Below are 72,089 nucleotides of genomic sequence, written 5' to 3' on the forward strand. Positions count from 1 at the left end.
ATTCGACCTACGAACGGTACCCGAACATCAAACTAGACATAGGCACGATGGGAGGGATCCGTTAGGACACCACGGGGGTCGGGGGAACATCAAACGGGGAAGCCGGGATCCCAAAGTGTGGGAATTTCCAGCGGGTAGCCGGTGGGTGGGGGTTCACCCGCCGGAGTTACTGTTCCGGGCAGCGAGTGCCCGGTGGGCAGCTGCCCGCCCGCCGGCTGCCCGCTGCCGGAGATGCTCTCCTTTGCCGCGGGTAGGTGGCGGGTCCCCTACCCCCCACTGACTCTTTTTCACTAAAAACGCCCCGGGAACCTTTGTGGAACCCGAAACCATGCTTAGACACTTTCAAACGCAACCGAAAACAACACGTAGACAATTTACGGATCGAAATCAAGAAACATACGGCACATAACCTATCGTGATTTCCTAACATAATCAATCCCCAAAACATGCGAATTCCCACCCAACATATTAAGAACAATACCATACGAATTCCACAATACAACCTAGGGTTCTAATCACTTTTAAATTAACAAGAACGCTATTCATCTTTTAATATCAAGATTCGGTGGGAAAGGCACATAAGCATCAAGAACATCATATAATCATCAAGAACATCACATAATCATCAAGAACACCATTTAATCATCAAGAACCTATCAAGATCACCCATGGAATTATAACACCAATTATCAAGATCATTATAACGAATCATCAACACACAAGGATATGGGGGAAATCCTAAGAGGGGAATCATAGCTATGAAAATAGGTTTTGTTGAGACATGGGTTACCTCTTAGCCTTAATTAATTCCTTGGCTATGAAGGGTCTTTCTTTAAGCTTTCTTCTTTCTTGATTTCTCCTAGGGGAATTCTTGGAACTTCTTGTGTGGTGAGGGATTATTGTGGTGGGGGTTCTAGGTGCCTCCTTATGTTCCCTATTTATATATCTAAGAGTCTTACTTAGGGCCTAATTACTATAGGTTTGCTAACTCTATTCCTTTTAGGACTAAGGATTGGGTTTAGGGATAAGGGCCCATGGACTATGGTGAGCCTTTCCTAATTAATTATTGTGATTTAATTCTTTCTTTTGCATAATTGGTTAAATGATTAATTGGTTTTAGGGATCGTAACACGGGGTGTTACATTACCAGCATTTATCGCTGACTGAGCGTCATCCCAATGTTTATCTTTGTATCTTTCAGGTGATGTCTAGACGAGCGCTATGTTAGTGGCCGGTAGTCTAGTATCTTTGCCTTTGTTTTGTGGCCTGTGTGCCGTTGGAGTGTTAGACTGTTGCCTTTTGGGATAGATGCATACACTTGCAAATTGATCGCCGTAGCGTTTACCGTGTTTGGTAGACGTGGCATAACACCCCGTTTGGATTTCTTTTATCCAGTTCTCGTTTTTATCTTCCGCTGTGCTAGTTTTGTTGTATGATCTGCATGTGTTAAGGCTTTTTATATAGCATGTTTGGGGGGTGTTACATTTGATCTCAGTCTTGATGTGTTTTCCTCTTGTTTTAATTTATGTTGGGACTACTACATAGTGTGGTCAAAAAGGTGATTGTCATCCTGTTTCAATAATCAAAATCCAGAAAAAAAATTCAAACCAGTCTAAAAATGAATAGTCAAGAACTTCCTGTTAGTTGTTTAACTCCAATGTTTTGATCAGCAAAAAGAACAGTCACAAAGACTGTTCAAACCAGATAGATTACTGTCCAAAAGTTGCCAAGAATAGATCAGCTCAGCTCCAATGTTTTAATCACAAAAACAGTCACAAAGACTGTCACAAACAACTATCCACAAAAAAAAAAAAAAAAAAAAAAAAAAAAAAAAAAATTGTCCAAACCAGATAGATCACTGTCTCCCCCTTTTTTGCTAAAAGTTTGAGAATGCTAGGTAGATGTTTCACCATGTTCTGCCTGACCATCATCATCTTCTTCATTTTCACTGCTTTCTTCATTTCTTTCAGTTTTTAGGGCTTTCAACCATTGTAGAACTTCAGCTTTTTATTCTTTGATTTCCATGTGTTTTCGTAACAATTGTTTTTCTGAGTCATCCAATTCTTTTTACCTTTTCTCAAAGTACTTGATCAAGGTTTGTTGGTCAGTTCGATCATCAGTTGGAAAAGAGGCTTTGAGATCATTTTGGTGACTCCCCTTTTTCAGTTTCATGGTTGTGTTTATGGTGTTGACTTGTGTTTTTGGTCCATGTGTTTTCAGCCCTTACTTGGATAGGATAGCGTGGATCAGATTTGGAAAAATGAGCGAAGCCTTTGACTCACTACTTTCTGCCAAGTTTGTGATCTGTGAATACACAATATCTCCAAAGTTGACCTGGATTCCCTTTCCTATATTGTACAGGAGCTCTGCCAAACTCCTTTTGACTGTTGTTTCGTGTAGAGAGGGCATCCAATTCACAAGAGCAATTTTCTGTAGTATAGCATACTTGCTTGTTAACGAGGCAGCTTTGATTTTGTTTTTATCAAAACTCACGTTCCCAGCTGTAAGCTCTTGAATGACCTGTTCATCTCTAGTTGAATATTTTGTTCTTCACTGGGTGTTCCTAGTTAGGCATTGATGATTTCTGGATTGAAATCATAAAATTTCCCTCTCAGATATGCCTTTTCATACATAGGGTTGTTGGGAGATGATGTGCCTTTGGTGAGATTGCAGTAAAATTCTTTGACAACCTGTTTTTCATAGGGGTCAATATTGATGATTGATCCTAAGAGTTTGGTTTTTGTTAGAACCTCAGTGATTTGTTCACAATTTTCCAACCTGTCTAGTATTAAAAGCTTTTGACTGATGACCTTTTTATCCATAAATTTGTTCCATTCTTTGGCATTTTCTCTAGTCAAGAATTTTGGACTATAGGGTTTTGGTAGTTTTGACAGGTCAGCATCACTAACTACCTTTTGTTTCCCTTTATCCTTAGCAAGTAATTTCTTTTTCTCAGCATCTCTAACAACTTTTTTTTTTCCTTTTTCCTTTGCAGTCAATTTCTTTTTCTTCTTTTCTGAGGCTTCTTCCCCACATTCATTATCCTCTCTTATATCATCAGGAATCCAATCTTGTTCTTCTTCTATAATTTTTCCTTTTTGCTTCTTAGTATTACTCTGTCTTGGGGGAGGTATATTAGGAGTTCTTCGGGGAGGTCTAGCAGAAATTGGAAAATCATTGGGTCTTTTCGCTCTGGGATCTACCCCTTCGTAGGGGTCAGCGCTTTTTCTTTTTCTCTGTTCCCTGTCGGACAGAGGGGGTGGGGGTGAGAGTTCTACAGTGGGGTGTTCTTCTTCTTCTTGGGTGAAATTAGCATTCTGTCTCAATTCATCCACAATAGGTAGAGAAATTGTGAAATCCCCATGTAAATCAACTGCAAAATTACCTAGGTTTGGGTTTCGATATTCTTGAATTTCTCCGAATGGGACTTGCGAGATGGGGACCGGGTCCATGATGATGGTGGTGGTGTCCTCTTCTTCGATGCATACCGGGTTTGATGGAACTCCGGTGCCGTCGTATTGTGGGGTGGTTCCCTTTCGAGGTATCTTCCCTCTCCTTTGATTTCTTGTTCTCACCATTGATGTTTTAGTTGTGGAGTGTGAAGGATGAGCGTGGAGTGAGATCGTGGATGAGAAATCTCAGTCGGATGTCCACAATGACTTTTGATTTGGGGATTTCTGGAAGTGGACCGGGTTATATTTGATTACTGGGTTGGGCCTCCTGTGATTGTAGTATGGGCTGCTTATATATTAATAAGTGAATAGTGGACCGGGTTAAGGACTGTTGAGATCTCAGTTGAATGTCCACGATGACATTCTTGATTTGGGAATTTCCGGAAGTGGACCGGGTTCTAGACCTCCTTTATATATATATATATATATATATGTGTGTGTGTGTGTGTGTGTGTGTGTGTGTGTGTGTGTGTGTGTGTGTGTGTGTGTGTGTGTGTGTGTGTGTAAAAAAAATTATAAGTGACTGGCCCATGTATTTGTTCACAAGGTACACAGTCCTATTTCGGCTCTTAATTTTGCATACCTATTACCATCGAGTGCCTTGGTTAGTATATCAGCAAGCTGGTTTTCTGTATTGATATGAGTGAGGTTGATAATTTCATTCTCTACTAACTCCCTTATAAAATGATGTCTGATGTCGATGTGTTTTATTCTCGAGTGTTGTACTGGGTTTTTGGAGATGTCTATTGCACTCTTGTTATTGCAGTGTATGGTCATAGTTGTTTGATGTATTCCATAATCTTCAAGCATCTGTTTCATCCAAAGTAGTTGGGTACAACAGCTTCCGGCTGCGATGTATTCTGCCTCTGCTGTTGATAATGATATAGAACTTTGTTTTTTGCTCTTCCAAGATACAAGATTTGTTCCTAGAAAAAAAAAAAAAAACAACCTCCTGAGGTACTTTTTCTGTCATCTATGTTTCCTGCCCAATCAGCATCGCAATAGGCTGATAGGTGTTGATTGGTATCGAAAGAGTACCATCCTAATTCGGTAGTTCCTTTAACATATTTAATGACTCTTTTTACTGCTTTTAGATGTTGTTTAGTAGGGTTGGCTTGATATCTTGCACATATTCCTACACCAAAGCTTAGATCTGGTCTACTAGCAGTTAGATATAGTAGACCTCCTATCATACTTCGATATAGGGTATGTTCAACTTGTTTTCCTTCAATGTCTTTTGAGATTCTTTCTGTTGTTGGAACAGGTGTTCTGACAACTTTGCTTTCTTCTAGTCCGAATCTCTTGACCAGGTTCTTTGCATATTTGCTTTGTGATATGAAGATCCCATTGTCTTGTTGTTTGATTTGCAGTCCTAGGAAGTAGGTTAGTTCGCCAACCATGCTCATCTCAAATTCTCCTTCCATGTGAGTGATGAATTGGTTTTTGTGGTGTTCAAGTGTTGAGCCAAAAACTATGTCATCAACATAAATTTGGGCAATGACTATGTCTTGACCATAGTGTTTAACGAATAGAGTTTTGTCTACGCTACCTCTTTGGTAACCCTTTTTGATTAGGAATTCAGTGAGACGTTCGTACCAAGCCCGTGGTGCTTGTTTTAGTCCATAAAGTGCTTTGTTGAGTTTAAATACATTTTGTTGAAAATGAGGATCTTCAAACCCTTTTGGTTGGGCGACATAAACTTCTTCTTTTAGGTTACCATTTAGGAATTTCGTTTTCACGTCCATTTGGTAGAGTTTTATTTTGAGTATGCAAGCCACGGCTATGAGAAACCGGATTGATTCAATTCTGGCTACTGGAGCAAATGTTTCCTCAAAGTCTGTTCCTTCGACTTGAGTATATCCTTGTGCTACTAGTCGGGCTTTGTTTCGTATAACATTCCCTTGTTCATCTGTTTTATTCTTGTAGATCCATTTTGTCCCTATGATATTAGAATTTTCTGGCTTAGTGACTAACTGCCAGACATTGTTTCTTTCAAACTGTTGTAACTCCTCGTCCATGGCTTCCACCCAAAATTCATCTTTTAAGGCTTCCGTGATGTTTTTGGGTTCAATTTTTGAGGTGTAGCAGTAGTCATAGTCTCCTTCTTCCATTTTTTGATAGTCTCGTTTCTTTCCTCTAGTTCTGATTCCTTCGTTGAGTCCTCCTATAATTTTTTCTACTGGATGATTTTTCTGTATCCTGGTCTCATCAGTAGTGAGAGTTTCTTTGATTTCCTCAAGATTTTCTGCTTTTTCTTTCTCATTTGTTTCTGTTTCAGATTTCTGATTTTGTGGTGTTGAAACTATTGTTTCAACAACTGTTGTTTCTTCATCATTTGTGGGGAAATCTTCTGTTGTTGTGTCATTGACCACAACATTTATAGATTCCATGACAGTGTCTGTCCTATGATTAAATACTCGATATGCCCTGCTGTTTGAGGAGTATCCTAGGAAAATCCCTTCATCTCCTTTGATGTCAAATTTTTCCAATTGTTCTCTATCTTTTAGAATATAGCATTTACTTCCAAACACATGTGTGTGTTTTAAATTTGGTGTTTTTCCTTTCCAGATTTGATATGGTGTCATGTTGGTTTCTTTTCGTATGAATACTCGATTTATCAAGTAGCATGCTGTATAAACTGCTTCTGCCCAGAATTTTGATGGAAGTCTCTTGTGATTTAAGAGAACCCTTGCCATTTCTTGGATAGTTCGATTATTTTATTCGACTACTCCATTTTGTTGGGGTGTTTTTGGTGCAGAGAACTCATGATGAATCCCATTTTCTGTGCAGTATTCCTTGAATTTTGAGTTCTCGAACTCTCTTCCATGCTCACTTCTTAGACGAATGATTTTTCCTATTCTTCCATCTTTTTCATTCTGAATTTTGATAATGAGAGCTTTTAATATTGTAAATGCTTCAGATTTTTCTCTAAGAAAATTTACCCATATGAATCGTGAATAGTCATCGACTGTTACATAAACATATCTCTTCCCTCCTATGCTTTCTGTCTGGTTGGCCCAAATAGGTCTATGTGAAGTAGTTCTAGGATTCTAGAAGTGTGTATTCCTGAGGTTTTCTTGTGGGTTGTTCGTGTTATTTTGTTTTCAAGGCATGCATCACATTTTTTGTTTTCGTCTATGTCGAGTGTTGGAACTCCTCGGTAGACTCCCTTCTTCAAACCCTTTTTCATGTCATGAAAGTTTATGTGACCCATCCGTTGGTGCCATAATTGTGTTTGATTGACAGTTGTCTGTAAGCAAGTTAGATCACCGTCCCATGTGTAGCATTTATTTGTGGATTTTCTTCCGATCATAACACATTCATGATTTTGATTGAGAACATTGCAACTATCTTTTGAAAATTCCACTTTAAGTTCATCTTCACATAGTTGGCTTATACTGATCAAGTTTGCTTTTAATCCTTGTACTAAGAAGACTTTTGACAGTTTTGGCAGCCCCTATACGTTCAAGGTTCCACTTGCGATAATTCTCCCTTTTCCTCCATCTCCAAAGGTAACATGTCCTTCATTTTTATATTGTATATTCTCTAAATTTTCTGGATTTCCAGTCATATGCCTGGAGCATCTGCTGTCAAAATACCATATATCTTGCTCTTTGTTTGTTTTGGAGGTATATGCAACATTTTGGTCTTTTCTTACCCAGATTTTCTTACTATTATTTATGTTCTGTGTTGGCCACACTCTGTTGTTTTGTCTGTAGTAAAGATCGTTTTGTCTCTTGTAGTAGTGTGCTTTGATGTGTCCCAGTTTGTGGCAATAGTAGCACCTTATTCTTCTTCGGTGTCGGAAGTGCTGTTGCGACACTTCCTGTATCTCGGTTTGGTGATTCCCACTGGTGTCTGTGCTTGGAGTCCTGGGTCTTTCGGTAAGTTCCTTGATTTCTTGTAGTAGTTTAGCTTCTTTGTTTTTGAAGTCTAATAGTTCGTTTTGAGCTTCTTTGTATTGTTTTTCTACTCGTTCTTTTTCATTTTTTAAATAATGATTATCTTCCATGAGTTCTAAATTTTTCTTGATGATCTGCTCCCACTTGGCATTTAGTTGAGTGTATGCCTCTAGTAACTCTTGCATGTCATCACTATTGTTGCTTTTGTGGCTAGCGGTGAAGGCTACGAAGTTTGTGTTGCTGTTATCTTCTTCACTATCTAAGTCATCGCTCAGGGTTGTTATATAGTTTTTATTTTTCGTTTTCAAGTATGTGCCACATTCTGATTGGATGTGACCAAAACCTTTGCATTCATAGCATTGTATCCCTTCCGTAATTGTATTATCTCTTCGTTTTGGATTAGATGGTTTTTGATTGACTATGGAATTTCCTTGGTGGTTCGAGGAATTTTTATTCCTGAACTTGTTAAACTTTTTGAGAACACGATTAAAATTCTTTTTCAATAGTGCAATTGACTGTTCCATGGTTTCTGAATCAGTTTCTGAGTTCTCTTCTTGTTTGGACTGTAATGCTATTCATTTGCCATTGTTTTTTTTTATTTGTAGCATCTCAAGCTCATAGGTTTGAAGATTTCCCATTAGATCACTAAGTTTGTATGTATTCAGATCTTTATTTTCTTGAATGGCAGTGACTTTTATTAGGAATCTTCCAGGTAGCGAGCGTAGTACCTTTTTGACGATCCTGTGTTCAGGTATAGGTTCGCCTAGGTTGAATGCATCTCCAGATATACTTAAAACTCTAGCACTGAATTGGGTGATGCTTTCTTCTTCTTCCATTTTCAGATTTTCAAATTCTGTTTGTATCATCTGTAGCTTAGATTGTCTTACAGATGAGTTTCCCTCATGATGATCGCACAATATACTCAACGCAGTTTTGGCTATGCGAGTTGATGCAATTAGTTTGAATGTGTCTTCGCTTACTGCTCCATATATTGCATTCATAGCCTTTGAGTTGAAATCATATTCAGTTCTCTCCTCTTCACTCCATTCAATTCTAGGTTTTGCATTCCCTTTGTCATCAACTGGAGTTTTTCATTCGTTTTCTATTGCATTCCAGACGCCTTCTCCTTGTGCTAAAATGTATATCTGCATTCGAGCTTTCCAATAGGAGAAGTTTGTGCCAAGTAGAGCCGGTGGTCTATTGTTTGAAAGACCTTCTCTTGAGAATTCCATTTGGATCCTGCTAGTAACTTGAGCAGACCCGCTCTGATACCAATTGAAATAAATATAGACGTTTGGACTCGTTAATGTTGGAACTGACGTTGTGACACAATAAATTTATAACGCAGTTTTGGGCAAACAACCCTAATCTGCGAGGCACTTCTCAAATTGAGAATTTGCCTAAATCCACTAAAAGCTTAATATTCAAAGTACACTTAGTTTAGGGAACGGGGATTACACATTATGATTTCCTATCAAACTATTGTGACCTAAACACTTGTACTACTTTTCAAGGGGATTTGGGTATCTATTCTCAATGACTCTCGTGCTCAAAATTAGATGTTGAAAGCTTGCCTTCTTGTGATTGAGAGTGGCTTCTTTTATAGGATCAATATAACCTTAGTTTGTGTGTGAATAGGTTATTAATCCTAATCATATTTGGATTATGATATCTTCTATGATTGGGACATGGTTTTTGCCACTAATGTTTTGACAATTCATTTAGAGTGTTGCAAAGTCAAAGATCAAAGATGAATGCAGTGATGAGTTCTACGTTCCGATGATCAAATATCAGTGCATGCTTGAGTAGTTATTGAATCTCTCGTAGTATAATTTTATTTACTCTAGTTGCTATTTTAAGTTTGATTTGTAGTTACTAGTTAGGAACAATTGAAGTACGATATATGGTAACTAGTCTTGTATTGATTATCTCAACTAATAAATAAATTTAGAGCTTGTTGTGGGAAATTACGCCTGTTGGTCATTTAGCTCCTAATCGGTGAATACACAGTTGCAAGCAGCACAAAATAAGAAAAGTAGAGACAAGATAAGAGACAAGGTAAATGGGAGAGTTTTATTAATCTTGCATTCAAAACCTCAACTTTACAAGAAGGTATAAGAACATATATATAATGTACAATTGTAACGGAAACCATAAGTGTAGTCATAAACCTCCGACCGTTACAAGTGTTATAAACACTATAATAATGTCCACTTAATATTATTTACAACACTCCCCCTTGGACATTATTTGGCCACGACCTTGCCTCGTTAAAAACTTGGTAGGAAAACCCTGTGCAAAAAAACCTAAACAAGAAAAGAGTACAAGGTATACCAATAGTATATTCAAATACATTCATGCCTCGTTAAAAACTTCACTAGGAAAACCACGTCGGAAAAACCTAGTTGAAGAAAAGAGTACATGATATTTACAGAATCATATATGGTATGAGTTGCCTCATTAAAAACCTTAACTTAATAAAATCTCGTGGGAAAACTTAGTTAAGGGAAAAAGAGTACAACTATAAGCCTTCAGGGCATAATCTTCAGGATTTCGGGATTCGTCTATTTAAGTATTTATATATTTGCAACACCCCAATTGACATTACTATATCATACTCGTGCCTCGTTAAAAACCACACTAGAAAACCCATTGGGAAAAACCTAGTGAGGAAAAGAGTACATGGTATGTATATGCTACAAAAATTATAATTATTAGTCATTTTAAGACCCAATCTACAGGATTGATTTGAGTGAATATACACGTTGCAAAAGGTGCAACTATTAGTCCTTTTAAGACCCAATCTACAGGATTGATTAATCTACAAGATTGACTCGAGTGAATGTACTTCTTGTCTCCTCCTGAAGATAACAATCTTCAAATTCTACATTGCTTAAAGTAAAATCATTGTTTCAAAAGGGTGTGGAGAAGGGATATGGTACAATCTTCAGGATTGTCATTTAGAATTTCTCATATTTTCTCATGATCATCTGGACCAATAAAATTATTTATAGTTTATATTTTGTTGCTCCCCCTAAATATAATAATTTTCTTTACCCACGCATATCAATCTCATAGATATTTTGTAGGTATACATTTGCTAACTTGTCACTGGAGCAAATCTTCTGGACAAATATTTTATCACTCTTCTGGAGTTTATATCATGAAAACTATATACGTTTATTTGTCCAAGTATGATGACTTCATGTCAAAAAATATCTGTAACACCCTGAAATTTTTAAACTTTTGAAGCTTATATAATGGAGGTAAGTTCTCATTAAATCCCAAAACATAATATAAATAGTACAGGGTGCTATGCCACACCTGAGCTAGAGAACTCAGGTGCACAGGCTAACTAACAAATATCCTCAACAATGTAAATGCATAAACATGGCACGTAGGCCGAAAGGTAAACTATCTACTTCTACGCTCCAAGATTCTTGTGCGCTCCAGTGCCTACTCCTCTGTGCCTGAAAGCCAAATATATCTGTTAAGCGAGAGATGCTGGTAACCCAATCCAACGCGTTGAAATACATTACATATAGATATATACATAGATATATGAAAAACCATTTCGAAGCATGAAGATATATCCTAAGAGACTCTAGTTTTCAAAACAGGGAATAGACTCGACAGATAGGGATAAGCACAATCAACAGTCATAATCAAGCATCTACAATTCACAAGCGTAGGGAACAGATTCGACAAATAGAGATAAGCACAACCAATAGTCATAACCAAGCATATACAGTTTACTAGCATGTATCCTATGGTCACGCTTTCATAACAATCGTAACACCAAATCATCCATATCTCATCACATAGCACACTTTGTTGGCGCCACAGGACCAATCGCATGCCCATACATGAGGGTCAGCGCATATAGCTCTGACACGGCCCCGCAGCACCCTGCCCCGTATCGCAACACGGAGGGGTCGATCGCAACCGACCGATGAACCGCAGCTCATCATAATGTTTGATCGCAACCAAACAGTGGACCGCAACCCAAGAGTAGTCATCTGACCGCAGCCAGGAATATGAACCGCAGCTCATGTAAAACGTTTGATCGCAACCAAACGGTGGACCGCAGCCCGAGAGTGTAAATCTGACCGCAGCCAGCTTCTGAACCGCAGCTCAGGAATAACCAATTCGATCGTAAACGAATTGGGGTATCATGCACACATAACACATAACAAGTACATGCAACCCACATTGACACACTGGGAAGGGGGAGAAATCGTATAACGAAACCTATGCGTGATCATTCACATACTAAGAATATTCCTAAGGGGTTCATACTTCTTACACCTAGGCCAACGGGATACCAATTCAACTAACATGCAATATATAAGACTTATTCAACCTACGAATGGTACCCGAACATCAAACTAGACACATGCACGATAGACGGAGTCCGTTGGGACACCACGGGGGTCGGGGGAACATCAAACGGGGAATCCGGGATCCCGAGTTGGGACTATTTCCAGCGGGTAGCCGGTGGGTGAAGGGTCACCCGCCGGCTGCCCGCCGGCGACGTCCATCCTGGCCGCGGGTAGGTGGCGGGTCCCCTACCCCCCACTGACTCTTTTTCGCCAATAACGCCCCAGGAACCTTTGTGGAACCCGAAACCATGCATAGACACTTTAAAACGCAATTGATGGCAACACGTAGACAATTAGCGGATCAAAAGCGAGAATCATACGTCACATATCCTATCATGCTTTCTAAGCATAATTAACACCCCAAACATGCGAATTCCCACCCAATACATTAAGAATAACACCACACGAGTTTCACGTTACATCCTAGGGCTCTAATCACAATTAAATCATCAAGAACGTAACCCATCTTTTAATATCAAGAAATATCAAGAACATCACACAATCATCAAGAAACCCTTATCATCGTCAAGAATATCAAGATAAAACCATATCACCAATTATCAAGATCGCATCATCAATATCATAACAATTCATCAAGACACAAGAATATAGGAGGATGCCTAAGAGGGAGATCATAGCTAGAAAAATAGGTTTTGTTGAGACATGGGTTACCTCTTAGCCTTAATTAATTCCTTGGCTATGAAGGGTCTTTCTTTAAGCTTTCTTCTTTCTTGATTTCTCCTAAGGGGATTCTTGGAACTTCTTGTGTGGTGAGAGATTATTGTGGTGGGGGTTCTAGGTGCCTCTTATATCCCCTATTTATATACCTAGGAGTCCTAATTAGGATCTAAATACTATAGGCTTGCTAATTCTATTCCTTTTAGGGCTAGGGGTTGGGTTTTAGAGGTGAGGCCCACGGACTATGGTGGGCCATTTCCAAATTAATTATTGTAATTTAATTCTTTCTTTGGATAATTGGTTAAATGATTAATTGGTTTTAGGGGTCGTAACACGGGGTGTTACACTCTCCCCCCCTTACAAGGTGATTCGTCCGCGAAGCCTGGTGTGTTAATCCATTCTTTCACCCCCGGACATCCCGTATTTTGGCCTCCTGGTTAGGAACGTGGCCCCACGTTTTGTCTTTGCTGGGGTAGACTGGACTTCTAGTGTCGTGGTGACAAGGAAGTTTTGGTCTACCTTGGTTTCCTGCTCCGGAGCTGGATGCCCTGCGAGTGCCCAAGGTGGCCTCGATTGCTGCCACCCTCTGATCTAATGCGCGTGTCGTACGGATTAAGGACGAGAACCCTTCCTCCATGATTTGGTTTTGCCGGTTGAGTTGTGCTAGGATGCGCTCATTGACCGAACCCTCGTCTTGTTCCCTTGGGTTCCCTCCCGATCATGGGTGCGCCGATGGATTAGGCTCGTCATCCTCCTCCTGATCCTCATTTCCCTCCAGACCCCCATAATCTTGCATTGCCCGTTTGAGCTTTTTGTTGGAGATGTCCAATTGGTCGACCAATTCTCTTTGCTCCTCCTCGGGTTTTAGGCAGATTTCTTTGAGGGTGAGGTATTGTCCCCCTCCAATGTAGTAGATATCATTGCGGCGGAGGTTCTGGGCGTTAAAGATCATGCCGTTTGCAGTCTTGACCTCAGTGTGGCTTAGGTCTACCCCCTTTTTCTCCATGATCCAACTTAGGATCATCCCGTAGGGCAGGCTAAGTCGGTTGCTTGTCTTGCAAAATTCCATGTGTTTTAGCATGAGGGCCGGTAGGTTGAACTTGATTTTGTGTTTCAAGAGGTAGGCAAAAGTGCACTCTAAACTCCCCACGTCTTTGCTCATATTGTTTGTGGGCAAGAGGTTGTCAGTTACAATCATAACCAATATCTTTTGCTCCACCGTTAGCCACTTCTTATTCGGTCGCGTGGCCGAGGTGAACCCCTCCTCTTTTCCGAGTAGGTACCTACAACACCCCGTGTTACGATCCCTAAAATCAATTAGATCATTTAATCAATAACCCAAATGAAAAAATTAAATTACAGAAATTAATTAGGATAAAGGCCCACCATAGTCCGTGGGCTCTCATCTCTAAACCCAATCCTTAGTCCTAAAAGGAATAGAGTTAGCAAACCTATAGTAATTAGGCCCTAAGTAAGACTCTTACATATATAAATAGGGAACATAAGGAGGCACCTAGAACTCCCACCACAATAATCTCTCACCACACCAAGAATTCCAAGAATTCCCCTAGGAGAAATCAAGAAAGAAGAAAGCTTAAAGAAAGACCCTTCATAGCCAAGGAATTAATTAAGGCTAAGAGGTAACCCATGTCTCAACAAAACCTATTTTTATAGCTATGTTTCCCCTCTTAGGATTTCCCCCATATTCTTGTGCAATTGGTGATTCGTTATAATGATCTTGATAATTGGTGTTATAATTCCATGGGTGATCTTGATAGGTTCTTGATGATTAAATGGTGTTCTTGATGTTCTTGATGATTATGTGATGTTCTTGACGATTATATGATGTTCTTGATGCTTATGTGCCTTTCCCACCGAATCTCGATATTAAAAGATGAATCGCGTTCTTGTTGATTTAAAAGTGATTAGAACCCTAGGTTGTATTGTGGAATTCGTATGATATTGTTCTTGATATGTTGGGTGGGAATTTGCATGTTTTGGGGATTGATTATGTTAGGAAAGCATGATAGGTTATGTGCCGTATGTTTCTTGATTTCGATCCGTTAATTGTCTACGTGTTGTTGTCGATTGCGTTTGAAAGTGTCTAAGCATGGTTTCGGGTTCCACAAAGGTTCCTGGGGCGTTTTTAGTGAAAAAGAGTCAGTGGGGGGTAGGTGGGGGTAGGGGACCCGCCACCTACCCGCGGCCAAGGAGGGCAGCTCCGGCAGCAGGCAGCCGGCGGGCGGGCAGCTGCCCACCGGGCACCCGCTGCCCGGAACAGTAACACCAGCGGGCAGCCGGCGAGTGAACCCCTACCCACCGGCTACCCGCTGGAAATTCCCACACTTTGGGATCTCGGCTTCCCCGTTTGATGTTCCCCCGACCCCCGTGGTGTCCTAACGGATCCCTCCCATCATGCCTATGTCTAGTTTGATGTTCGGGTACCGTTCGTAGGTCGAATGAGTCTTATATACTGCATGCTAGTTGGATTGGTACCCCATTGGCCTAGGTATAAGAAGTATGAACCCCTTAGGGCTATTCTTAGTTGTGGGTAACCACGTATAGGTTCGTTATACGATTGTATGTGCTTGTTATGTGTTATGTGTGCATGTTACCCCGATGTGGTTGAGATCAATCGGGCTATACTGGCAGTCGGATAGGCTGAGAACCATACCGGCTGTTAACCAGGCTGGTAGAGACCGGTCAGGTATATAAATATTACATAGGACTGAGGTCCACTATACGGGCAGTTGAATGGGTTGAGAACCATCCCAACTGTTAACCAGGCTGGTAGAGACCGGTCAGGTATATAAATATTATATAGGACAGAGGTCCACTATACGGGCAGTTGAATGGGTTGAGAACCATCCCAACTGTTAACCAGGCTGGTAAAGACCGGTCAGGTATATAAATATTATATAGAGCTGCGGTTCATCGGTCGGTTGCGATCGACCCCTCCGTATTGTGAGACGGGGCAGGGTGCTGCGGGGCCGTGTCAGAGCTATATGCGCTGACCCTCATATATGGGCATGCGATTGGTCTTGTGGCGCCAACAAAGTGTGCTATATGATGAGATAAGAAGGATTGATGTTGTGACTGTTATGGAAACGTGACCATAGGATCCTTGCTAGTAAACTATACATGTTTAATTGTGATTATTGGTTGTGTTTATCTATAACTGTGCCCCATGTCGAGAATCGTATATACTTGGTTATGACTGTAGATTGTGTGTACCCCTATTTGTCGAGTCGGTTCCCCGATTTGAAAGCTAGAGTCTCTTAGGATATATCTTCATGCTTCGAATTGACTTTTCGTATATCTATGTATATATATATATATATATATATATATATATATATATATATATATATATATATATATATATATATATATATATATATATATATATATATATATATATATGTATTGTATTTCAACGCGTTGGAGTGGGTTACCAGCATCTCTCGCTGAACAGATATATTTGGCTTTCAGGCACAGAAGAATGAGTCACTGGAGCGCGCTAGATCTTGGAGCGTAGAAGTAGATAGTTTCCCTTTCGGCCTGCGTGCCATGTTATGCATTTACTTTATTAAGGATATTAGTTAGTTGGCCTGTGCACCTGAGTTCTCTAGCTCAGGTGTGGCATAGCACCCCGTACTCTTTATGTTACGTTTTTGGGAATTAATGAGATTTCACCTTTATTTTATAAGTTTTAAATGTCCTGAAAATCTGGGGTGTTACAGTACCCGAGGTAGTCTTTGTACCCCGTATTTTGGGTATCAATCCACCCTTTTCGGTCGTAATTTGACACACCCGTGGTGGTCAATTTCAAGAGCTTGGCCAAGCGGCCTTCGGAGAGTATGATTTCCTTGCCTCGGACCTTGGTGGTGATTTCTAGCTTATCACCCCGTTTGGTGGCTACTAGATGTTGATAGAATTCTTTCACCAATTCGGGGTACGTATCCCCCTTGATGGTGAGGTACGTATCCAAAAGCCCTTGGTGATTAAGCATATCGACCAATTCCGGAGAAAATTGGTCGGGTTCAAGGGCTTTACCTCCAATTACAGTGTAGCTGGCGTTGCTCCATTCCGGGGTACGGGTTCCGAGGGGCTTTTTCATCATTTTTGGGTAGATGGCACTTTTCCGGCGACTTTTCCGGTGGGACTCCAGCGTGTTTTCTGGTGGATTTTCCGGCGGTGCGATTTCTTCCGTTGGCGAGGGAGACGGCGGCGAGCTCGGTTCCGGCGACGGATCGTCGCGGGGAGGCGTCGATTTTGGGGTGGCGTCGGGCAGCGTGTGGCAGCGGGCGGCGTTCAGGCAGGTGGCAGGCGGTGTTGGTGTTGCGGGTTCTCTCCGGCGGCAATGGCGGCGTACGGTGGGGTGCGGTCTGGGCGGTCGGCGGTGGTCCGGCTGCTGGCGGCGGTGGGTTCGTGGGTTCCGGTGTTGGGGCGGCGGCGAGGTGAGCGGGAGAGGGGAGGAGAGAGGGAGAGGAAGTGGGGAAGATGAAGAAGAAGAAGAAGGGTTTTTGATTTGGGGTTTTTGTGGGTTTTAGGGATTTGTGGGCGTTTTAAGAAGGGAGTGTTCCCTTAAGGTTTCAAGAAACACCTTTAGCCTAGTGGTTGAGACCTTGGTTTTGTATGTGGGAGGTCAAGAGTTCAATTCCCATTGGTAACACTAGGCTTTTTGATGGTGTGGTCCTTGTCTTTTTCCTTCCTTTGTCTTCTAGTGGTGGGAGGCTTGGCTTGTTTGTGTAATTTTAGTTTCACCCCCGTAAGTAGGATCGAATTTCTATCTAATCTTTTATTTATAATAATTCCGAAGTAATTAAGCTAAGTAAGTAATCCCACTATGAAGGTGTTTACAAGGAAATTGCCGGTTTATCCTAGACAGAACTCGTCTTCTTGGTTTTCCTCCGCGGGGATTGTATGGTCCTCGTCTTCTGGGTTAGGTTCCCTTCCTCGCGGTTGCTCTCGTTCCCGAGTTCGGCCTGGGTGCGGCTCATGACGAATATCCATCCGGGAGCGCCGTAGTTTCCTTGGTGAGTGGTGCCCCCGTGTTGACCCGTGGTGGTGGGGCGTGGCCTTTGGGGTTGAGTGCACTGGAAGGCCTTGTGTCCTTCCTCTCCGCAGTTGAAGCATCGCCAGGGATTGCCCATGCAATCCTTGCCTCTATGGCTTTTGTTGCATTTCGGGCAATGGAAGCTCCTTGTGCTAGCTTCATTGTTCCCTAGGGTGGTCTTTGGCTGGCCAGGTTACTCGGTCTTGTGTTGGTGTCGTTTCTTGTTCTTTTTACGGGTGGTGTTCCACCCCCGGTGTTTCTCTTTCGTATCTGTTCTTGAACCCCACGTTGGAGTAGTTGGATTCGATAGAGATTTGCGGCACTGGAGTAAGCCTCGTTGAGGGTCCGAGGTCTGCTTACCACTAGTGCCTTTCGGGCTTCGAAGTTGAGGCCCGATACGAACCTCTCTATCTTAGTTACCTCAGTGGGGACTAGTTCTGGCGCGAAGCGTGCTAGTTCGAGGAATCGCTTATGGTACTCCATGACGGTAGTCGTTCCTTGTTTCAAATGGAGGAACTCTTCGTACATAGATGCTTTTACGTGTGTTGGATAGAATCGCTCTCGTAGTCGTGTTTTGAGGTTTTCCCAGTCGAACCCTGGTTCTTATTGGTAAGCGGGCCCTTCGTGGATCCACCAAAGGTCTGCCTCGTGTCCGAAGTAGAACGAGGCTATCTCTACGCGACGTTCTTCTGGGCATTCTACTAACCCCAGAATTTTTTCGAAGGTCCGGACCCATTCCTCCAGGATTACGGGATCTTCTTCTCTTGAGAACGTGGGTGGTCGATGATTTGAAACTTGTCGGGCGACGTCTGAGTTTGTGTTTGATGGAGGTGGTAGGGGCCTGTTGTTGCGAAGAGCCACGTCGCTTAGTGCCTGGGCGGCTTGCGTTAGTTGTTGCAGAGTTTGGGTCAGGGGGTCGTGTGTGGCGGGTTCTGGAGTCCTTGATTGTCTTCTGTTTGGTGCCATGCTGTCGTCCTTCTGGGTCGACGTTTATAGGAATGTTAAGTTAGAGTCTGGTGCCCTTACTTCGATGTGCTAAGCGGGGAAAGTTTTCTTTAAATAAGGGAGGGATGAAGTGAGGGGAGGTTATGTGTAGGTTTCACAGTCTCACCGCGCGTCCTAAGATTCCTGAGTCCTATGTCCCTAAGTACCTAGAGTTCAAGCCTAATGTCTTAAAGTTTAGTCTTAAAACTCTTATCCTAGGGTCAAACTTAGGCTCTGATACCAACAGTAACACCCTGAAATTTTTAAACTTTTGAAGCTTATATAATGGAGGTAAGTTCTCATTAAATCCCAAAACATAATATAAATAGTACAGGGTGCTATGCCACACCTGAGCTAGAGAACTCAGGTGCACGGGCTAACTAACTAATATCCTCAACAATGTAAATGCATAAACATGGCACGCAGGCCGAAAGGGAAACTATTTACTTCTACGCTCCAAGACTCTAGCGCGCTCCAGTGCCTACTCCTCTGTGCCTGAAAGCCAAATATATCTGTTCAACGAGAGATGCTGGTAACCCACTACAACGCGTTGAAATACATTACATATAGATATATACATAGATATATGAAAAACTATTTCGAAGCATGAAGATATGTCCTAAGAGACTCTAGTTTTCAAAACAGGGAATAGACTCGACAGATAGGGATAAGCACAATCAACAGTCATAATCAAGCATCTACAATTCACAAGCGTAGGGAACAGATTCGACAGATAGAGATAAGCACAGCCAATAGTCATAACCAAGCATATACAGTTTACTAGCATGTATCCTATGGTCACGCTTTCATAACAATCATAACACCAAATCATCCATATCTCATCACATAGCACACTTTGTTGGCGCCACAGGATCAATCGCATGCCCATCCATGAGGGTCAGCACATATAGCTCTGACACGGCCCCGCAGCACCCTGCCCCGTATCGCAACACGGAGGGGTCGATCGCAACAGACCGATGAACCGCAGCTCATCATAATGTTAGATCGCAACCAAACAGTGGACCGCAGCCCAAGAGTAGTCATCTGACCGCAGCCAGGAATATGAACCGCAGCTCATGTAAAACGTTTGATCGCAACCAAACGGTGGACCGCAGCCCGAGAGTGTAAATCTGACCGCAGCCAGCTTCTGAACCGCAGCTCAGGAATAACCAATTCGATCGCAACCGAATTGGGGTATCATGCACACATAACACATAACAAGTACATGCAACCCACATTGACACACTGGGAAGGGGGAGAAATCGTAAAACGAAACCTATGCGTGATCATTCACATACTAAGAATATTCCTAAGGGGTTCATACTTCTTACACCTAGGCCAACGGGATACCAATTCAACTAACATGCAATATATAAGACTTATTCAACCTACGAATGGTACCCGAACATCAAACTAGACATAGGCACAATAGACGGAGTCCGTTGGGACACCACGGGGGTCGGGGGAACATCAAACGGGGAAGCCGGGATCCCGAGTTGGGACTATTTCCAGCGGGTAGCCTTCACCCGCCGGCTGCCCGCTGCCGGCGACGTCCAGCCTGGCCGCGGGTAGGTGGCGGGTCCCCTACCCCCCACTGACTCTTTTTCGCCAATAACGCCCCGGGAACCTTTGTGGAACCCGAAACCATGCATAGACACTTTAAAACGCAATTGATGGCAACACGTAGACAATTAGCGGATCAAAAGCGAGAATCATACGGCACATATCCTGTCATGCTTTCTAAACATAATTAACACCCCAAACATGCGAATTCCCACCCAATACATTAAGAATAACATCACACGAGTTTCACGTTACATCCTAGGGCTCTAATCACAATTAAATCATCAAGAACGTAACCCATCTTTTAATATCAAGAAATATCAAGATTCATCAAGAACATCACACAATCATCAAGAAACCCTTTTCATCATCAAGAATATCAAGATAAAACCATATCACCAATTATCAAGATCGCATCATCAATATCATAACAATTTAGCAAGACACAAGAATATAGGAGGATGCCTAAGAGGGAGATCATAGCTAGAAAAATAGGTTTTGTTGAGACATGGGTTACCTCTTAGCCTTAATTAATTCCTTGGCTATGAAGGGTCTTTCTTTAAGCTTTCTTCTTTCTTGATTTCTCCTAAGGGGATTCTTGGAACTTCTTGTGTGGTGAGAGATTATTGTGGTGGGGGTTCTAGGTGCCTCTTATATCCCCTATTTATATACCTAGGAGTCCTAATTAGGATCTAAATACTATAGGCTTGCTAATTCTATTCATTTTAGGGCTAGGGGTTGGGTTTTAGAGGTGAGGCCCACGGACTATGGTGGGCCATTTCCAAATTAATTATTGTAATTTAATTCTTTCTTTGGATAATTGGTTAAATGATTAATTGGTTTTAGGGGTCGTAACACGGGGTGTTACAATATCAATATGAATATTTGTACCTTGATTTGCTATTCTTGATCTCATTTCATAACTTAACAGTCGCTATAACAAAGCGAGAGCATAGTAGAGTAATGATGAGATGAAAATGTACAAAGTACATCTATAAGAACAAGTAATGATTGATTTATAATATCAGTCCAAGTCATGACATTTAACACAATGCCAATATTCAAATGACTTCTCGAAAGACGTATTTTATACCCAAAGGATATTAATGGATATTATTTGACATCATTTCCTTTTCTTTCTAGGAGAATCACCAAATCACTCTTTATAAATTACAAAAATAATATGCAAATTTGGGAACTATCTATCTCAAAGAAAAGGTATTAAAACAATGATGTTTTGAAGCAGCGGATTTCTGGTCCTGAATTATCCTTTTAGGTTAAAATGGTCATTTATCTACTTCGGGAGATTATTTGGACATAGACTAATTAGTATGTGAAATTCCTTTTAAGGAAATGCTCGATCTACCGTTCGAGATAATACTTGATTTTCCATCTCCTTTATTTTACAAATAAGTCACTTAATAAGTACCTAATGTTACATATTCATTTCTATAATTTCCTTATTTTAAGAAGAAATTACTCAATCAATTGCTTCACTATTTTAAGTTAAGTAAAGCATTTGTACTTCAACAACAAACATGTTGTGATATTTACTCTCTTTCATTTTTGAGAATTATAAATCCATCAAGAATTTTCATATAAACATTAGTGTCTAATGACCCATAATTTCTAGGCCATGACTTTAATAAGCTGCATATCTAAATTTATTATTCTGTCAATTATGTAGTGGAACTTTTAATGATATTCATCATGGGAGAGTATACTTGATTATGGGTTTCTGCGTGAACCCTTAGGCTACAGACTCGCTTTATATCTCACCACCTTGTCATTCTTGTTTTTCCTTTATACAAACACCATTTGTAACCTACAGGGTTAATACTTCAATGGTGTATAAAAGGATTAGCGAGTTGAGCTATATATGCCTTTAATTGCTCTCCTTATATGTTAATCAACCTAGGCGCTTCTGGCACCTAGTTCTGGATCCAGATTGTCATATAATATGAGCAATTTGAAGGCAACTGTGTTGTCGACAACTTATAATATTTTCAAGAATTTCTCCCATATATATAAAAGTAATTTTTGAAGTTAACCAGATTATAGCCATTTCCCGGATATTTATATCTGGTTGTTCCGCAACCCAATATTATGATTATTTGGTGCACCTATAAATTTACTGGGTTTTCTCGTCGTCTGGACGATCGTTATTAAGATTTTCAAGAGCTCTAAGATTTTCAAGAGTGACATAAATTCTTTACTAGATCTAGTTGATTCTTTATTTTTCTATCCTAATGAATCTCCCGCACTTCTGGCGTCAAGGAGTATCGATAGATATTTATGGTCCAAATTTTGGGGAATATATATGGGACCTAGTCACTCTTTTTATGAAATAGATTTATTTGGCAGATATGTTTGATTTCTTTCTGGACTTCCAGTTCAGTCTAATTGGTCCGTGGATTTAATTTTTGAAGATCATTTAATGAAATTTCTCGGCATTCCATTTCAATTTTGATCATATATCCCCCTAATGCCGTGAACCGAACTTCATGCAGTCAGCGTATCCATCGCGTCTCTCTCAGGGGCTTTAAATATTGGAGACAACAGATGGAGGTTTAAATGGATACGCTATGGTGGTTATGTAATTGATTGGACTGCATTCATAAGAATAGAAACGCAGATTTGGGAAATGTTTGTTTGAAAACCACGTATTAGATGTAAGGGGAGAATAAGGATATGCAGTGTGCCGGATTTTTAAAGCAGCAGCATGAATACTGCATTTCTCCAACAAATATCCGGCAAGTTGGATTTTTGAAAAAAAAAATAATGGTCTAGCAATAAATCATAACGTTATTAATTAGCTAAACCATTTTGGTATGGGCATAAGGTACTTGATGCTCCGCCTTAATGCTCAATATCATATAGTAATCGCCGAAAAGCGGACGAAGTTAATAGGATAATCCCGGGAATTGGGCATTTAACTTAATGATTTCGCTCATGAATTTTGCAAATGCCATGTTTCGAGTGGACATCAACCATACATGTGCCCATCGGGTGGAAGCATCGATGAGGACCATGAAATACCGAAATGGTCCAGAGGAATGATGAATTGGTCCACAAATATCACCATGTAACCTTTGCAAGAAAACAAGTGATTCGAAACCAATCTTAGAATGCGAGGGTCGAACAATAAGCTTTCCCTTTGCACAGGGAACACAAGTGTAATCTTGTGGAGAAAGAAGGGTGACCTAAACACTTATGCCACAGACCAAAACAATGTGTATTTTTAAATTTCTCTGTGAGTGCAACACATGAGTTCTGCAGTTTAATATATGAATAATACAGACCTGAAGAAAAGGAAGGAAGTTCTTCGATTTCCTTTTTGTGATTATTGATCGTTTTGATAAAGACAAGGAATTCGGTATTGTTTTTAGTTGTAGTTTCTATGTGGAAACTGGTCGACCGAATATCCTTGGAACTAAGAAACGTCCTTTTGATTAAGGGTATAGGAGAGCTTTTTCAATTTTTAAACAAGTACCCTTAGGTAATATGAGTGACGCTCTTCCGGAGCCCACAATAGAAAACCCTTATCAAATGGAAGAAAGAAGTTAGAGGTTTGTAGATAATGATCAAACATTGAGCTCATGTTTCAGTAAATCAACATCATTACCAATAAGAGTGTTTGCTTCAGGCAATGCAACATGGTTGGATTCAACCTTGTGCTTCACATTATCATAGTTTTACAATCTGTTGGTAATTTTCAACAAAATGCTTCGGAGTGTGGCATGTACTTGATCAGTGCCCTGTAGACCCGCACTTGAAGCATACTTGCTGCTGGGCCAGAGTTCTAATTGTATGAAAATGGTTGTCCTCGACGAGTTGGATCATTTTGCTATGTATTATGGTTTTGGGAGTTATTGTTGCCACCTTTGCCTTGATTCCTATCGCGACCTCTTCCCCGGCCCCTCTTGGTGTTGCATGAATGATCAACATTGTGTGCTTCGGGCACAAGTGCAGAGTTAAATTGGGACACAATTTTGTGTAAAGCCAAATTATAATCAGTCACTGACTTTAGAAATCTTGAAATCTCAAGTTAAATCAATCAAATTGTGTCTAAAGAAGGGCTAGGAATATTTGCTAGTTAAAACTATCCTTCATGGATTTTATAAGGCAAAGGAATCCTTTTTCAGAAAGGGATTCATTTTTCAGGTCATGGTTCAGATGGTGGCAAGGAAAAAAGAAAATTAGGGCTTTTAGCTTTCCAAGCCTCATCGCTCGTGGACTTCTAAGTAATTGCTCCCGTTGAAACCAAGCTCAGTGAATTCATACTCGATGATAGCAGCCAAGATCAAGATTTTGCAAAAAAAAATTATATATACTAAGGCTGCCTAAAAACGAGGATCCACTTCTAAAGAATAATTTGTCATTCGCATAATAATAAAACTATATATTATGCAAATAAGACAGAATATGCATATGAATTCATCAAATTATCAAAAATAAATTGCACAAAATAGCAATTTAATATATAAGCATATTCAACCATAATTTGAATGACAACATAATATTTACCAAACCAAATTACAGGCCCAAAAAAACAAATGATGGAAAAAGATTTTAAGAAATTGGATTAATCCAAAATTGAGAAAAGTAAACCCAAATCTTATATTAAATGGGTCCAGAATTTAAAGCAATTCCTAATGCTTTAAATAAACCAAGGAAGCCCAAAAAAACGAATTGGGCCAGTCATGATCCAACATAATCCATCATCCCTGTTCAATAACTTATGAACACAAAATGAGTCCAGGAACAATAATAGACCCTTATTAAAAAAATTGGACCAAGTCTGGCCGAATTGGGCCAGACCCGGCCCAAACCAAATCCATCAAATATTAGTCAGGATCTCACAACCCTAGCAGCCACTTTAATATCATACAAACGGAGCAGCCAGGAGAGAAAGACAGACGCGACCGGGCGGACAGACGCCATCGCCAGAACGCAGAATGGAGAAAAAAAAATGGTGGTGGATCGGCCAAAAAAAAGGATTTTGAAGATTCTTCCCTCTCTCGTCGGCATCGCCACCGCATCCAACGGTGTGACCACAACCAACGCTAAGCGTCGGAGACAACCACCAAGGTCGCAAATCGGAGGCAAACAATGGCGGCGAAAGATCGGCCAAAAAAAAAAAGTTTTTCTTTTTTGTTTCATTCGGGAAAAAAATATATGACAAGAGTACATACATTCGAATTTTTCAAAAAAAAATCGTATATTTAGGAATAGTTTTCTGAGGAAAAATCATACATTCTGGAGATATATGTATACAGACTACATATATTTATTATTATATATTTCTTCGAAAAAAAATTTATTTCGAAATAGTCTGTTTTTCAAAAAAAAATGTAATTTTGAATTTGTTGATGAAAAATTTTAGAAGGAATATGTATATATTTCGAAAATATGTGTATTCAATCAAAAAAAATATATACAAAAATCGTACTGACATTTTGATGAAAGAATATTTGATATACCGGAAAAAAATATTCTATGTTATGCAGAAAATATGTATATACACATACGAAAATATATACATCTATGAATGGTGATATTGCTTTCTATATTTAAACACAAAAACAGCCATATTGCATACAAATTGTATAGTAGAAGCACTTGCATATTAAGACATACGAATTGCATATACAAGAAAACATACGAATTGCATATTCGAGTAAAGGGGATTTGTACTGTTCATCGCAACTGAGCGTGCGTGCCGATAACGTGTTGTGGGAAATTACGCTCGTTGGTCATTTAGCTCCTAATCGGTGAATACACAGTTGCAAGCAGCACAAAATAAGAAAAGTACAGACAAGATAAGAGACAAGGTAAATGGGAGAGTTTTATTAATCTTGCATTCAAAACCTCAACTTTACAAGAAGGTATAAGCACCGTGTTGTGGGAAATTACGCCCGTTAGTCATTTAGCTCCTAATCGGTGAATACACAATTGCAAGAAGCACAAAATAAGAAAAGTAGAGACAAGATAAGAGACAAGGTAAATGAGAGAGTTTTATTAATCTTGCATTCAAAACCTCAACTTTACAAGAAGGTATAAGCACATATATATAATGTACAATTGTAACGGAAACCATAAGTGTAGTCATAAACACCTCTGATCGTTACAAGTTTTATAAACACTATAATAATGTCCACTTATATTATTTACAACAGAGCTTAAATTAAGCTACTAGTTCTATTACAATGTAACACACAAAGAATCAATAACACCTCCACTAAGGCTTGAACTCACAACCTTCCAAATGAAAGTCTAATTCGGGTACCATTAGACCACATAGTCTTGGTGAAATGAGATTTATTTAGTATACATCATCATTAAAAAGTATTCTCGATTTAACTCTAACAGGAGGAAATGTACATTACCAAACCTTAAACTATTAATGGAATGGTGAATTTAGTTACTCCATATTTCACTAAAAGTTTTAGGCTAAAGTATCATCCCGCGATATGAATCATTCCTAATTATTCATGTTGCACCATGATCTTTAATAAGTGATATTTAGAGCCATAAATCATAATTTTTTTTCGTCTGAAACTTTTTACAGGTTTCCCACAAGTTACCGGTAATAATATTGCTGACCTGGAATTTTGTATTAGTTTTTTTTTATATTATTCTTCTTTCGCTTTCGTATTATAATTTATTTATTTTTCATATTTTTCTTTTTTCCTAAACGTATAGGCCTGCTTTGCATTTTTCGCTTCTCGTTTCTCCGATAACAAATCCCGTAGACCAAGCCTAGTCAGAGAAACGAGAAGCGAAAAACGCAGAGTAGGCCTATACGTTTAGGAAAAAAAGAAAAATACGGAAAAAAATAATACGAAGGTGAAAGAAGAAAAATAAATAAATAAATAAAAAACTATTAAAAAATTACATGTCAGCAATATTATTACCGATAACCTGTAGTAGGGGTGTAAATGAGCCGAGCGGCTCGCAAGCAGTTCGCGAGCCGCTCGGTCAAAGCTCGGCTCGAGCTCGGTCAAAATCGAGCTCGAGTTCAAATATTCTAGGCTCGTGGCTCATCGAGCCGCTCGCGAGCCATAATTAAATAAATAGATAAATATTATATATATATATATATATATATATATATATATATATATACATATATATATATATATATATATATATATATATACATATATATATATATATATATATATATATATATATATATATATATATATATATATATATATATATGACTACTATTGACGTGTAATTAAAGTGGAATTGTAAACTTGTTTTGAGTCTTTGGAGTCTTTAAACATTGAAGTTTTTATTATTTATGTATGGATAGATAAAACAATGTTTATTATTAATTGAAATATGAATTCAATTAAATAGGTCAAAATCGAGCCCGAGCTCGAACAATCGAGCTGCTCAAGCTCGGCTAGAAAAATTGTCGAGCGGAGCTCGAGCATCATTTTTCGAGCTCGAGCTCGAGCCAACCCATGCTCGAGCTCGGTTCGGCTCGTTTACATCCCTAACTTGTACGAAACCTGTAAAAGGTTCTAGACGAAAAAAAATTATGATTTATGGCTCTAAATATCACTTATTAAAAATCATAATGCGGCATGAATAATCAAAAATAATTCATGGTGCGAGATGACACTTTAGCCAAAGTTTTATAGATCAAATTTAGCCTTGTTTTTTTGCCCCACAAAGAGTAATTGAGTGAATGGATCTTGATTTTCACACCTGTACGAGCAGGCTTGTTGCTAGAAAAAAAAAAATAGTTTGGCAACTTTTTAAAGAATGTGTAGACAAAGAATTTTAATAAATATCATATGTACTAGTTTCTTTAAAATTTTATGAATTGCATAAAATTAACACCCACGAAAATCTATACGTACTATTAATGAAAATAAAGTTCTCTATTTTAACTTTCCGCCCAAAATAGTGCTATACTATTAATTTAAATATGTAGTGTAATACAATTCATTCTTCCAAAAGGCAAGGAACGCCCCTCACGTTGAGAGGTTGCTCCCACACTGCCGTTGGTGAGACTCAATCCCTAATCATTCTTCCAAAGTTTCACCTCTGTGACCAATTAAGCTGCTCATGCGGATAGTGTAATACAATTCATAACAGAATATATTGTTTCCTATATACTTTCCTATTCGTATTACAATTCTACATTAAAAAATTCCTATTCTAATATATTTTTTCCTACTTTAATATTCGTACTACAATTCTACATTAAAATTCATATTCGTAATACAATACAACAATATTAAAATTCATATTCCTATTCAACAATATTATTCCGTCACTACTCCAATTCGTTAAAAAAAAAAAAAAAAAAAAAAAAAAAAAAAAAAAAAAAAAGCGCAAATCATCCTCCCCATAATATATACTTGCGAATCTGCATATTCTAAACAACAATACATAGTTTGTGTAATATTCTAAAATACTGTAATACAATTCCTAATACAATATATTGTTTCATATACTTTACTATTCGTACTACAATTCTATATTAAAATTCATAATTAACTAATTAATATGTATTAAAAAAAGAATAATTGAATGAGAATAAAAATGGTATGGAAATTAGGCCAATTGAAAAATAAAATGAATATTAATGTTTGATTAAAAATTAAAAATGATCCCAAATTGGCTCAGACCGTCCAAACAATAGTACATGTAAATTAGAAAATGGTATTTGTTATTAATAATTTATTGAAAATATCAAAAAAAATGTTATTAGTAATTAACTAATTAATATGTATTAAAAAGGGAATCTATTATTGAAAAATAATTATCTGAGATTAAAAATGGCACGGAATACATAAATTATGAATATATATCTATTAGCAATTATATTAATAATTATAGTATAAACTAATTGATATGTATTTTAAAAAATATTTAACTGATAATAAGAATGGCATACAAATTAGACCAATTGAAAAATAAAATGAATATTAATAATTCACTCAAAATTAAAACAAAAAGAAAAATCTTTGATATAATTCACTGAATATAAAAGGATCACGAACTCACTGATTTTTCTTGGGATATGAATGTAAAAATTATTTTATGTCAAAATAATTTTTGTGTAGTGTGTTGGGTTATATATACTTTTTTTTGTTGTTTACTTGAAAATTATTTAATTTGGGCATTTATTGTTAATTATTTTTTATCTCTAACGAATAATAATTATATATTATTGTATATTCATAATTGACCACCCATTTGAAAAAAAAAAATGTCATATTATACATCAATTATTACATATATAATAATTTAGTGTCTTATACTAGATAAGAAATTAAATATTTATAAACGCACTTGGACAAATAAAAAAATCACATGAAAAAAAGTTTGGTCAGTAAACGTGCAAGGCCGGCCCTGGGCAAGTCCTCCTTGTCCCGGCGCACAGGGCCCCCAAGTTTTGGGGACCCCTTATTTAAAAAAAAAATAGTATATATATATATATATATATATATATATATATATATATATATATATATATATATATATATATATATATATATATATATACTAGTTTTTTACGCACATTGCGCGATTAGGATAATGCCCAATGTTTTTTTTTTAATAGGTACTTTAAAGTATATTAAGGCAGGATTATATTGAAATTGTTCATGCATAGATAATTGAAGGATGAATTTGCGTATTTAAATAGGTAATTCTTCTCCCAAAGGTTGAGTCCCCAACCCCAAGGGCCCCCCACACTCCGACCCGACAGAGCATTGTTGGAAGTTGTAAATCACGGTGACTCAATGGTTCAGCAGACAGGGCAAAATGCTGATACGCACAAGAAATCTGCCCACTTTGGACATAATTCCCGCACTGCCACTGCCGAAGTTCAAACCTTGGTCTCTTCTCCCAAATACTACCCACTAAACCATTGAGCTAAGCCCGCGCGGGTTAAATAGGTAATTCTAAGTTTACAAATGCAAGATAATATAGTCAAGATTGATTATAATTGTCAATAAAATAATTGTATAGGTATGGTTGAAATCAAATACGGGACATAAGGGAGAACAAATAAAAATTAGGGCATAAAATATTAAATATATACTACAATTGTTTGAGGAGATTCCAAACATTAGTATTTGTGGTTAACTTCTATTAAGACTTTAATATTAGAATTAGATTAATGGTGTAGTTATAATTCTATATTAGACTTTAATATTAGAAATAGACTAACAGTGAATTAACGGAAAAGTTAAATGGATAATCATATAATTAAGGATAAATTAGAAAATCTTAAAAGAAAAAAAAATTAAAACCTAAACAATATGAACCATTCATTTGATTTCTCTTATTTAATTTATTGATAATGAATATTTTTTTTTGAATAAAGGCATTGTGGACACATAATTCTAAATTAAAGAAATGCATATGTATTATTTTTTGTTGTAACTACTAAATTATTATTTATATAATTTAATAAGAGTAAAATAGAGTATTAATTATGCCAACTTTGATTGGGATGAGGTTCGAACCTAAGACTTTTTTTTATTGAAATCAATGAGTAAGTTAACGGTGAACTAACGGCAATTCTTAAAATTTTAACGGAATTAGTAACGGTGTGTGGGTATTTTAGGAAATTTTAGTGTAAATTTAAATCTGATCAATCTTTTAATCAATCTGAGTCATTCATTTGATTAAAATATGTGACCGCCATTTTTTCTACCCATTATAGGCCTAACTCTCTTGGGCTCTTATTAGTATATATATATATATATATATATATATATATATATATATATATATATATATATATATATATATATAGTAGATAGTAGATAGTCGCAAATTATGCTATGGACTCGTGTCCACTATGCATTGTGGACACGAGTCCGAAACGCCGTCGTTTTAAGGGAAAACGGCGGTATTCTAATTTAAAAAAAAAAAAATTGCGTTTGTTAAGCCGTTAACGGCGTCAGTGATTTCTATTCTTACCTTCTTTCGTTTTGGCAATTTGAGATTGCAATTCTATATCGCAATCTTTCCTTCTTTCATTCTATATTGCAATTCTATATCGCTCTGTTTTCTATTCTTTCCTTCTTTCATTCTATATCGCAATCGCAGAGTTTGTTGATCGTATGTATTTGAATAAAGAGTTCTTTGATGGATGAGGCAACAAATCAGAGTGAATTGAATGCTGATCGATATTCTATGATGGAGGTTCGAGGTATTTTGCGATTTTGGATATACTTGATATTTTTTGTGTTTTGAGATTTATTAGGTAAAAAACTGAATTCGATTGTATATTTGTGTGCGTTAATGCGATCAAATTTGTTGTCAGTGTATGTTTTTTTTTGAATTTGTGGTTGTTGTTGATTGCGTACAATGTGGTGAGATTTTGGTGAGGTTTTGCTGGTGATTGCAATCAATGTATGCAATTTTGGGTAGAATATACAGGTGATTTCAGATTTTGGAGTGTTTACACTGCTCATAAATCTCTGCAGTTTGCATGTGTCATAATATTGCAACTATACATTCATAATGATTGACTTGTACATTCATACTGTATGAACTATATATTCATAACAGTTTTTGGTACTCTGTAGCTATTTGTAAAGTGAATGTCAGTAAGTTGCATGTTATATGTTCAACAATTTTACAGTTGTATGTTTATATATTTGATTGCTCTGTGTACACTGTTTATGTATTTTCAGTGAACGAAGGTTTGGTGGGTGATTCATTAAGTACTGATCAAGGAGATTTAAACATTGATGGATCTTCTTCTATTCCAGATTTTTTACCAGTGTTTACTCTCAATTAGAATATTTTATTCAATAAGTACAGATCAAGTATGGTGATATGTGATGGTTTTTATTGGTAGAATGATGTTTTTGATCATATATGTATTGTGCTTATGTGAATAGATTGATGAAGTTATAAATATACACTATGAAATTATGAGTATGTAGGGTGAAATTATGAATGAACAGCTATGTAGTTTTGAATATACAATAAAGCAATTATGAATGTACAGCTTTATAGTTATGAATATACAATTATGGAGTTATGAGTTTACAGTCATAATGTTCAGTGCATGTTATATTTTTTTTTTTTATCATTTGATGGGAATTCTGTTCTTATGTAGAGCATGGCTGGATTTATTCGGCATTCCCCTCTCCCCCTCTACATTGGAATTATATTTCCATCAAATGTTATTATTTGTTATACTTGAGGTTATATATTTTGCAATTGCAGTTGATGAAGATTTGGTTGGTGTTGTAGTAAGTAATGGTGATGAAGCTTTTGAGTTGTATAATGAACATGCATATAGAGTTGGTTTTAGTGTGAGGAAGGGTAAACAACGTTACAAGGCATCTACCAAGACAATTCAAATGAAGAGATTTTACTGTTCTAAAGCTGGTTTTAAGTGTAAGGCAGATGGTGGTGTTAAGCTTTATTCAAAAATTGATACAAGGGCAGGGTGTGGTGCATTTGTTCAGTTTGATGTGGGTGATGATGGATTGTGGACAGTAGCAAAACATATGAAGGTGCACAATCATGAGCTATGTGATTTAGACAAGAGTCATCTACTTCGGTCACATAGGAGAGTGGGAAGTAACCAGCTTTCATGTTTAAAAGATTTGAAGCAGAGTGGAGTTGGTGTGGCAGGGGGTATTAGGTTTTTGAAACATCAATCAGGCGGGTCTCCATTGGTTGGTTTCACTAGTCGTGATGCTTATAATTCGATGGCTTTTGACACAGTTAAGAGTTTGGATGGAACTGATTCCAATTCTTTAATTGAAATATTTAGGAGGAGGCAATCCAATGAGTCTGACTTTTTTTTCGATTTTGAAGTTGATTCTAACTCAAGACTGTGTAATTTTTTTTTGGAGGGATGGTCAAATGAGACGGGATTATGAATTGTTTGGAGATTTGTTAGTGCATGATACAACATATCGCACTAATAAATATGATATGATATGTGGGCCGTTTGTAGGGATGAATCATCATTGTATGAATGTAATGTTTGGTTGTGGGTTTTTGAAGAACGAGAGGATAGAATCCTTTGTGTGGTTATTTAAAGCTTTTTTAAGATCTATGGATGGCAAGTGTCCACAATCGATTATGACGGATCAATGTGCAGCCATGGCTGCTGCTATTTCTATAGTTTTTCCAACATCACGCCATCCTCTTTGCATATGGCATATTGGTGAGAATTCGAAGAAGCATATCAAGACGTTAAGGAACAATAAGGAGTTCATGGATATCTTCAACTGCTTGCTGAAATACACAGACACTGAAGCTGAATTTGAATTTTATTGGACTAGGTATGTTTCTGTTTATGGGTTTTTGTTTATGAATATACAGTTTATAAGTTTTGAAGTTACAGTATAGTAGTTATGAATATAGAGTTTAGCTATTATGAACCTACACTATATTAACTATGGCTATAAAATATTTGCAATTAGGAATCTCCATTATATGAATTATGAATATACAGTATAGAAGTTATGAATATACAGTATATCAATTATGAATATGCAGTTTAGCTATTATGAACCTACAGTATATTAACTATGAATATACAATATTTGCAATTATGAATCTGCATTATATGAATTATGAATATACAGTATATTAAGTAACTATGAGTGTACAATAAATAAATTTCAGGATGGTGACTGAATTTAAGTGTCACAAGAATTCATGGCTAGGGAAGCTTTACGACTGTAGGGAGAAATGGTGTCCAGCTTTCAATAAGGATTATTTTTCTGGGGGTATTCTATCTTCACAAAGGAGTGAAACCACAAACCATTCAATTTCTAGAAGGCTATCTAAGACTGCTGGTTTGTGTGATTTCTACTCCTCGTTTGTTAGTGTTATTTCTGAGTGGAGAAGTAAAGAAAATGGTGAAGATTTTCGTTGTGCTCAAGGTGTACCTGCCATGATGATTGACAATGTGAAACTTCTTTCACATGCTAGAGAGGTATATACAATTGAAATCTATTTTCTGTTTGAGGAACAGTTAATGAAAGGCAGTGCGTGTCACCAAGAGATCGTGTTGAATGATGGGTGTCAATATAAGTATCATGTGTGGCGACCGGATGTAGATATTATAAGGCATGAAGTTAGTTTTAAGCCGATTAATCTTGACATTTCTTGCAGTTGCAAACCGTTTTCCGAAATGGGAATTCTGTGTTCTCATTGTTTACGCATACTTGATATAAACTGTGTTCCTAGTATTCCAGACAAGTACATTATGAAAAGATGGACTAAAAAGGTTGCAGCTGGTAGGAATGTGATCTTTGACTCACTGTCTTATAATCTTGGTGTTCCTCCTTCAATTTGGGTTGTTGAGATTAGTAGGAAGTTTCAAAAATTGGTTGTTTCAAGTCAAAACAATAGTGTAGCTAGACAGTTTTGCGATGAAGCTGTTGAGAATGCGAAGAAATTGATTGAAGCTGAGATGGGGAAAGTGAATATTGAAGGGTGTGGTGTTTCATCTTCAAATGTTATTGTTCAAGATCCTTCAAGCCGGAGATTGAAAGGTGTGCGTAATAAAAGGAGGAGTAGTATTATTGCAAAGAAGTACACTATAGCAAGGGGAAGAAGGAGTGCTGCAAATAAGGTTGCTTCAAATATAAAGGGTGCCGTTCAATCACTGGTTTTGGAAAATATATCTGAGATTGCTGGTGATGGATATCTTGTACACCCAACTTCTAGTAGTTCACAGTTTGTTCGGTTTAATAAGAGTTTAGATGAGAATGTAGTTGTAGACTGAGATTGCAATATGTCAATTGGTTAGCTCTGAACTTTATTTTCACAACTTTTGACATATACATTTACAAGTTTTGCAGTATATATTCATAATACATGTTCCTTATTTTTTAAAGAGGTTTAAACATCTATTTTGACAATTTATAGCTTGGTATGATAATAACTTTTATCACTATATATTCATAATTTTAAGTTCATAATTTCAGAGCTATGTGTTCATAATTCCATAACTGTATATTCATATCAACATAACTGTACATCCATAATGCCATAACTGTACATTCATAATAAGAATAATGTACGCTCATAATCTCAAAAATATGCATTTATAATCGCATACATGTACAGTCATAATCTTATAACTGTACATTCATAATCGCATAACTGTATATTCATAATATCATAGTTATGAATTACGTAATTTATTTTCACAAATTAACAGTAGAACCATATTCTGTTGATATTTACATTTACAAGTTTTGTTGTCTATATTATTTGATCCTTATTTATTTTAAGAGGTTTAAACATCAATGTTGAAAATTTGTAGGTTGATATGATAATAACGTTTATCACTATATATTCATAATTATAAGTTCATAATGTCAGAGCGTTGTGTTCATAATTCCATAACTGTACAGTCATAAACCCATAACTGTACATTCATAATGCCACAACTGTACAGTCATAATAAGAATACTGTACACTCATAATCTTATAGTTATGAATTATGTAATATATGTACACAAATTAATAATAAAACCATATTTTTGAACCATAAAGTCTTAATAATAGAACCATTGTCACAAGTGCAAAAATATACATTCCCACAATCCCACTACACAATTCATATTTTCAGAAATCAAAATTCACAATTTTTTAGTCAACCATGTTCAAAATGACAGTATTTCACATTCATTTCGTGTTGGACATATTCCTTGCTGCTTTCATTATCTTGTGCATTTCTTTGTTCTCTTCCCACGTTATGATTGCAGCAGCATACTTTGCTCGTAACTCATAGATGAAATCAGCCTACAAATGAAGAATATTAAACAATCAGTTTGATGCAATGGGGAAAAAAAAGTAATATATTTTTCTCTTACATTTACACTAGGATTTCTCTTGAATCCTGGGTTCCAATTCTTTAGAGTTCCTTTATATGATTCCATATGTCTCATGACATATATTCCACAGTCAATGGAATTTTCAGTTTCTCTCCATGTCATAGGAAGGAAATCTATAGGAATGTCTTCTATTTTCCAGTACAAGGATGAACTCTGTGCGGTCAAGTATTCCTGGAATGCAGTTAGCTGCACAAAAAATATGTCAGTGTTCATTATGCATTATACTCCACATATGTCAAATGAGAAGAAGTTCAAGTTTTTGGATAAGTTACCAATAACTGAGGGCAATCTTCATATTTATCTTCTTCTGTAACATCTTTTGGTAGGGCTTTGTTGTCTATCACTTCAAGCTTAGATGAAATTGTGTTGATGCAAATAATAAAATAGTGTCCATGTCGATACACAGGGAAAAATATCTGATTTGAAGAAATAAAAAAAATTATGAATTTATAGCACAAGAATTATGAATGTACAGTATGGATATTATGAATATATAGTATAGCAAGTATGATTAAGGATGTGATAAATAAACATTGAGTGTGGGTAATAGAACGTACCAATTGTGCATCACTGATATCTAGATTGCCAAAACTACTCAGCTCATAGCTCAACCGCTCATTGAAATCTTTCTTCTTTTTATCAAGTGGGAGTGTCTTCATCCATTCATCTGTTGGGTCAAGTTGCAGCTAATGGAAAAACAGTTATTAAGAAATGAGATTTTTGCATACTGTAAATTGAAATTCAAATAACAGTTTATTGCAAGTCAAAAGACACTTACATATACCATTGTGCTGAAGTACACAGACTTTGGTTGTCCCACTGCTCGTTTGATGTTGATCATTGTATGCTTATAAGAAAATACATCTATCAGAATGCTGGATATTTCCCCCTCACTCAATGTGAGGAAATGCTCTCTTGTCACAAAGAAATCCTTATAGCTGAACAGTAGCTCGCTACAACACCACAAAAAGCACAAAAAAAAAAAAAAGTAGACATTAGTTAATACATGTTAAATATTTAAGTAATTAAATAGTTTAATAAGTATTTAGATCTCAAACATACTCTCTTGGATGATTATCAGAAATTTCCATGAATGCATAATTTGAAGCGACCTTTTCCCTCGCAGTGGCATTGAGAATATATTTTGCATTCCGTGTCCAATAAGGAGATCGTAGATTCAGTGGGACATTCTTGAATTTTCTTTTTGGTCTTTTTCGGATGGTGACATCCTCAATATCATACTCACTCTCATTCAATGCTCTGTATTTATACAAAATGTAGGTAGGTAGTTATAATAATGCAATAGAATATTTACAATTTAATATCTATATGTTCATAAATACCTAACTGTAGATTCATAATTAATAAACTGTAGAATCATAATTAACAAACTGTAGATTCATAATCAATAAAATGTAGATTCATAATTTCTTAACTGTAGATTCATAATTACCAAACTGTATATTCATAAGTACTTAACTGTAGATTCATAATTAATAAACTGTAGATTCATAACTAATAAACTGCATATTAGTTATATGCAATAGCTACCATATTAGTGGTAATCAAAATATATTGAATCTAAGCATGCATTTACCTATCAATATCATCATTATCATCAAGCTCCACATCAGGGGCAGCAGCAGCAGTAGGGGTGGCAGGGGAGTCTATGGTGAATGGAACCTTAATCAAAGGAGTTTTTCCCTTGTTGCCAGAGGTTGAAACAGCATCAGTTGATTGTGCTTTAGAGTTGTTGGAGGTTGTCAAACCAGCTCCACATGCAATGGTGTCAACAAGGGCATCCAATTGTATTTCTGTTGTTGTGCTCTGCCCTGCTGGTCTCTTACGTAATGGGGCTGGGGTTAGGGAAATTCCTAGATCGAAAGATGGAGCTTCTATTTCCATTTGCCTAGTTGTTTTCTGAAAGGCCTCTACCAAAGCATCCACTGCAGCTGTAAAAGTTTCTTGGCCAAAGAAAATGTCATCTAGTTGGGATGCTGTTGGGTTTGGAGCTGCTTCCATTGTGCTTGCCACAGAAATCATATTTGAAATACCGGAGAAAGTTGTCATTATCACCTCCGCAGGTGCTCCCTCCTTTCCAACCTCAGCCATCGCCTCTCCAAATTCAATTACATCGGCAGCAAGCTTCTTCAGTACTTGCGTCACTCTATCAACACTGGATGATGGCACTGAAATCATTGGAACTACTTGTGCAGAAGGACAAGGTAAAGCAAAAACATTGCAAACTGTAGTAGGTTTCCTCATTCGTGGGATAACCTTTCCCTTTCCAAATCCACCAGAATTCTTCTCTGCATCCACTCTTTTTCTCAACAGTTTAGTTGTCCATGAAAGAATGGTAGGGTGTGTTCTAATGACTTTCATTCCCTTGAATTGGACTCTATCAACATAGAATAGCTGCAAATTCCCCATAAAATGTATGAACTGTATGTTCATAATGATAAAGTATAATAAAGTATAACACAAGACAAATTAAAAACAATATTGATGAGCATATAATCCTTAAGTAGAGGGGGGACGGGGAGTGCCGAATAAATCCAGCCATGCTCTACAAAAAGAATAATATGTCCATCAAATTAGGAAATCAAGCCATGCTCTGCAAATGATATAACTGTACATTCATAAGCATATAGTTCTATATTCACAATATGCAAACTACAGAGTACCACATTCATAATCTTTGAACTGTATGTTCATAATGATATAAGTATACATTCATAAGCATATAGTTCTATATTCACAACATGCAAACTACAGAGTACCACATTCATAATCTTTGAACTGTATGTTCATAATGATATAAGTGTACATTCATAAGCATATAGTTCTATATTCACAACATGCAAACTACAGAGTACCACATTCATAATCTTTGAACTGTATGTTCATAATGATATAACTGTACATTCATAAGCATATAATCTCTAAACTGTATGTTCATAATAATATAAAGTAGAGACATATCAAGGACTTACAAGGAGGAATGTGACTGGACCAGTAAACACACCGCCAGATTTTTTCTTGTACTTGTCGATTGATTTGATAAGGAACTTGTAGGTATAGCTGCACCAATTGTAGTTCTTGATCTCTCTAACATTGATCAAAGAGTTAAGGATTCTGACATTGCAGTACCTTGTCTGGAATCCACGGAGCATTGAAGAAACAATCAAGACCATGAAATCTCTCTTAAACTCATCTCCATAATCTCCCCTGTCAATAATTGCATATCCCATTTTTGTTGTGATTGGTGATCCGGTTTGTATTCCCCACCGTTGCCTCCAAGTACGTAATAGAGCCCTGTACTCAGCTTTCCCATTCTCTTCAAATTTTGGAGCCTCCTCCACCTCTTTTATGCCTCGCGGAATGCCTAAAGTGCATTCAATATCCTTCTCAGCAACATGTAGCTTATCACCCTCCAATACGAAATCACACTTGAAAACGTCAAAGGCATGAACTAGATACTGCACCAATTGAGACTCACTTGTGTTCAGTTGAAGACCTAAGATTGATTCAAACCCAATATCAGTTACAGCTTGTTTTTGTTGTGCTGATAGTCTCTTAACAAGCCGATGCATTACTCTTGGCCCCATTCGAGTGCTAAAGTATGCACTATCAGATCTATGTTCAGCATCTTGTGGTTTTGTGGCTGGTCTTGTCCTCTTTTTTGGATTGATTTTATTTTCTGACTGCGGCTGTGATGGCTCTGCAGTCTGTGAGTTTAAGATTGCCTTCGTTGTTTTTCTTCTCTTGATTTCTCTTGCTGGTGGTTGTTGTGATGTCTCAGCAGCCTTTGCAGCTTTACCTCGTGTCTTTTTGCTTTGAATTTCCCTTAGTGCCTCACCCAATGTAGGTTCAGATTCCATTGCTGCCATTGAAAACATTAGGAATGCATGACTTTATGAACGATAAAGTATAACACAAGACAAATAAGAAACAATATTGATGAGCATATAATCCTTAAGTAGAGGGGGGATGGGGAGTGACGAATAAATCCAGCCATGCTCTACAAAAAGAATAATATGTCCATCAAATTAGAAAATCCAGCCATGCTCTGCAAATTACAGAGTACCACATTCATAATATATGAACTGTATGTTCATAATGATATAACTGTACATTCATAAGCATATATTTCTATATTCACAACATGCAAACTACAGAGTACCACATGCATAATCTTTGAACTGTATGTTCATAATGATATAACTGTACATTCATAAGCATATAGCTCTATATTCACAATATCCAAACTACAGAGTACCATATGCATGATATATGAACTGTATGTTCATAATAATATAACTGTACATTCATAAGCATTTAACACTATATACAAAGTCTGCAAATTACAGAGTACCACATGCATAACCCTTGAACTATATGTGTTTATAATGTTATAACTGTACATTCATAAGCATATAACTCCATAATCACAAAATTTATGAACATTCATAATCTTTTGAAAACTATAATCGTAATATTTGAAGTTTATATACTAATATATGCACAATATTCAAGAATATACAGAATGTATAGTGTTAGAACACAAACTCTAGGTCAAAAACACAAAATGTATAGAGAATCTGTTCGTTGAGTATGTAGAGTCAAAAACACAAAATGTAAACTCATTTTTAAGAGGCAAGGTTAGACACAGAATACCTGTTCGTTGAGTATATAGAGTAAACGATGGAGACCTGTGGTGCGATCGACGGTGATGGAGTCTATTTTGAGAAAAAAACAGACAAAAATGACGAGAATGGGGAGAATGAAGGTTTTGCGAGGAAGGAGATGAAAGCTTGATCGACAGGAAACCGCGAAATGGAGTCTAACAGTGACGAATCGGGTTTTAATATTCAACATTCAATTAAAAAAAAAACACGATTGGCTGATGATAACGGTTCCACTTACGGCTCCGTTAGTGCGCTAGTATGAAACGGTGTCGTTTCAATCCGTGTCCACAGTGCAATGTGGACACGGGTGCATAGCATAACGATTGGTAGATAGTAGATTAGTATAGTAGATAGTAGATATATATATATATATATATATATATATATATATATATATATATATATATATATATATCGGCAAATCGCAGCTCTCGAACAAAGCTACCCTAAATCCCGTTCCCTAATCGGCTAATCTAGCGTTAGAGTGCAGACAGAAAGGTCAAACTACAAGCCTATAACAATTGACCTAGGTAATTGAAGAAATTATAATACTTAATTTGATTACTTGAGTTGCTGCTTTAGAATGTAGTATGCTATTTTAAGTAAATTAAATTTGAATATTCTCAATTGTATTCTTTGTTGTTTGATTTTATATATTTTTGTTGTAGTAATTTAATTATTTAATTTGGTTGTTTATTTGTATGCTTTGGCTCTTTGCTGTTTGACGTCTGCTAGGTAATGCAATTTAGTGAATTGACGCAAAAACAACAAACATAGTTCGTGTGCTACTGCTTCTTCAATTCTTTTTTTATCATACAGACTCTCAAGTTCTTCAATTTTCTTGACATGTAATTAAAATTATTTATTACTTCATAATTCTTGTTTATTGTTTTATTTACATGAATTAATAATTCTGATTTCAGAATAATATATTCAAGAATTCGTTTCTTGATTAATTATTTATTAATAGAGTTTCTAAATAAATTTTTATTTTTTCCTTAGGATTTTATGTGTTCTAGAAAATATTCATATGAGGTTGAGAAGCGTAAAAAGAAAAGAAGAATTGAGCAACTAATTCAATCTCAAAAGGGAACTCTTGAAAAATTCATTACAAAAAAATTAAATAGATGAGCAAAAAGATAATGCCAAGAAAAAATTGTTAGATGTTAATCTTCATATAGAAGATCAAGATGATTGTGAGATTGGAAAAAATTTAATCAATATTTATGTTTTGAATTTTTGACACAACTTTTTGAACAACTATTATTTATATATAGAAATTACTTGAAAAAATGAGGCCCAAATTAAAATACAGCACGTGGCCCCAATTTTTATTGGAACGGCCCTCGTAAAAGGATTGGAACTATAATATTTCAAGGCTAGCAAAGAAATAACAATCATAAAATCTAATCTCTATATATTAAGGAGATAAATAAATTATAAAAACAAATAAATAAATAATTAGTATAAATTAATTAAAATTAAAGGTTACCCATCAATTAAATAAGTAATTAGTATAAATTAAATAAAATTAATTGTTACCCATCAATTAAATTATGATTTGTTGCAATACGCCCGTATGGGTAGCTCAACTGGTTATAGAGGTGAAACTTTAGAAGAATGACTAGGGATCAAGTCTCACCAGCGGCAGTGTGGGAGCAACCTCTCAAAGTGAGGGGGGCTCCTTGTGCGCCCAGTTGAGTCATCGAGTCATGCTCTGCGGGGCACAATACGCCATTGACGTAATTAAAATTCCTTTTTGTTTTTCTTCATTTAGCATTAGCATAATCAATTATTTGTGTATGTAATGTATATATTTATATATATAACTAGTTTTTTACGCGTATTGCGCGATTGGGATAATGTCCAATGTTTTTTTTTAAATAAGTACTTTAAAGTATATCAAGACAAAATTATATTGGAATTGTTCATGCATAGATAATTGAATGTTGAATTTACGTATTTAAATAGATAATTCTAAGTTTACAAATGCAAGATAATATAGTCAAGATTGATTATAATTGTCAATAAAATAATTGTATAGGTATGGTTGAAATCAAATATGGGGCATAACGGAGAGAAAATAAAAATTAGGGTATAAAATATTAAATATATACAAATATTGAAGAGCTAACTGCTTATTGCCAAACAAGGACATTGCAAGGTAGTTTTCCACTTCAATTTATTGTGTGATTTGAATACTCTTTTTGTCAATAAATCCCCCAAGTAGTTAATATGATTGGCTTAATTATATATTTTTTTATTTTTTTAAAACAATTATTATTATTATTATTATTATTATTATTATTAAATATATGTATAGCCTTAGGTCATTTTACATGTTAATCTAAACGATTAATTTTTCAAATATCTTTTTACCAACAGTTGATATAATTCGCTGGTCAAATCCGCTAATATAATCCACTAACGCTAACCGCTAACTGCTAATTGTCAAACAAGGACATTGCAAGGTGGGCATAGTTCCATATCCATAATTTTTATACTATAAATTCATAATTTATATACTGTAGATCCATAATTTCTATACGTTAGATTCATAATTTCTAAACCGTAGATTCATAATTTAAATACAGTAAATTCATAATTTCTATACAGTAGATTCATAATTTCTATACTGCAGATTCATAATATCTGTACTGTAGATTCATAATTTCAATATTGTAAATTCATAATTTCTAAAATTTATAGTTATCAATTATGAACATATAGTTCTCTAATCTGTGAAAACAGAGTTCAACAATTGGAATCTAAAGTATAAATTTTATGAATCTACAATATAGAAATTATGGATCTACAGTATATAAGTTATGAATCTACAGTATAGAAATTATGGATATGGAACCGTGCCCACCTTGCAAGGTGGGCACGTGCTCACAGCATAATTAGTCGGATTTGTGATTAGAGTTCTATTAAGAATTTAATATTAGAATTAGATTAGATTAATGTTGTAGTTATAATTCTATATTAGATTTTAATATTAGAATTAGACTAACGGTGAACAGTACTTAATGGAAAAGTTAACGGATCGAATAATCATATAATTAAGGATAAATTAGGAAATCTCAAGGAAAAATAAATGAACAATCTGAATTATTCATTTGTTTTAATAATTTGATGGTTATTTTTTCTACCCAATGTTTATAATTAAATAAATATTTGAAAGTATATCAATACAAGATTATATATGAGAAGTTCAACATAAGTAATTTAATGTCTAATTTGTTTATTTAAATATGTAATTTATAGTATATGAATACAATGTAATATAGAGGATTCATTATAATTATTACTAAAAAAAATTTAAATAGTAACCAAGTATTTTTGTCGCAAAGGGTTCTAATATATTTAATGAATGTGAATATATAAAAGATCAATGAATGACTCAACGGTACCGGTCCTTTAGGTGAGTTGCTCAGTGTTCATTTAGTTCAACCATTATTGTTGAATAAATTATTATGGATAAAGAAGTTTCTAATTTAAGGAATTTAGATGTACTAAAAATTTAAAAAATCCAGACTATGTGGTCTAATGGTATCCGGGTTGGACTTTTATTTGGAAAGTTGTGAGTTCGAGCCTCAATGGAGGCGTTATTGGTTTTTTGTGTTTCAGTAGGTTGAGAAAGTATATGAACGGATACTCCATTGTAATAGAGTCACTAACATTCAAAAAAAATTTTAAAAATTTAAGATATTGGACGATTGGTAAATATGATGTAACCCAAAGATCAAAATACTAAACAAAGTGTTTTGGTTATTCAACAGTGTGAAGCAATAATTTGTTCCCAACCACTAAAAATACAAACATTGCAATTTACAATATTTTTACTTAGCGTTTTTGAGAATGATTTCCCCAAAACACATCTATATTTTAAAAAAAAAATTATTAAAACAATTTTATTATTATTATTATTATTATTATTATTATTATTATTATTATTATTATTATTATTTGTGTACCCTTATGTATTTTAAATGTTAATTTTAAAAGCTAATTTTTTCAAATATCTTTTTACCAACCGTTGATATAATTCGCTAGTCAAATCCGCTAATATAATCCGCTAACGCTAATTACTAATATAATCCGCTAATTTAATAAAGACATTGTAGAAACAATGTAGCGAATATAATTGATAATAAAGAATTTTTATATTGGAGAAAAATAAAGACAATATAAGTAATGAAATTATTTCTCTTATTTAATTTATTGATAATGAATAATTTTTTTTTAATAAAGGCATTGTAGACAGATAATTCTAAATTAACGAAATGCATATGTATTATTTTTTGTTGTTGCTACTAAATTATTATTTTAATTTAATAAGAGTAAAATAGAGTACTAATTATGCCAACTTTTGATTGGAATGAGGTTCGAACCTAAGACCTTTCTTATTTAAATCAATGAGTAAGTTAACGGTGAACTAACATAAGTTAACGGAAAATATAATAAACGGAAAAGTTAACGGATAATCATATTCATTAAGGATAAATTAGTAAATCTCAAGGAAAATTTAAAATCTGATCCATCTGAACCATTCATTTGATTAAAAAATTTGATCGCCATTTTTTCTACCCATTATAGGCCTAACTCTCTTGGGCTCTTATTAGTGTGTGTGTGTGTATATATATATATATATATATATATGTGTATATATATATATATATATATATATATATATATATATATATATATATATATATATATATATATATATATATATATATATATATATAGACTGATAGATAGATATGTAAGTGTAAATATGTTGCACATTTAAACCTCTTAATATTGGCTTAGATTAGATATCAAAGTAGTTCTAGATTAGTTGCTGGATTAGTCATAACGTCTGGACTAGTTGACTGGATCAGCGCAAGAAAGTAATCCAGGAGGTATGAAGCTTCTTCAAATCATTTATTCAAGACTCTATAAAAAGGGAGATCTAAATCTACTGGAGCAGCCGAAATCAATGAAGGGAAGAGTGCTCCTTTTGTGGATCAAAGGATCATTTTCTACCTATATATAATGCTACTTTGGTTAGCATTTTTTTCACGCACTCTTTCACATTGTTTTACTCTGAAAGTCTTGGTTCATCTATACCAAATATATACTGTACTGTCGAGTGTGAAGAATGGCTCGTAATCAGATCATGAAGCATTGAAGATCGGCTGAACATCGGATCCACTGGAGTAGGTTCTGGAGTAGTTATAGGTTATACTGTAGTGTGTAATTAACTCTCCTCTTGTACTCCGTTTTTATCATAGTGGAATTGGGTTAATGTGAGTGGCCCCGCAGACATAGGAGTGAGGCTCCGAACAGCGTGAACATATCCTGGTGCATGCTTTCTTTTACTGCTATTTATTTTATGTTCGTTATTATATCTGGAATAGGATTGCATCTAGTCCAGCTTTATAATAGAAATAAAATTAATTTCTTAAGCTAAATCTTACATTCAAGACTTACGTGCTTTTTCAATTGGTATCAGAGCCCGGGGACTTAAATTACTAGTCTAATCGATCTGGCTATCACGTGTTTTTTGAACTCAAGATCTCAATATCTGTTGTTATTTCTGCTTGTCTAGTTTACTTGTTGCTCACTGTGCATTGAGTTTTACAGCATGGAACGACATAGAGCACCTCCTGAACTAACAGGTGACAACTATGCGTACTGGAAGGCACACACCAAAATGCATCTACGAGCTCAAGGAGAGAATGTCTGGAGGGCTGTTCTCACTGGTTGGTCTCATCCTACCAAAGATGGAGACAATACAGGAGATCTTCCAGCCTTCAAACCAGAGGAAGAATGGACAGAGACTGAGATGACTACCGCCAGCTACAATCATAAAGCTTTAGATATTATTTTCTCATTAATGCATGAGAGTCAGTTTACGATTGTTGCAGGGGTGATTCGGCAAAAGAAGCTTGGGATGCCTTAGAAACTACCTATGAAGGAACCGCATCAGTTAAACAATCCAAACTACAAATGGTTCAAACAGACTTTGAAGATCTAAAGATGAAAGATGATGAAACTATAGTGGATTTTCATGCTCGGGTGCAAGAACTAGCCAATAGGGCAAGCATCTTAGGCGAGCCAATCACTCAAGAAAGACTTGTTAAAAAGATTCTTCGCTCACTCCCTCCAAGGTTTCGCATGAAAGTTACAACTATTCAGGAGCACGATGGATGGGAAAAGAAAACAGTACAACAATTGATGGGAAGTCTACAAACCTATGAGATGGAAATTTTAGGCGGTCCTGAAACAAAAGGAAAAACCATAGCTTTCTCTGTCGAAGACGCTTGAGCAGTTTCTGATCCTGATGAGGTAAGTGATGATCCAGTAGTTTTCTTAACTAAAGGTTTTTCTAAATTGTTGCAACAGGTAAGACAACGACAAACTGGAAAATTTGGTGTCTTTCAAAGTAAAAAAGGATCGGGGTCGAGTGCTATTCGAAACAATCAAAAACCAAACTCGTCCAACCAACGATCAGGCACATCAAGAAACTCTCAATCCAAAGAAAAAATCGGAGGCAAAGGGATCAAGTGCTATGAATATGAAGGATATGGTCATGTGCAAGCTGAATGTCCAGCCTACCTAAGACGGAAGAAGTCGATGAATGTCGCCCTTACCTGGAGTGATGATGATGAACCAGAAACTGATCTAGGATCTGATCCAGATGAGATCTCGGGGAACTTTGTTGCCTTTAAAGCCCTCACAACTACTGTTCCTGACTCAATAACTGGTGAAGAATTTGAAATTGAAGAGTATGTGTCATCAGAAGATCAAGATTTGCCTGCTCCTTCGTTTGAAGTAGAATATAGGAAATTGTATGCTAAATGGGAAATTCTTGTAAAAGTTAATAGATCTCTGTCTAGTCAGGTTAGCATCCTAGAAAATGCCAAAAAGGTGTATCTATCTAAAATATCTGACAGGGACAGCATCATTGAAGCTAGTCACAAGAAAGAATAAACTCTCAAACATGAGCTAGAAGAACTCAAAAATGAGCTGGAGCAACTCAAACGCAAGATAAAAATGATGGATAACACATCCACCTTAGACCAAATTTTGGATTTTGGTCGAAAGGCATCCACGAAGTATGGGTTAGGATACTCAGTAGGAAAGGACAAAGCTGTCACACTTTTCATCAAAGCCACAGGCCCGAATTCAATCACTGGAGCACATCAAGATAGTCCAGAAAGTAGTACAGCGCAACGTCAAGTCAAATTTGCTCCAAGTAAAAAGGCTACCAAGATTAGATTTTATAATCCTATATGTCATTATTGCACGGTATGTGGACATACGAAACCGGAGTGCTTCTACTTCTACAAAGACCAACGTGTTGAGAAATACACCAAAAAGTTTATCACCCCGTTTGTTAAGCAAATCTGGGTGAAGAAAAGTGATTTCATCTGCCATGTCTCCTTCCACTCTACAAGTTCTAACAGAAAATAAAGATGGTACTTTGACAGTGGGTGTTCACATCATATGACGGGAGATGCTAAGTTCCTAAACAATATAAAAGGAAGTACAGGAGAAGTGACTTTCGGCGACGGAGTTAAGGGAAAGATCACTGGAATTGGTACTCTAAATGTCACAGGGCTACCCAAACTAAAACAAGTTCTTCTGGTAGAAGGCCTTCATGCAAATCTTATAAGCATAATCCAATTATGTGATCAGCAATGGAAAGTCTGCTTCACCAAGGACAGCTACAATGTTACAGACTATCAAAAGAACTGCGTCATGGAAGGTAAACGCTCTTCTGATAATTGCTATATACTTACTAACGATTCCTTTTGTTACAGGTCCAGCATAAAAGAATCAAAATTATGGCATCAAAAAATGGGTCACTTAAATTATCGCTCTCTGGAAAAGCTGATCAAGATTGAGGGTGTAAGAGGTCTACCCAACATCAAGGTAGAAATAGCCGGAGTATACAGTGCATGTCAAGCTGGAAAACAATCTAGAGCAGCTCATACCCCTCAAAATATGATCAATACTACACACTGCTTGGAACTCATTCACATGGATCTTATAGGACCTACCAGAACAGAAAGCATTGGAGGTAAAAGGTACATTTTAGTTTGTGTTGACAATTTTTCTCAATTTTCGTGGGTCAGTTTTCTAAGGGAAAAGTCAGAAGCTTTTGAAGCCTTCAAAGCCCTAGCTCAAAAGCTCCAAAAAGAGAAAGATGAGCCAATCATACGCATTAGAAGTGATCACGGACGTGAATTCGACAATCAAATGTTTGATGATTGGTGTGCATCGGTTGGTATCTCTCATGAATATTCAGCACCTAAAACACCACAGCAAAATGGCGTTGTTGAAAGAAAGAATTGGACGATTCAAGAGATGACTCGGGTATTACTCAATGCCAAAGACTTCCTCAGAGATTTTGGGCTGAAGCAGTAAGTACTGCCTGTCACACGATAAACCGAGTATATCTACGACCTGGAACGCATCACACTCCGTATGAAATATGGAAAGGTAAGAAGCCTAATATCAACTACTTTCATATTTTTAGCTCACGGTGTTTTATTTTGAAGGACCGAAGCCCAACTGGAAAATTTGAACCTAAAAGTGATGAATGATACTTTCTTGGTTACTCAACGAATAGTCGTGCCTACTGCGTCTACAACAAAGTCACAAAATCCATCATGGAATCAGCAAATATGGTTGTTGACGATCAACCAGATGAAATAACTGAGGTTATAAGAGTCTCTGACTCCGGAATTACTCCAGAATCCGACAAAAATGATCCAGAACCTCCTGAAACTACGTCATCAGATCTTACTCCGACTCCTCCATCTCCTAGTCCAGAACTTGGTCCAGAACCAAATGCTGGAGCACTCGAAGTTGCTATCACAAAGATCATCCTACACAAAACATCATAGGAGATCCATCCTCCGGAGTACGAACTAGAGGTATTAAGAGAAATTACCTTGAGCTTGCAGGGTATACATGTTATACGTCAAAGATTGAACCCAAGATGGTAAAAGAAGCTCTATCTTATGAACACTGGATTAAAGCCATGCAGGAAGAACTCTGACAATTTGAACATAACAAGGTATGGAATCTAGTCCCTAAACCTAACGGTGTAAATGTTGTAGGAACAAAGTGGATCTTTCGCAACAAGACTGATTCAGCTGGAAATATCGCTCGCAACAAAGCAAGACTGGTTGCACAAGGCTACTCTCAAATTGAAGGTATCGACTATGAAGAGACGTTTTCACCTGTGGCACGCCTAGAATCTATTCGCCTTCTACTATGTATAGCGTGTGCTCTAGGAATAAAGTTGTTTCAGATGGATGTCAAAACGGCATTTCTAAATGGATATCTATCCGAAGATATATATGTTGTTCAACCTAAAGGCTTCGAAGACCCTCATCATCCTGACCATGTTTACAAACTGGACAAGGCTCTATATGGCCTAAAACAAGCTCCAAGGGCCTGGTATGAAAGACTATCCCAGTATCTTCTCCAGCACGGCTACAACCGAGGGGGAGTCGACAAAACCCTCTTTATCAAAAGGTCAGGTAAACATATAACAATAGCTCAGGTTTATGTTGACGATATTATCTTTGGTTCCACTCAAACAGGTGCTACAGATCAACTGGTTCAAGTCATGCAACAGGAATTCGAAATGAGTATGATCGGTGAACTAACCTATTTTCTAGGACTACAGGTTCAACAAACCAATGAAGGTATATTTATATCCCAAGAGAAATATGCAAAAGGACTTCTAACGAAGTTTGGACTTGAGTCAGCTAAAGAAGCACGAACGTCAATATCTACAACTACAAAATTATGCAAAGATGAATCAGGAAAGCCTATCGATCCTACTCTATACAGGAGCATGATCGGAAGTCTACTGTACCTAACAGCAAGTCGTCCAGAAATTATGCTAAGTGTTGGAATATGTGCCAGGTTTCAAGCGGCTCCTAAAGAGTCACATCTCAAAGCCGTGAAAAGAATCATTAAATACATCAAAGGTACTCTAAATTACGGCATTTGGTTTTCGAATGATACTAACCTGAATCTTGTAGGATACAGTGATGTCGACTGGGCCGGAAATGCAGATGATCGCTAAAGTACCTCTGGTGGGTGTTTCTTTTTTGGAAAGAACTTAGTTGTCTGGCTAAGTAAGAAACAAAATTCGATATCTCTCAGCACAGCTGAAGCTTAATATATAGCAGCTGGTAGCTGTTGTACGCAGCTCCTATGGATGAAACAAATGCTCCAAGATTATGGTTTACATCAAGAATACATGACACTCTATTGCGACAATACCAGTGCCATCAACATCTCAAAGAATCCAGTTCAACATTCCCGAACTAAACATATTGAAATACGGCATCATTTCATAAGAAAACTAGTAGAAGACAAGGAGATCAACCTGGAGTACATTTCAACGGAGAAAAACCTAGCTGATCTTTTTACAAAACCTCTTGATAACACAAGATTTGAATTACTCCGAGCTGCTCTTGGAGTGTGCAGGTTTGCCATCTAAGTTTTCTTTGTGTGGAATAATAAAGTTTTTTTTTGTATTTCTTTTTTTTGTGTTTTTGTTTTCCCTTTTCAGGTTTAATCCAGAAAATCCTCCAAATCCTCTCTCTACTCCAGTCAGTACTCCAGACTGGAAAATAAGTCCCCTTTGACCGCACTATATGCCTTATTTTATTTATTAATTTTTTCTCTCTCCTGGCTGTTATACACCACCGCCTTCTTCCCCATTCTTTTAGAATCCAATCCCTAATTTCTCTCCCACTTTCCTTTAAACTCTTCCCAATCTTTCCTTCTAAAATTCGAATCCTAGGCTAAATCTTCTACAAAATTGATCCGGAATCTCCTATCTCACACATGGCTAGCCATTCTGATCTTAACCCTTTCCTATTTTACCTTAGGGAAGATGAGCGATTGGATCTTTATCGCCAATCCTTTGAGGCACAGCTCCAATTCTGGATCTCACATCTCGCCGTGTTCTTGCAACTCTGCTTCGACATCAAGCTCTAATGGAGGAATTATCCGTGCGAGATTCAAAGGAAATTTTTGCTAGAGCTACAGGAATCACTGATGATCCTTGGCCTCTTGATGAAATATTCGACGAAGGTGATCTTCAGGCAGAGCTTCGAGCTCGACAGCTACGGGCTCAATCTACGGTTTGATTTCTTTATCCTCTTAGGAAGCAATCACTTGTTGCTATTTTCTAGGCATGCATCGCATCCTTGTGTTCTAATTTGCCTTTATCGCTTTGGTTGTGTGTTGGCTTCTTTGTGTTGTTGCGATATATTTTGGCTTAGGATCCCTCTGTCGGTCTGTCTCTTGTGCCTCTGTCTGCAATTGCTTTCACAGGTTCCCTACTACAACGCTCAGACGAGAACATTCCCAAAATGACTGAGCACTCGCAAGATCCAGTCTCTGGTACAGCATCTACTCCAGTCGCTGCTCCAGCTGCCGATCCTGCCTCTGCTCCAGGATCTGTTCCAGATGATGTTGGGGTTTCTATTCACGACATAGTCTCTGAGCCTGAGGATCCATCCGTTCAAGCAGCTATTATGTCTGATATCATTGCCAATATGCCCAATACTGCCCGTGCACAAAGGGCTGTCCCAGTTATCACAGTGCCGTTTGCATCCTCTAAGGCCAAAGGGAAGGCCAAGATTACTGATCCAGATGAAACTCCAGTTGCACCTGTCCCAGCTCCAGCGGCTAAGAGGAAATTAAACCTGTCTGAAGATGTTGAATTTGTGTCCGAAACTCGCCCGAGTAAACGATCTGAACATCGGCTGTCTGGCCTTGCTTTGCGTACTAGATTGAGGACTGGCATGTCTGCTCCAGCTCCTCCTCCAGCCTCTGCTCCTGCCCCAAAGCCAGCAGCGTCGTCTAAGTCCAAGACCTCTAAGGTATCCAAGGAGACAATGTTCAGGTCTATTCTGCTTTCTCCTGCGCACGTGCGAAGAATTTCAGTATTGAGTATCTCATCCGCACGTGCAACATCATTCCTCTTCTTCGTGCTCAAAATCTTCTTCAGACTGTTTAGAATGTGGGTGTCTACTCTGCTTGGCTTATTCCGGAATTCTATGCAAATCTCCAATCTGATTCTCTCCTACTGGCTTCTCCACACTATCATCAAGTTTTCTTAAGGGATGTTTGGTATGATTTCAGTCCATCTATTATTAATGCTTATTTTCAGCGTGATGCTTGTGATGATCTATTTGAGCCTGCTGGGGACTTTCTTGCATCGCATCTTACTCACAATGAGGTTACTGTCTGGCTGAAAGATGGTCTTCCTTCGAATGTTTTTACGGTTGTTTACTCTATTCTATTCCGTTTAGCATCAAGCAACTGGATTCCAAATGTTTCTGTGCATACCGTCACCAAGAAAATGGCTTCTCTGTTATACAAAGTCAGGCATCAACTACCCATTGATCTTGGTCATCTTATTTATCATCACATTATGAGTTTTGCTAAGAAGAATGAAGCCAAGATTCATCTCCCGTTTCCATGTCTTATCACCGGGATTCTACAACAACAAGGACTACAACTTTATTCTAACGAAGAGCTTTGTCATATTACTCACAAGACATCTATGGACTCTCGCATCTTCCAAAGGTCGCACTATGATGATCGGGCCACTCTCTCATCAGTTCCACCTGCTCCTGCTCCAGCTGATCCTCTAGCGACAGGCATAGGCTCTACACCGACTGCTTCTACTGCTGATTCTGCTTCGACACTGGCTGTTCTTCGACAGCAAGTCACTTTTCTCTCTTCACACATTGCTACCATGAAGGATGCATCTCTTGCTCTTCAGTCTTCCATCTCTACTGCCGAGGCTCAGCTGCTCCGCACAAATCAACACGTTGCCTCTCTTGAGGATGCTTCTACTGCTGCTCCTGCTGGTGGTGATGAAGCCTTGGAGACCTCCTCCTCCTCCACCCAGTCCTGTTGCTTCTCTTTGTACATTAGCTTGACAAAAAGGGGGAGTGCACGTAGTAAGGGGGAGTTTGTTCTTTTGACTTACCATAAGTGCCAGTGAATAATGTGGTGTGCTCTATCTCTATTTTGCTTCTAAACTATGTGTAGCTATGTGTTAAGTTGTTGCGTGTTTTGCATTGACTCTGTGATAAATGCTACGCAGCTACCTTATGTGAAATATATGTGCTTTGTGTTCTCTTTGTGTTTAATTCTCTATGTGCTTGTATGCTTTAATTGTGTTTGAATTCTCTGGCACAACATTGGTTAAGTCTAAGAAGGGTGTGTGTCTAGCTACTCCTGACTAGTGACTAGTCCGCTTATCAATTGTATCTTTTATTCATCTGGCAATGATTTTGTCTTTTAAAGCCGATGATATCTTTTGGTAGTTTTGTCAACTAATAGCCAAAGGGGGAGATTGTAAGTGTAAATATGTTGCACATTTAAACCTTTTAATATTGGCTTAGATTAGTTGTCAAAGTAGTTCTGAATTAGTTGCTGGATTAGTCATAACGTCTAGAGTAGTTGACTGGATCAGCGCAAGAAAGTAATCCAGGAGGTATGAAGCTTCTTCAAATCATTTATTCAAGACCCTATAAAAAGGGAGATCTAAATCTACTGGAGCAGCCGAAATCAAGGAAGGGAAGAGTGCTCCTTTTGTGGATCAAAGGATCATTTTCTACCTATATATAATGCTACTTTGGTTAGCATTTTTTTCACGCACTCTTTCACATTGTTTTACTCTGAAAGTCTTGGTTCATCTATACCAAATATATACTGTACTGTTGAGTGTGAAGAATGGCTCGTAATCAGATCATGAAGCAATGAAGATCTCCTGCACATCGTATCCACTGGAGTAGGTTCTGGAGTAGTTATAGGTTATACTGTAGTGTGTAATTAACTCTCCTCTTGTACTCCGTTTTTATCATAGTGGATTTGGGTTGATGTGAGTGGCCCCGCAGACGTAGGAGTGAGGCTCCGAACAGCATGAACATATCCTGGTGCATGCTTTCATTTATTGCTATTTATTTTATGTTCGTTATTATATCTGGAATAGGATTGCATCTAGTCCAGCTTTATAATTGAAATAAAATTAATTTCTTAAGCTAAATCTTGCATTCAAGACTTACGTGCTTTTTCAAAATAGATAGTAGATAGATATACATTTCTGTGCGTACTGGTTACCCATCATATTAAAATCCTAATTAAATTAAAATTTATCATACTAAAATTTTCATTCGTTTAGGATTTATTTTTTTTGAAAGGCGTTTCAGATTAATTTAGGATTTCCCAATTATACTAAAATCTAAAATATTAACTCATTTAATATTAATTTAGGGTTTCCCAATCATACTAGAATCATTAAACATAATAACTAATCATACTATAAAAACCCTGCAGGCTGGAGTTAATTTTATATATCATTCTACAAGCTACTACATTTTACAAGCTACTATAATAATTAATCATGTTTACTAAGATTATTTTGTTGATATGGTTTTATTGTCTTTTATTACAAGCATCAATTTTATATCATTCCAGAAATATCAATTATATAATTTTATTCAGTTTTATGAGTACCATTATAGTTTTTCAACTTATCCTGGTTATCCTTTTCTCTTTGTTCCACCTTTTTCTTGAATGGATCAATAATGAATCCATTGATGATGATGATGGTGATTATGATAACGATAGCAGTGATGATGATGATGATGATGATGATGATGATGATGATGATGATAGTAGTGATGATGATGAAGATAGCGGTGATGATGATGATTGTTATTTATTTCAGACGCAGATTGCCATTCTGTAGTAGTTGAGGATGGGGAGGATAATGGTGATGGGTGGGTAGGCATTGAACTTGGACAAATGGTGATGATGTTGTTCTGATAGTATAACTACTCTTTCTCATATATATATATATATATATATATATATATATATATATATATATATATATATATTTAGTTAGAAATTATTAGACTTGTACTTAATTATATTAATAGATAGATTTTATTATTACATTTATTTTCTAATTGTGGTTGTTATTTTTTTTTTTTTTTTTTGAGAAAATGGTCAAATAGGCCCCTAAACTTTACCCTAAAGATCAATTTGGCCCCTAAACTTTAAAAAAGTTCAATTAAACACTCAAACATGTCAAATTGGGTCAATGAAGCCCAAAAATCGAAATGACCTGTTATTACATGTCATTTTAATTTCGGCGATGGATTCCGACCACCGGCGACCGGACGGCCGCCTGTCGCCGTCCGGTCTTCTTCTCCAGTGGAAGATGACCGGACGGCCGGAATATGTCGCCGGTTGCCGGTGACCGGAATTCGTCACCGGTGGCCGGAATTCGTCACCGGTGGCCGGAATCCGTCACCAGAATTGAAATGACTTGTAATAACAGGTCATTTGTCGGTTTTTGAGCTTCATTGACCCAATTTGACATGTTTAAGTGTTTAATTGAACTTTTTTAAAGTTTAGGGGCCTGATTGACCTTTGGGGTAAAGTTTAGGGGCCTATTTGACCATTTTCTCTCTTTTTTTATTATTATTATTTTTTTATAATTCTATTGTATTCTTAGAAGTAATTCATAAGTTATTCGAGATTTGTTTAATGAATGTTCATTGGAGTTGAGTTTGTATAATTTGATTGGAGAACACTTATTACAATATGTTTGATCAAATTTAAACTTTAAATTTTTGAAATCCCACTGTTTCACTTGATTGCAGAGAATCAGAGATCAAAGATAAATGCACTGATCGAACATCACTACATCAATGTTTGAGTATAACATAATATAATTTTTTAATTATTTATACTAAGATAGTTCGTAATTAGGAAAAAATAAAAGCTTCTGTACGGCAGAAGTGTGGAGTCCTGAAGAAAATAATTTTTTTGTTTTTTGTTGGGTGTTAAAAGAGAGAAATTTCATTTTTGTAAACACAAAAAAATAAAATGTACATGAAAGATATACTTTTCCCTTATATTCAAGAATACTATTTAATTATAAATTTATAAATTAAAAAAAAATATAGATTTTTTTTGAATGCCTATTACAATGTAGTATCTGTTCATAATTACTTGTTCAACCTACTGAAGCACAAAAAGTCAATAACGTCTCCTCTGAAGTTCAAACTCACAACCTACCATATGAAAATTCAACTCGGGTGCTATTAGACCACAAGGTCTTGACCTCATAGTATAATTTTAATTATTTACTCTAGTTGCTATCTTAAGTTTGATTTGTAGTTACTAGTTAGGAACAATTGAAGTACGTACGATACATGGTAACTAGTCTTGTATGGATTATCTCACCTAATAAATAAATTTAGAGATTAAATTTATTAAAGAATTTAAATTATATATAATATTTTTTGTTTGATGTTTTATTGATTATATTACACAGAATGAGATTTATCTGATATATATCATCATTAAAAAGTATTCTCGATTTAACTCTACCCGGTGGAAATGTACATTACCAAATCTTAAAATATTAATGGAATGGTGAATTTAGTTACTCCATATTTCACTAAAAAATTTTATAGATCAAATTTAACCTTTTTTCTTTTTGCCCCACAGAAAATAATTGAGTAAATGGATTTTGATTTTCGCACCTGGACGAGAGCCGGCTTTTTGCTAGGAAAAAAAAAAAAAAAAAGTTTGGCAACTTTTTAAAGAATGTACGTGTAGACTGTAGACAAAGAATTTTAATAATATTATATGTACTATTTTCTTTAAAATTTTATGAATTGCATAGAATTAACACACTTGAAAATTTTAATAACAATGTATAGCCTGTCTTAGTTTAGGTGGCAAACTATTGTGTTTACCATGGTCTATACGATTGTGTGGACCATATATGGACCACGGTGTTAAATGATGTTATTGATTTTTTTGAGTTAGAATAATATATATTATGTATTTTATGTGTTAGAATAATGTACATTCTTTTGGGTAAGATAATTTACTTTATGAGTTAGAATAATGTACATTATGGTATAATAATGTACATTATTCTTTAAAATAATGTACATTATAAGTTCAAAAATTTATGTTGTGAAAAATTAAAATTATGCAAAACGATGTCATTTTTAGACCGTGATTCACACAATAACTATTGAGTTTAGGTGGGGAAGAGATTTCTTTTATTTTTTTATTTTTTATTTTTTTGATGGGAAGAGATTGAAAATGTGATTTGAGTTTCATCGTTCGAAGGCACACAACACAGCAATTAGTGTCCATCATTATTGTGTGGACCATAGTCCACACAAGTTGTGTGGACCATATTTTGTCTATTAAAAAACAATGTATATTTAGTATAAAAATAATTTACATTCAGTACAAAAATAATGTACACTGTATTCAGGGGATGTACATTATTTTTATTCTGAGTGTAAATTATATTGTATAATGTACATTCAGTACAAAAATAATATACATCTAGTATATTAAAAATATACTTTTAATTATGGTCCATATAATATTGTGTGGACCATGGTCCAACACAGTACGGATGAAAACAAATCAATTGCCCTTATTGTATCTAAGGCCCATATTCTACTTCTTTGGGTTTCTTTGCCCATGAAAAATCAAATTTATTAGTCTCAGGAACAAATCATGGTAACTTAACCCACAGAAAATTACCGGAATCATTATTGTGATTGTGTGGACCATAATTTATATATTGTACAATATGTACATTCATTACAAAAATAATGTACATATATTTAAGAAATGTATATTATATTGTATAATTACATACAATACAAAAATAATGTACATTTAATATATTAAAAATGTACTTTTTATTATGGTCCATATAACACTTTGTGGACCATGATCCATACAATAATTTGCCAAATTACCGATATCCCACAAGAGATAATGTCATTGTCCACAATCTTTACTTAGAAACCACACTAATTTGCCACCCAGCTGAGCTAGGCTCTTTTGAGTTTCTTTATGTGAAAAATGACTACTTTTATAGTACCCACAATTTTAATCTTATATATATTCATCATCAACTAATAATTGCAATTATTATCAATTAGCCGTAAAATCAATTAACTCCTTTTGGGTTGACCGATTAGTGTATATATATGCTTACTTCATTAATATAATTCTCCAATTGGCTCAGCATCACTGGTACAAAAATGGTCATTTGTGTCGGTTGTAAATGACATTTTGCGTCTGATTTCATATACAATAGACGCATATATTACTGATGCAAATTAGTAGAACAATCTACGTTCTTTGTGAAAAGGACGCAGTGTAACATTTATCCGTTACTATTATTATAACATTAGGATAAGTTATGATAATATTCAGTATTTGATATGTGGTGCAACACTAATAACCTAATAGCTAGACTACCATTATGATTAGGAGTCTGGTTAGGGTTTAGGAGACCTAAAGACAATCAACCACAATGATGGCCAATGGTTATATAAGGTCACTAGTCCTCTCATTGCTCACATTACATACCTCATACACCATCTAGAAAGAGCTGAGTAAAGTGAGAGACAAAATACTCGTTATCTCTGCAGCAGTCCGGATCGCTCAACCGTAACAGAAACTATGGCTGGAGGTTAGTCGATCCTATGATCACATATTCTTTGATGCATGTGATATTTTCGTCTAACAGTTGGTATCAGTCGCCATAAATAATCTCTGCCTAGTTTTTTTTAATTGCTTAAATATTTGCGTATTTTATATACTTTGTTATATAATTGAGATTATGTGAATATTCTTGAGTTCGCAATTAAATTGTCTGGGCTGCTGGAAATTAAGTTTATTCCGCATTAAGAAAAAAAAAAAAATTGGATAATTGATTTTTTGGCCTGCTGCTTCGCCGTTTTTCTCTCGCCGGTGGTGGTTGGAGCTTCACCTCCAGTTTGTATCGCCGGCGGCCGTTCCGGTCAAGGGGACGGATTAACGGCGATGCAAAGGGCTCAGCGGTGGTTGATTCGCGATGCGGCAGCAGCGGACAGCTGGCAGTGGCATCGGCGTCGCGTTGAGGCTGGGCGGCGGAGACGGAGCTGGGTCTTCCCGGTTACGTTGCTGCTGCCTTCGTCTTTTTCAGGTGACGCTAGTGACAATCTGCTGTCCGTCCTCCGTGGCCGTGCGTCGCTGGTATTGCAGATTTCCGTCGCTGGTAAGCTGCTGCTACACTTGCGTGAAGTAGATGAAGAAGATGATGAATGATAATTAATGTAATGGGCCAGGTCTGGCCCAATTGGGCCAGACTTGGGCTCATAATAATAATAAGTTTTTTTTTAATTAAATCTGGGCCTGTTATGGGTTTGAGCCAAATTTGAATTGATATTTGGACTACATCAATTCATTCAGTTTAATATCTTCATCATATTTGGACTTCTTCTAATTAAATTATCCGATTGAATTTTTTTTATTAAGTCTATTATTAAATTATTATTCAACGTGAATAATTATTCAGTTGAATTTTAATTTAATAATGGTTTTCAGTTTAAATTGTATTAAGTGTTGCAATTTAATTGTGGAGTATTTTGTGAGTAATATGCATAATCTGAGCATGCTATTTATCTCTTTATTGCAATAATTATTTGATTGTTATAATTATGCATGTAGAAAAGCATGTTCATTAAGAAAAATTTAGAGCCTTTTAGGTCTGAATTATATGCTTTGCATGATTTAGGTGAATTAGTGCCTTTCAGGTTAGATTATGCATATTATTACTCACTCTTCAGTTATTACTCCACTCGTGTTTTATAAAGTTTCTAAAACACATAAAGTACATAAACAAATTGTAGTTTACCCTATTCAAAGCCTTATCCATAGGTGAAACTACACTCTTTAGATCTCTCAAACGATTTTACTTCAAAAATGAGAACATATGAATTAGGGAAGTTTCTTGGGGAGGAATACTAGTTCTATGGCCCTGGCTTAAAAGCCTTGTTGCTACTAGTCCCCTTGCGACGCTACTCTGTCTAAGAAGTTGGTTTTTAACCGAGCTTCGCCTCGACCAACTTTCCTGGGAGTATACCTAAGAATTGTCTATCATATTTTGGTTTAATCTGTTTGTTTATTAGGTTTTCTTGCTAATGTGATTATGTTCTTTGGTTAATTAAAGAGTAGCCACAGCATCTTTAATTTTTCCAAAATTACATATTAAGTTTTACTCACATAAAGTTAATGCAAGAATATTGTAATTCGCTCTGCGTGATATGACAAAATTTAGCCCACAGGCAATTTTGTTATATTTGTAGGGTTAATTAGGATGAAATACCATGCTATGATCATAATTTGCCCACAGGGATTATGTATCGGCATAGAGTTTTGGTAGTTTTGTCATTAAGGGTGGAAAAATTGAAATCGCACCCATTCCGTTTCCACCATTCGGTTTTGGTAAATTCATTATGCGTAAAAATTTAGCCCACAGGCAATTTTTATGGCATCCGAATTTATCCTTCGCATAATTTTACATTGGTAATATTATGTAGTTCAGTATCTCTCTCTAATTTTTTGTGCCTCGAAAATTCTAACCAAGCATTAATTATTATTCTTTACAGCAACTCATCCTGGCACCCAAACACAAATTAATGTTCCAATCCTTAATGAAGATAACCACAAAGAATGGAAAGATGCTATTCTCTTGCAATTAAGATTATTAGAGTTGGATTACGCTGTTCTCAATGAGGAACCCCCTGAGGTTACTGAAGAAAGCACTGGCAAAGCCAAGCAGCTTCGCGCACAATGGGAGAAATCCAATGGATTATGTGTGCTTTTCATTAAGTCAAGAATTTTCAGAAAAATTCGTTTTTGCTTTGAGGACATTAAGAAAGCGAAACCCTTGCTCAAAGCTATCGATGATAACTTCATTGAATCAAAGAAAGTTTTGGCAATGACTCTAATCATGAAGTTGAGAAATTTGCGTCTTTCCACTGTCAAGGGAACGCGTGAACACATTATGCAACTCAGGGATATTGTGGCTCAATTAAAGGAGTTGGAAATCATTCTACCAGATGATTATTTGGTGCTTTTTGCACTTGATACCCTCCCTCAGGAGTACAATCCTTTTAAGATTTCCTACATCACACATAAAGAGGACTGGTCTATCAATGAGTTGATAACCATGTGTGCAATGGAGGAACAAAGGCTTGTGGCTAAGCTTGGGTATGTTCCATCTTCTTTTGTTTGTTTCGAATCTAATATGTCAGAAGTTAATACTAATTCTTGGTGGGTTGACTCTGGTTCAACAATCCACATTGCAAACTCTTTGCAAGATTTGACAAAATTGAGACAGCCAACGGGAACTGAGTGTAGCATCTTCTCTGGAAACAAGATTGCGTCACCAGTCGAAGCTGTCGGAGTTTGCAATTTAGTTTTGGACAATGGCTTTGTATTGACGTTAGAAAAGACTTTTTATGTTCCTAGTTTTTCTAGGAACTTAGTTTCAGTATCTAGACTTGTACCCTTCGGTTGTTCTTTTGAATTTAATACCAATAATATCAAGTTATTTTGTTATTTTACTTGTGTTGGTACTGGTACATTGTCTAATGGTCTTTTCCGTCTTAAATTAAAGAATGATTCAGTTTACAATTCTTTACATGTTCAAAACGACACCGAACGGTGTAGTATTAACGACAACTCTTCAATGTTGTGGCATCGGAGATTAGGTCATATCTCCCTTGAGCGTCTTAAAAGATTGGTAAAGGATGGAATACTTTCTACTCTAGACTATACTGACTTTGAGACTTGCGTTGACTGCATTAAGGGTAAGCAGACAAACAAGTCAAAGAAAGGTGCCAATAGAAGTACAACGTTGTTGGAAATTATTCATACTGACATATGTTGTCCTGATATGACAATACCTGGTCAGAGATATTTCACCACCTTTATTGATGACTTCTCAAGTTTTTCTTATGTGTATTTACTTCATCATAAACATGAAGCATTGGATGCCTTTAAATCATTTAAAGCTGAAGTTGAAAACCAATGTAACAGGAAAATACACATAGTTAGGTCTGATAGGGGTGGTGAATACTATGGTAGATACAATGAGAATGGGCAAGCACCTGGTCTATTTGCTAAGTTTCTTCAAGAGCATGGGATTGTTGCCCAATACACTATGTCTGGTTCTCCGGACCAAAATGGTGCAGCTGAAAGAAGAAACTGGACCCTTTTGGATATGGTGCGGAGTATGCTTAGCAACTCCAAGTTTCCTAAGTCGTTGTGGGATGAAGCACTTAAGACGGCAACGTATATATTAAACCGTGTTCCAACCAAGGCTGTCCCTGAGACACCGTTTGAGTTATTCAAAGGTTGGAAACCGAGTTTGCAACATATGCGTGTTTAGGGATGTCCGTCTGAGGTGAGGATATATAACCCACACGAGAAGAAACTTGACCCAAGGACGATTTGTGCTTTCTTTATTGGATATGCACAATCTTCTAAGGGTTATAGGTTCTATTGTCCATCTCATACTACTAGGATAGTGGAATCAAGGAATGCTGAATTTCTTGAAGGTGACTTGATTAGTGAGAGTGATCGGTTTAAGGACTTAGTTCCTTCTTTCGATCATATTGACTCTCACCTTTCTACGTCATCTGGTGGGGTTGTACTTATCCACAGTGCTCCTTTAGTTCTGCCTGCAGATATACCACCTACCGTTGAGATTCCGCAAACTGTTGAGGATCAACCTTTGGAAGAACCAGATCAGGACTTACAGCAACCGCCTGAACTAGATTTCGAACCAATGGTTGAACCAACTCAGGATATACAGCAAGATTCTGAGCCGATGCAGACTGAACCGATTCAAGAACTGCCACCAGTTCCTGAAGAGGTAGTTGCCCCCGCAACCTGTACAAGGTGATGAGGGTCCAACCTTAAGACGGTCTATTCGGATAAGGTGATCAGCAGTTCCTAGTTATTATGTTTCGTATCTACAAGAATCTGACATAGGGGCCAAAAATGATCTTGAAACATTTTCTCGAGCCACAAATTGTGCACAGTCTGACTTATGGTTGGATGCCATGAAGGATGAAATGAATTCCATGAAGGATAATGGAGTTTGGGATCTTGTTGAGTTGCCTAATGGGGCCAAGGCCATTGGTTGTAAATGGGTCTTTAAGGCTAAAAGAAACTCATTAGGCAACATTAAGAGATACAAGGCCCGGCTTGTTGCCAAGGGATTTACTAAAAAAGAAGGAATCGATTACAAGGAGACCTTTTCTCCTGTATAAAAGGAAGATTCACTTCGGGTCATTCTGGCATTAGTTGCACATTTCAATCTTGAGTTGCAACAAATGGATGTGAAAACCGCTTTCCTAAATGGTGATCTAGAAGATGAGGTTTTTATGAAATAACCTGAAGGTTTCTCTTCTAGGGGTGGTGAGCATTTAGTATGTAAGCTTAAGAAATCCATATACGGTTTAAAACAAGCCTCCCGTCAATGGTATATCAAATTCGATGGGGTAATTTCTTCATTTGGTTTTGTTGAAAATCCATCAGATAACTGTATATACCAGAAGGTGAGTGGGAGTGAAATTTGCTTCCTTGTTTTATATGTGGATGACATCTTACTTGCCACCAATGATAAGGGGATGCTTCGTGAAACAATTTCTTTCTAAGAACTTTGATATGAAGGATATGGGTGATGCCTCTTACGTTATTGGCATTAAAATTCAGAGAGATAGGTCCCGGGGTACACCGGGTTTATCTCAAGAAACCTATATAAACAAAGTTTTAGAGAGATTTCATATGCAAAATTGTTCACCAAACGCTGCTCCCATATCTAATGGGGATAAATTCAGTTTGGACCAATGTCCGGAAAATGACTTGGAGAAAGAATCCATGGAGAACATCCCTTGTTGGATGTCTTGGATATATTCAAGTTTGTACAAGGCCGAACATTGCTCTTGCGGTTGGAATGCTTGGGCGTTACCAATACAATCCGGGGTTAGACTATTGGTGAGCTGTAAAGAGGGTTCTAAGGTATCTAAGAGGAACCAAAGGTTACAAGCTTGGGTTTAGGCAGACGGACAATTTAGATCTTGTCGGTTATTCAGACGCGGACTTTGCTGGCTGTGTTGATTCTCGAAAATCAACTTCAGGGTGCGTCTTTATTATGGCCAGTGGGGCTATCTCATGGAGAAGTGTTAAATAGTCCTTAATAACTACTTCTACCATGGAAGCCGAGTTCGTTTCCAGTTTCGAGGCAACTTCATAGGGTGTTTGGCTAAAGAATTTATCTCTGGGCTTAGAATTATGGATTCTATATCTAAGCCATTAAAAGTCTACTGTGACAACTCAGCTACAGTCTTCCTAGCTAAGACCACAAAAGTGGGAGTCGAATTAAGCACATCGACATCAAGTTCTTAGCAATTAGGGAGCGTGTCAAAAATGAAGTTGTATTCTTTGAACACATTCATACTGAGTTGGTGTCAACAGATCCCTTGACTAAATGCATGCCTTCAGTTAAATTCAAGGATCTGGTTCAGAAAATGGGACTTTTTCCCACTATGGAATTTGTATATACATTTAGTTTAAAATTCTTTGGCATTCAGACATTTTCTCAATTAAGTGTGTACACCTTCATTTGCTTCATATTGATGAGAAAATGTACTTCATGGACTTGGAATAAACATAGGGTTTATTTCGTTGGGTTTTGTTTCCTAATTAAGTGCTCAATGGCAGTTTGCATTTGATCATAATAGATACTACTCGTGCTAATGAGAACATATCATTATGGTTGGTGTTTTTCTGTTATTTAGTGGTAGTGCTTGCACCAAGTGGGAGAATGTAACGTTTATCCGTTACTATTATTATAACATTAGGATAAGTTATGATAATATTCAGTATTTGATATGTGGTGCAACACTAATAACCTAATAGCTAGACTACCGTTATGATTAGGAGTCTGGTTAGGGTTTAGGAGACCTAAAGACAATCAACCACAATGATGGCCAGTGGTTATATAAGGTCACTAGTCCTCTCACTGCTCACATTACATACCTCATACACCATCTAGAGAGAGCTGAGTAAAGTGAGAGACAAAATACTCGTTATCTCTGCAGCAGTCCGGATCGCTCAACCGTAACAGAAACTATGGCTGGAGGTTAATCGATCCTATGATCACATATTCTTTGATGCATGTGATATTTTAGTCTAACACGCAAATTATCTGTGTCCGTTCCTAGTCACTAACAAACGCCGTGTTTAAAAAAAAAAAAAATACAAGGACAATTTGTATCCATTTCTAGTCAGAAATAAATGCAGATTCTTAGTGCACACTACCTATATTATATTGACATTCAAAAGACATCTCTAGCATGTCGAATTACTTAGGGAGTATGCATGTGTAGTAGTGTCTTATATATTATATTATGTCCCATAAAGCACATTTCAACTAGCTTATGAATCATTTAATTAAAAACAAATCCTTCCTATTTGCCACAACCAAAACGTGTGTATATAAGCATTATATTAAATAATATGTATATAATTGAGGAATCTATTGGGGAAAGAACATAATGGTGAGCATGATATGATAAAATAAACCCACTCACCAATTTTCCTTTTGGTTTTTTTAAAATATTTTTCCATTTAAAAAAAAATTAGTATTTGTCTGTATCAATAAAAAATTTGAATTCACACTTGCCAAAAATGAAGCATTAAAGAAAGGTAAACAAGATGGGTTCATTCGTTAAGCACTAAAGTTTATATTATTAGTTTTATCAAAAATTTAAAACTTCATCATCGTTCTCTATCCACAAAAAGTAAAATCTTTTGTCACAAAGGTGTCCACACGCCGTCCCAACAAAATGGGGCAAATTATGTTGTGTATCAGTATGCACCATGCATGGTGTATATGAATGCAAAACGACATCGTTTTGCATCAAAACACGCGTCCTATTTAAAAAAAAAAAAAAAATCAGTTTCGATTTCCAGCAACAACATTATGTTGTTCATTTTTTAGTTCATTCATTCTGAATTTTTAGTTATGAAATTATGGATGTGTAGGTATGCAATTCTGGATTTTATAGTTATGAAGTTATGGATGCATAGTTATGCAATTCTGGATGTATAGTTATGAAGTTATGGATGTGTAGTTATGCAATTCTGGATTTATAGTTATGAAATTATGGATGTGTAGTTATGTAATTCTGGATGTATAGGTATGAAATTATGGATGTGTAGTTATGCAATTCTGATTTTTTTTTTTTTTAAATTAGACGTCAAAACGACGTCGTTTTTGCATCCGTATGCACCATGCACGGTGCATACGGATGCACAGCATAACGATTCGACAAAATGGTGGACAGATAAATAATCATAGTGATATATCGACCTTTTATGTGGAATCATTATTGCATAGACTATGGTCCACACAATTGTGTGAACCATAAATAAAAAGTACATTTTTAATATACTAAGGGTATATTATTTATGTAAATAAAGTACATTTTTTAAAATACATTTTTAATATACTAAAGGTACATTATTTTATATAATGTATCGTTAATACAAAAATAATATACCTTCAGTACAAAAATAATGTACCCTTAGTATATTAAAAATGTACCTGATATTCATGGTGCACACAATTGTGTGGACCATGGTCCATGCAATAATTTGCCGAAGACTAGTGCCAAGTGCCACAATGAGCCCACCTCATTAATTGTAGCCCTCACAAGTTTTGATTATGCGTTCTTATATCTACCACTTGAATATTAATTGAGCTGACAGTGCAAGCTCTATTATGGAGACGGGTGCAAATGAATGTGCACTGCCTCAATTGACCTATACGCCTCCAAATACTTGTACACTCTAGCTCGTTTATACTACAAGATCAAATCCATACCTTTCTTCTTTCTTCTTTTTTATTTTTTATTTATTTTTTATTTATTTTTATTTTTGTACTAGTAGGGACTAAAGCCTATATTATGTAAATATAAATTAGGCAATGGATTCTCATCGATAATAATCATGCGTAAAATATTTAAAATTTACTGAAAGTAATTATTTTATAGAGTTAATACCATCTGAGGTCCTCCGAGTATAGTGATTTTGTCACGTTTAGTACTAAACTTTCAAATTGATCATTTTTGGTCATTCGACTTTCAAACTTAACCATCCGTGGTCCAAGTTAACCACCTATGGTCCTTCAAGTTTCGAAATTTAACCAGTCGTGGTCCTCTTAAAAGGACCATGGTTGGTTAAAATTTAATAGTTGAAGGACCATGGGTGGTTAACTTGGACCACGGATGGTTAAATTTGAAAATCGAAGGACCACATATGGTCAATTTGAAAGTTTAGGACTAAACGTCGCAAAACCACTATACTCGGAGGACCTTGGATGGTATTAACTCTTATTTTATATATTAATATATATTGAGAACTTTTAAGTGTAAATTTGTTAATTAAGTATGGAATATAGTACCAAGCACCTTGTACTGAGATGACATGTAGTGACCTCTCCCATATGAGAAGTTATGAGATCAAGTCTCAGTAAAAGCGTTGTTAATATAGGGTCAGTAGCATTTAAAAAAAGGGTATACTCAATGGACTTAAGAGCACTTATTAAAAACAAATATTTAAAATTTACTGAAGGTAATTATTTTATATACTAATATTGAGAAATTTTAAGTGCAAATTTGTTGATGTATAGCCTAATCAAGTATGGAATATACTAGCTCAATGGACTTAAGAGCACTTACTAAAAACAAAAGAGATAAAAATACACCAAATAGATGAGAATTGAGAAGATAATGAATTACTATTATGATGTTCAGTACTTCAGCGGTCGTTATATAGTGGACCGCGTTGCACGCGGTTAAAACGGTACCGTTTTTAAAATTAAAGAAACAGTGTGCCGTTATTGTTAACGGAGCGTGCACTTTTTGGTGGTTAATTACCAACTGAAATTATAATGTATCTAAACTAACATTACATTGTATCTAAATTGACACTGCCTCACGTATTATTTTATATATTTATCAAATGGAACTGCAGTTATATCAAAATGCTATTGTAGTTGTGGTGAAATGAAACTGCAATGTATATAAAATGAAACTGAATAACATTTCACATATTTGAGTGTATATTTTGCAAAGAAGCTGTAGCTATATCGAAATGATCATGTAGTTGTGTTTTAATAAAACTATAGTGTATATAAAATAAAATTAAATAACATTTTCACATATTTGAGTGTATAAATATTGAATGAAACTGTAGTTCCGTTGAACTGAAACTGAAGTGTATACAAAATGAAACTGAATAATAGAGTTACTTTTTGCGGAACGGCGCGAAACGAGTGTCGTTTCTTTTCATTAAATAAAACGACGTCGTTTTGAAGCTCGGTGCATAATCGATTATGCACCGCGGTGCACGATATAATTTTCTGTACTTCAGTTATGTGGTATCGAAACGGAAAGTAATAATTTTTTAAAGAGCAAATACTAATTTTGGTCCTATAATAAGTATTAGCAAAATGACAGTTTTAGTCCACATGTTTAATTCCTACCAATTTTTACCTACGACTACTATTTTAGTACCAATTTTCATCTTCAACTATTGTATTAGTGCCAAAATTCATTACGATGGTCATCCATTCGTTTAACACATGCTGAAATATGAAATTATTAAGGGCTTTTTCGTCTTTTTCAAATTAAGAGCCCAATTTTAGCATAAATAAGAGGATTTACGTTCTAATATCGATTCCAATTCGCAGTTCTCCTCCTCAAATTAAGGTAGGATAAGAAGGAGAATTTTGAATTGGGATTAATCTTAGGGTTTAAATCTCTTTATTTATGCTCAAATTTGGATGTTAGGTTGAAAAAGGACTAAAATACCCTTTAAAATTTTAGATTTCGGCATGTCTTAAAAGGATGAGTGATCGTCGTGATGAATTTTGACACTAAAACAATAGTCCTGGATAAAATTTGGTATTAAAAAAATAATCGTTGATGAAAATTGGTAGGAATTAAACATATGAATCAAAATTGTCATTGTGCTAATACTCGTAGACCAGTTTGAGAAACGGGGCCAGGTGCCTCACCCGGTGTGGATGATTAATGGATTTAGAGTGGCGGTTGATGATTGTGGTTTGCAGGATGTGCTGTTTAGTGGGAGCCAGTTTACGTGGGTGAAATCTCGTGGAACACAACGTATGGTGGAGGAGAAGTTGGACCGTATTCTAGCGTCTGATGACTGGCTCAATCTGTTTGAAGGGGTTAAAGCGCAGTCTTTGGTTGTTCCATATAGCGATCGCCTTCCCTTGTTGTTAGTGCCTATAGCTGTTCCCAATATCAGAAGGCGGTCTAGGTTCTGTTTTGATAATATGTGGTTGCGGGAGGACATTTTAGGGAGATTGTGACTCAAAGCTGGGACCGGTCAGTGGGCCTGGATACTCTAATTAGGATAGAAATGTGTGCTGTTGATATTGGTCATTGGGGCCGAACATATAATAAGGACTTCGTGCGCAAGATTGAGCATTGTAAGTGGCAGTTGGAGAGGTTGAGGTTACGGAGTGACATGGTTAGTATTGGAAGCTATACTGCGGCTGAAAGGGAACTCCTGGTCTTGCTTGAACAACAGAGCACGTATTGGAAACAGCGGGCTAAGGAGCATTGGTTTAAAGGTAGGGATATTAACAGTAAGTTTTTCCACAATTCGATGAAAGCCTGAAGGCGCAGGAATAAGGTGTCAAGGTTGCGGGATGATGAGGGGAATTGGGTAGAGGAGGAGGAGGGTATGGATAATCTCATGGTGGACTACTTTAAGGAGTTGTTTTCTCCGGATTATGGGGAGATGCATGAGGTGATTGATGTGATCACGGAGAGGGTGACTGCCCATGATAACGAAAGGTTATTGCGTCCGCTAAGTATGGAGGAGGTACGGGTTGCGGCTTTTCAGATGCATCCGGACAAGTCCCCTGGACCCGATGGCTTCGGTCCTGAGTTCTTTCAGTACTACTGGGATATCGTGGGTGGAGAGGCGTGGTCGTTTTCTAAGCAATTTTTGGATACGTCGAAACTACCTCACAAGGCGACTGACACGTTTATTGTGTTGGTCCCGAAGAAACAACGCCCATAGACGATGAAAGATCTTCGCCCTATTGCACTGTGTAATGTAGTTTACAAGATTGCGGCTAAGGTGTGTGCTAATAGGGTTAAGAACATGTTGCAGAAGTTAATTTCTAATGCGCAGAGTGCTTTCGTACTAAGGAGACTAATCTCGGACAATATTATGCTAGCTTATGAGGTCCACCACTATTTGAAACGGAAGACACAGGGCCGGGATGGGGTTGTAGTGTTGAAATTGGACATGTCAAAGGCATATGATCGGGTTGAGTGGCACTATTTGGAAGCTGTTATGTTGAAAATGGGGTTTGCCAGACGCTGGGTGGATATTCTAATGGAAACAGTCACTTCTGTACGATATAGTATCCTCCATGAGCAGCGCCAGCTGGGGCCCATTATTCCAGGCAGGGGCCTACGACAGGGGGATCTATTGTCCCCTTACTTGTTTCTTTTTGTAACGGAGGGGTTGAGTGCTTTGCTGGATAGGAGGATGGCGGGAAGTGCTTTGCATGGTGTGTCAGTTGCTCGAGGAGTGCCATCGATCTCTCATCTGCTGTTTGCAGATGACTGTTTCTTGTTCCACCGCGCGAATGTAAGTGAGAGTATACACATGAGCTATGTCCTGGACACTTATTCGAAGGCTTCGAGGCAATACATTAATTATGATAAGTCAGCAACTTGTTTTAGTGCTAATGTGAAGCAGAATGTGCGGAATGTGGTGGTGGAAATTCTTGGTGTGGAGGAAGGGGAGACCGGCGGGAGGTACTTAGGCCTACCTTCTCTAATTGGTAGCCGGAAGAATGTGATTTTGAGCTTTATTAAGGACCGAATTCTGGCTAGAGTCCGTACGTGGAATGCTAAAACCCTATCCAGGGCAGGTCGAGAGGTTTTGCTCAAGAATGTGATCCAGACTATGCCCACTTACGCAATGATGATTTTCATGTTTCCCTTGGGTTTGTGTCATGACATTGAGACAATCATGAACCAGTATTGGTGGACTGGCAATATTAATGGAGGCCGGGGCATCCGGTGGCGTACATGGGAAGGACACCCAAGTCATGTGGAGGAATGGGTTTTCGCAGGTTGCACGAGATGAACAAAGCTTTGCTTGGGAAACAAGCTTGGCGTTTGGTTTCGATGCCTACATCTCTAGTCAGTCGGGTATTCAAAGCCCGGTATTTCCCTCGGTGTGATTTCTTTGAGGCAAAGGAGGGTGCTAACCCTTCTTATATTTGGAGGGGAATGTTAGCGGTACAGGGGGTGTTGAAAGAAGGTTGTAGAAAGGTGGTGGGTACTGGGACTGATATTGTCATTGGTTCGGATCCTTGGTTACCTGATGACGAAAACCCTTATGTCGAAACAGAGCTGCATCAGTCTGTGTATGAAGCCCGAGTCTCATCTCCTTTGAATGAGCAAGGTACGAGCTGGGATGTGGAGTGTGTGAATGATATTTTTTGCCCCC

At 36.7% G+C, this 72,089-nt stretch overlaps 1 protein-coding gene across 1 annotated transcript; it reads left to right on the forward strand.

Moving 5' to 3' along the window:
* The first annotated feature begins 31,150 nt into the window (after positions 1-31,150).
* LOC109153846 (protein FAR1-RELATED SEQUENCE 5-like) lies at positions 31,151-34,769 on the forward strand. The gene is made up of 4 exons (XM_019301758.1): positions 31,151-31,214; positions 32,243-32,863; positions 32,985-33,315; positions 33,662-34,769. The coding sequence occupies exons 1-4, from the start codon at positions 31,151-31,153 to the stop codon at positions 34,767-34,769; spliced, it is 2,124 nt and encodes a 707-aa protein (XP_019157303.1).
* The last annotated feature ends 37,320 nt before the right edge of the window (positions 34,770-72,089 follow it).

The sequence above is a fragment of the Ipomoea nil genome, unplaced genomic scaffold, assembly GCF_001879475.1.
Source record: "Ipomoea nil cultivar Tokyo-kokei standard unplaced genomic scaffold, Asagao_1.1 scaffold0114, whole genome shotgun sequence".
NCBI classification, from domain to species: domain Eukaryota; kingdom Viridiplantae; phylum Streptophyta; class Magnoliopsida; order Solanales; family Convolvulaceae; genus Ipomoea; species Ipomoea nil.

Excerpts from the sequence above, each read along its gene's own strand:
- LOC109153846 (XM_019301758.1), top strand. The coding sequence starts at position 31,151 with ATGGATGAGGCAACAAATCAGAGTGAATTGAATGCTGATCGATATTCT. Across the intron at positions 31,215-32,242 it reads TTCTATGATGGAGGTTCGAG|TTGATGAAGATTTGGTTGGT; the intron begins GTATTTTGCGAT and ends TTGCAATTGCAG. Across the intron at positions 32,864-32,984 it reads TGATTCTAACTCAAGACTGT|GGATGAATCATCATTGTATG; the intron begins GTAATTTTTTTT and ends GGCCGTTTGTAG.